The 72,089-nt window shown below is 44.5% G+C and overlaps 1 protein-coding gene across 1 annotated transcript; it reads right to left on the reverse strand.

Moving 5' to 3' along the window:
• Positions 1-28,989: 28,989 nt before the first annotated feature.
• On the reverse strand, positions 28,990-50,994 carry LARP6 (La ribonucleoprotein 6, translational regulator). Its single transcript, XM_055436797.2, has 3 exons — positions 50,398-50,994; positions 35,819-36,029; positions 28,990-30,568 (listed from the first exon to the last, which is right to left on the reverse strand). Exons 1-3 carry the CDS (start codon positions 50,595-50,597, stop codon positions 29,501-29,503), a joined length of 1,479 nt encoding a protein of 492 aa, XP_055292772.2. The 5' UTR covers positions 50,598-50,994; the 3' UTR covers positions 28,990-29,500.
• Positions 50,995-72,089: the final 21,095 nt, after the last annotated feature.

The raw sequence follows: 72,089 nt of genomic DNA on the forward strand, positions 1-72,089 counted from the left end.
TCTGAGGGTATAACGAATCTTATCTGCTCCCGAGACTAAATTAGTCATCACAGACTCAGTCCCAGGAAGAGGATGGAATGAGAGGAAAGTAAGTGGGAAGGCTCAGAGTGAATATTTCACACGAGTCAGAAAAGGCGGATGAAATGCCTTTGTCTGACAACAGTGCCCTCTCCCCCGCAGTGGGAAAACCATAGACTCTCCAGTCCAGTGCCTGTCTCCCTTGAGAATAACAGGAGGCACACTGATAGCTTGTAGACAGGGATTCCTCTTCCAACATCTCTGTAGATCCCATTCTTTCTGGGAGACATGCTTCCCCAGACTGGTGAAGCTGTTGCTACTGTTCTACACAGAAGCACCTTATGGGAATTCAACCTTTTTTAAAAAAAAAAACAATTATTTACTTATTTCTTTTTGGCTGTGCTGGGTCTTCATTGCTGTGCCTGGGCTTTCTCTAGTTGCAGACAGCGGGGGCTACTCTTCTTTGCGGTGTACAGGCTTCTCGTTGCAGTGGCTTCTTTTGTTGTGGAGCAAGGGCTCCAGGTGTGCAGGCCCCAGTAGTTGTGACCCACAGACTTAGTTGCCCTGGGGCTTGGGGATCCTCCCTGACCAAGTATTAAACCCCTGTCCCCAGCAATGGCAGGTGGATTCTTAACCATTGGACCACCAGGGAAATCCTGGGAATTCAACCTTAAAAATTAGAGTTTGTTTTCCCAAGTTTCTAAATATCGTTGCCACCTTGATTTATAAGGCATCTTACCCCCTTCAAAGATTTCTACGTGAGGCACTGATTTTGTCCATCCACCCATCCATTCATCCACTATTTCACCTATTTATCCTGCAAATACTTAAAATACACTCAGGTGCTAGGAGACCCAAAGAGAAATGAAGCATGAGCCCTTCCGGGGGTCACAAAGGTGGGAAAGGAGACAAGAATTTAGGAGCGAGATCAGTGGGGAAGACATGAGGGTACCCTGACGGAGAGTGAGCAGAGGTGACTGGGAAGATGGGGCAGATATCAGAGAGAGGGAGTGTTAGAGAGACAAATTGGATGGTGACTGTCTAGTGGGTGGGAGTGAGGTGAAGGAAGAGGAGCCCAGAACAACAAAAATGATTGTTAACTACGAAGTAGTGTTAGTCTCATCACCATTATTATTAATAGCTGGTGTTTACTGAGCACGGGCACCACGCCCGCTACTATCCTGAGCCCTTTATAGGCACAAATTCAATTAATCCTCACAATCCAGCAAGACAGGAACTATCATGATACCCATATTTCAGATGAGGAGGTGGAGGCACAGAAAAATAGGTCACTTGTCCAAGGTGACACTCAAGGGTGGAATGACCCTTAAGTGTCTGGCTCAGGGTCCACAGAGAGAAGAAATACAAGAGGAAGATACACAGAAAGTTTTTGGAAATGGGCAATTTGGGAGGCCTAGACCATTCTGGTCGGGGAAGGCAATGGCACACCACTCCAGTACTCTTGCCTAGAAAATCCCATGGATGGAGGAGCCTGCTGGGCTGCAGTCCATGGGGTCGCTACGAGTCGGACACAACTGAGCGACTTCACTTTCACTTTTCACTTTCATGCATTGGAGAAGGAAATGGCAACCCACTCCAGTGTTCTTGCCTGGAGAATCCCAGGGACGGGGGAGCCTGGTGGGCTGCCGTCTATGGGGTCACACAGAGTCGGACACGACTGAAGTGACTTAGCAGCAGCAGCAGCAGCAGCAGACCATTCTGGTGGACCCTCTCATAGGGAGGTGTGTGTACAGGACAGAATCCGGGGAGGGCATCTGGGCTGGAAACGTAAACTTAGCCACCATCAGTGCCCACCGACAGTGGAGGAAGCCACGGGTGTGGTGTGGAATGTCAAGGACAGGGCGTGGTCAAAGCCTGAGAGAGGCCCCAAGAGTGAGGGAGCATTCGGAGGAAGAGGAGACAGCTGGGGGCTATGGAAAAGAGAGAATCAGGAGTCAGGATGTGAACCGGGAACAGAGGGCTTCACAGAGATGAGGGGGTGAAGAGATTCGAAAACGGGGCCGTGCTCCTCTGAGTCTCAAACCGCCAGAGAGCCGGAGAATGAGGCCTGGACGCAGCTAGCAGACTGAACGTTCGGAAGGTGTGACAACGAGTGACCTTGACAAGCACAGGTTTCAGTGGCATGAACCCCAGCTCCCAAAACACCTGGATCAGTGGTTCTCAAAGGATGATGCAGGAAAACCTCCCGGCAGTTTATTAAAATGCAGATTCCTGGGAACTACCCCCAGAGAGCTGGATTCAAAAGTCTTGAATTCGAGCCCCGGAGTCTGAATTTTTAACAAGTCCCACCTCCTGACCCCCATCCCCAGGTGATTCTGATATGGTTGGATCACAAGCTATATTTTGAAAAGCACTGCCCTGAAGACACAAGCATTTCCTTTCCCACATGCCCCAGGTTCTGGCTTCCTGTTAAATGAACCATAATCTCCTCTGAGACCAACGCTGTGAGTGACCAAACTTTTCAGTTCACGCCTTCCCATGAGGGATTGCCCCACAAACCTTTGTGGCATAAATCATATTTCAACACTGTAATCAGTAAAGCTTTTATACATACCACATACATGCACCTTCCTAGGCATACACAGAGTAAAGAGAAACATTTGTCTCAGAGACTTACAAGCAAATAAATATAAATACACAGGACTGATTCAATAAAGGAGAGGAGGAAACTATTATACAATAACAAAAAAAGTAATGTTCAAGTGACTCAAATACCACCAAAGAGAGAACACAAATGAGGTTGAATTGCATTTGTCGCTCAGTCCTGTCCAATTCTTTGAAACCCCATGGACTGGAGTCCATCAGGCTCCTCTATCCATGGGATTTCCCAGGTAAGAATACTGGAGTGGGCTTCCATTCCCTTCTCCAAGCGATCTTCCTGTCCAAGGGGTTGAACCTGGGTCTTCTGCATTGCAGGCAGATTCTTTACCATCTGAGCTACCAGGGAAGTGATAAATGAGGTTATAAACATGTATATTTACTCCTTTTTTTTTTTGGCTGCCCTAGGTCTTCGTTGTGGCATGTGGGCTCCAAAGTGGGCGGGCCTTTAGTTGCCCTGAGGTATGTGGCATCTTAGTTCCCTGACCAGGGAGGGAACCTATGCATTGCAAGGCAGATTCTTAACCACTGGGCTGCCAGGGAAGTCCCTGTATTTACTTTTATAATACATTTATATTTCCTCTTAGGAAAAAGGAGCCGAAGGAACATAGAAGAAGGGGTAACAAATTCAGCTTAGAGGACATGGGTAAGGCATCCTTGAGAAGGTGACGTTCTAGTTAGGCTTGGAAGGGTAAATAAGAATTCCCAAGGAAGAAAGGGGAAAGAATTCCAGGCAGAGGAATAGCAAGTGTGAAAGCAGGGAGGCAAGAAGGAGCATGGTGCTTCCAGGAAAGGTAAGGAGATTATTGTGGCTGGAAGAGAGAAAAGAGGGTGGAAGGAGGGAGAAGCAGATGGAGTAACAGTGAACCAGGGTGGAAAGAGACCCGGGGCCACCCACCCTTTGGAGGCTCTTTGATGTATGCTATGGAATTTGCCCTTGATCTTGGAAGAAATGGAGAACCGTGTGGGTTTTCAGTAGGGGCTCTGTCTGTAGTTTCCTGGAGCTGAGGATATGACAGTGGGGAAGCTGGCCGATCTCTTCCCTTCTATCTAGCACAGCATCCAATAGAAGGGAGGTGTCTAGTAGAAACAGAATCCTGAATTCACATGGTCCTTGCAGACACAGCTTCTGAGTTTGCTTCTCCTGGGCTGTGGAACCTGAAGAACATCATTTGGGAGACAAACCGTGGGGAATGAGGAGAGAGAAAAAGGGGTGGGGTGGGGGGAATTTACCTTTAACTCCAATTCCCCAAATGGACAAAAGGTATGAGGTCTCTTTGTCTAAACACGGATTTTAAATAATCACAAAAAATCAAGTTTAGTTTCTGCAGAATGGCTGGGGGAGGAGAACCAAAAATGATCAAAGAACAACAAAGCAGAAAAAACAAGCAGAGGAGGAAAGAATATAAAAACAGGAAGTCAGTGGGCAGCAGTTCCCCATGAGGTCATTGGCACAGCCCCCAGGGGCTGATTCTCTGGAGGTCACGGGGTGCTGGCTGGGAGAAAGCGGGGATACAACTCTTTCTCGCACCTGTGGGCACTAGAGCAGGCCGGAACATGGGGTCAATGCCAGACACACCTGGGAAATGTCATAAATTATTTCTGAGTGGGCTGGAGGAGGGGCAGCTCCAAGCTGCCCAGCTGAGTCTTGGGTGAAGTAGGAGGCAGCAGCTGAATTCAGGTCAGAAGCTGAGCCCTGTGTCTGGCAGGTCTCTGTGACTCTGAGCAAGGGCGTCGACTTCTGCAGGCCTGTTTCCTCATCCAGGATTTAGTGTGGTTGGCCAAGCCTCTGTGCCCGGTGGCCAGAGGACACTTGAAAATCCAGCTGTACACTCTGGCATGAGCTGTGACCAGGAAGAGTGTTTTATTTTTCTAATTTACACCCAAACACCATTCTGCCAGCCAAAGTCAGAGCCACAGGGCTGTGACCACTTAGAGAGGTGCCTTTTTCTTATTCATATGTAGGCGCTTCATGGACTGATGGTGGCCCTGACTGGGGGTGTGGATGGAGGAGCAGCGGACTAGCTTGAAACAATTGGCTAGGGCCACCCCATGGAAGGTCCTGGACGCATGCCGAGGAAATTGGATATAGACTTAAAGGGAATGGAAAATAAATTTGCTCCAGCCCACAGGCCTCCCACCAAGCTCTTTTCCTGGCCCTGCTCATTGGAGAAGCTGTGCTGTGACTGTCACTTACCTCGTAACACAACAGACTGCCTCAGCCACCCTCGGGTCATTTTAGGTTTTGGGCATGACCTTTATTATGTCCCCCATGATTGGAGGAACTGAAACAGCCCCTGGACACTTGTCCACCCCGACCTGGACTCACTGAGTCTGGCCTCAAAGCTGACCAGGGGGCCCAAGTACACAATCTGTAAGTTCAGTTCAGTTCAGTTCAGTTGCTCAGTCATGTCTGACTCTTTGTGACCCATAAGTACAACAGGGTTAATGCCCCACAGGGTGAATTTTGACCAACAAGAGACCCAAGACAGGGAGGAAGCAACGGAGATTCCTAGTTCTTCTCCCGAGCAGACTGTTCCCAGGTGCAGTGACTTCACATGGTCTTCCAGAAACATTCAGCATGGCTGAGCTGTCCGTTCAGTTTCTCGGGGCGCCACAGTCAGTCCAGTAACGGACCGCTTTGCATTTGCTTTGCTCTTTGTCTGCCCCACATCCTGGTTCTCTCAGTCTCGGCCCAGGGATTAACTCACCTCCCCATAAAGCTTTGGCAAATCATCTTTGCCTCTTGTTTTTAATAGGGAAAAGGAGCTTAGGTGAGAGCTCTCGGTAACCACTGGTACTGCCATCTTGCTGTTAGTATATGACTTCTCCTGCACCTGTGTGTGTTGAAACAAACTCATCCTTGTTATAGCCGTTTGGGCTATAGAATCAGAAGGGCATGGAGCCAAACAGCTGTGCTGTGCTCAGTCGCTCAGTTGTGTCCAACTCTTTGCAATCCTGTAGACTGTAGCCCTCCAGGCTCCTCTGTCCATGGGGGTTCTCCAGGCATGAATACTGGTGTGGGTTGCCATGCCAGGGGATCTTCCCAACCCAGGGATCCAACCCAGGTCTCCTTCATTGTAGGTGGATTCTTTACCACCTGAGCTACCAGGGAAGCCCAGAGTCAAACAGAGTGGGGCTCAAATTCTGGCTCCATTCTTCATTAGTTTCATACATAAAATTGGGTGGTGACTTGACTTCTTTAAATCTCAACTTCCTCTTTTATGAGCTAGAGATCAAAAACTTACTTCATAGTGTTGGGGATGATTAAATGAACTGAGATGAGGTATGCAGAATATTTAGCATATTGCTGGACACATAGAATGAGCTCAGACAATGCTGTTTTTGTTACAACGATTAGGGCAATTGAAGAGCAGGCACCCAGGAGGCCTTTGAGTCAGTGCCCAGCAACAGCATCTCAGAGAGGGACACACTCAGCCCGAAGTAGGGGCATGTCTGTGATGCCAAGGCTAGCCTGAAGACTTCCCAGACAAGATTCTAAGCATGAGAATTTTCTGCTCTTTGAACATGGAGAGCGACTGAACATTACTCCAAGCCCCCTCTCACAATTCATTTCATCTCCAGGCAGCACATGCCCACTGGCTACCCACTCTGACCTCGGCCGGGAGCACATCCACCCATCTCTCACCCTGAGTGCTATTTCTGCTGCCTCCCCTGCCTCCATTTGATCATCAGAAAGGACAGGCTTCTTGCCTGGCTCGTGTCCACTTGGGCCTCGGTCTTGGAGACTGAAGGCGAGATTTGGCAGGAGGCGAGGCCAGGGGTAACCTAGGACAGAGGCTTTCGCTGCCCATAGAAGCCTCCGAGCCAGCTCGGATGTCAACAGCTCAACCTCAAGGTCACTGTCATGTTTGCTCAGCAGTGCTGCTGCTGGGGCCCTGCATCCACTTTCACTGCTCCACCGCTGAGTGGCAACAGACCACTGATAGGGTGCAGAGAAGAAGGGGAAGGGGAAGGGGCTTCTCCCCTCCCTCATGCCTTGTGTCTCTACACCTGCCCCCCATCCGAAGCTAAGTGCTTAGGAGTGAGGGACCTGAGACAGACTTCAGAAAGGGCTACAATAGGTTTTATTTTGTTTTGTTTGACTTTATTTATTTATTTGGCCATGTCAGGTCTTAGCTGCGTCATCTGGGATCTTTCGATGTAGCCCACAGACTACCTAGTTGTGGCATGCAGCTTCAGGAGTTAGAGCACTTGGGCTTTCCAGTTGTGATATGGACTCTGGAGGGCGAAGGCTCAGTATTTGTGTTGCGTGTGCTTAACTGCTCCGAAGCATGTGGGATCCTAGTTCCCCAACCAGAGATCGAACCCGTGTCCCCTGCATTGCAGGGTGAATTCTTTACCACTGGACCACCAGGGATGTCCCTGTTTCATTGTCTTCATGATGGGGGAGCTTGCACGAGGAAAGAGCCAGAAAAGCAGAGAGAGATGAAAGCTGGTAAAGCGAAGCCCCAGAGGAACCCTGGGAGGAGCTGAAGGCTCTGGAAGCCAGGACACAGGCAAAGAGAATCTGGTCTCCATACAGTGAGACACCTCGGCTCTCTGACATCACCGGGAGGGTGTGGGGGGCGCAGACATAAATACCTTTGTAGGAGGGAAGCTGGAAGTTGAGGGATTTTGTGGTGCACGGTCTCAGTTTTCTCTGGGAACTAGGCAGCAAAGCCATCTGCTGACAAGGGGAGTCTGGATGGAATGAGAGTCGTGGTGAGGATCCAGAAGAGTCAACCTGGAGAAGGGACAGGATACTTTCTAGAGACATAGCGAAGGAGGGCTCAGATGCACTAAAGACTGAATTTATGATTTCCTCTTCAGAGCATCCCGCAGTAGAAAGATTTTAGTCACCAGCAGGCCATGCCCATGTGCTATCTCTGCCTCCTCTCTCCTCTACCGTCAAGTGACTGGTTCCGTGGTCAGCTTGGGTGCTGCAGGAGCAGATGGCAGGGGAGGCAGTCCTGCCTCTCTGGCGATGATAGATCTCCTGGGGCCCAGTGTTCCAGAAGCAGCATGCAGCCAAGGCAGGGTGGAACCACCCATTCATTGCCTCCAGTGTCTCCAGGCTCTTTACACACTAGGATGTAGATCTTAGCCTGTCAATCAAACACTGCTCATGAGATGTCACTCCCCTGCCTCTCCAAGCACCAACATGTAGACAAGAAATCCTACCAAGCTTCCGTGGTGCCAAGGCCAACTTCATTAAAAGGGGCTTGTCCAGAGGTTTTATTAACTGAGGCATGTACTTAGTCACTCAGTCGTGTCTGACTCTGTGACCCCATGGACGGTAGCCCTCCAGGCCCCTCTGTCCATGGGATTCTCCAGGCAAGAATACTGGAGTGGGTTGCTGTTTCCTCCTCCAGGGGATCTTCCCTATCCAGGGACTGAATCCATCTCTCTTATTTCTCCTGCATTGGCAGGCAGATTCTTTTACATAACTGACTGTATCTTTGTTTCTAGATTAGCTGTTTCCCAAAACTCCCCAGGTGGTGAAGAGAGCTAGAGACCAGGGTAACTTGAAAACACGTTTTCTGGCAGAGGATTATTGGCAGAGCAACCAAACTGGGGCCACATATCGTCCGTACATGTAAAGTAGCTTAGCGCTCGGCCCTGGCCTACCTTCTGGAAATGCCATGAGCTCACAGGTGTCAACCGTGGAGCTTAGCCTCCTAGGAGAGAGATGAGCCATGTGAATTCACTGCATTCTCACTTTTTTTTAACCACTTTGAATTTTGTTGATCCACTTATCTGAAGGAATAAGTAGGGACTTCCCTGGTGGTCCAGTGTTTAAGCATCTGCCTGTTAAGGGGACACAGGGTTCGATCACTGATCCAAGAGCTAAGACCCCACATGCCACGAGGCAACTAAGCCGACTGAGCCCTTGAGCCACAACTACTGAGCCCTAGGCCTGCACTCCGCAACAAGAAGCCGCCGCAGTAAGAAGCCTGCTCTCTGCAATTAGAGATAGCCTGTGCAGAGCAACAAAGACCCAACAGTAATAAATAATAAATAAATAAAAGGATAAAGAGCTGAAAACAAAAACCATGGCTCCCTCCCCACCACACACCCATACATCCAAAATATGCTGTTTTTCATCTTCAGGTTCTGCTGTTCATCCCTTTTTCTGTTTTGGCGGAGTCGAAACACGGTTCCACACTGATCTTTTGTAAGGTCGCCATCTCGTGGTAGAAGAGGGTAACGGCCTATTAATGCTCTGCTGAAATAATTCATTATTTCAACAAGTACTGTATCTGTTGAGAGTCCACTCTCTATCAGGCACTGTATAGTAACTGCAGCCATCTCCTTATATTAAAAATAAGAATCTGCATATGCGGTGGGAAACTTTCACTGGGACGGATGATAGCAGTCATTCCAGACCCTCCATAACAGCAGCATCATAGGAACCCAATAACCTCCCTCTTCACTATTTGAAATCTCACTGAGACTCTTGGAAGCTGAAAGGAGCGTGATGGAACTAGACTGCCTGGGGCTGCAGAATTCATTCCAGGTGCAACAAACGTGACCTTTTCCAGCTGTGATCATTTCCCACCCCCCACACATCCCTGGTTCTCAGCCCTGCTGCCCAGCAGAATCACCTACAGGCTTTTAAAAACAGCGATGCCCAGATCTCACTCCCAGAGATTCTGATTTAATAGTTCAAGGGTGAGGCTTTGGTATTTTTAAAGCTCTCCAGGTGATTCTAATGTACAGTCAGGATTGAAAGATGCTATAAAAATTGGTGAGCACGGGTCAGACATCATCCTTTTTATTGCTACTATAACTGGGAGAATTACTCCCTTTCATACACATGCTTTCCTCACTACCCACTTTCATAGAGGAATTGAGAGCAGCAGGGGCCCATCAGCTAAGAATTTCATCCATCTCTCACATTACAAGGAATATGTTCCAGGTCTCCAGAGGGGGTGGTCTTTGAGAAGCCCCACAAGCTACTAATAAAAAGTATACGACCAGTCGGCCCCTTTTCTTATTCTTAGCCAGACTAAGGGAGTGCAGTTGGAAAGAAGAAAGGGTGGAGGAAGCGTTAAGCATAGAAGTATATTCTGGTCACCAAAAGAATGCCAAGTGAAATTTCAAGGGGGCAGCCTTGCAAAGTACAGGAAGTTAGGGGGAAAGTGTTTATTTTCTCCTTAACGTACTTTATGCTGTCCTAGGAAATGGGCTCAGTTCCTTGTGGCTCAGCTGGTAAAGAATCTGCCAGAAATGTGGGAGACCTGAGTTCGATCCCTGGGTTGGGAAGATCCCCTGGAGAAGAAAAGGGCTCCCCACTCCAGTATTCTGGCCTGGACAATTCCATGGGCTGTACAGTTCATGGGGTCGCAAAGAGTCGGACGCAACTGAGCGACTTTCACTCACTCACTCATGGTGTCCCCACATCCCCCACAGCTTATCTGGCTCTGAAGGACTTGGAGGGTCCAAGTGCATCCTGGATGACTTGGCTTGGCCATTCTGGATGGAATAACTAAGCCTTGGCTTAATGAACTCCTGGGGAGTTGCGTGGGGGTGGGTGAAGATCCCTGTGTGTCAGACCAGTGCCTATAGGTGGGAGTTGGTATTTCTTAAACATGGGAAGGGATGCACACCCCAGAGCTGAGATGTTTTGAAGAGGAGACTGCCTCTCCAAAAGCAAGGCACATCTAAGATAAAGGAGCAAAATCAGGTTCTGGAGAGCCCCCACCAAAAGAATTTTCTCCTATGAAACATTTAATTTCTTGGATGTTTTTCCAGGAAAAATGGTATTAATGGCTGCTTAAAATTCTGTCTCATTTGTTGTAACTTTAATTCTTACAACCTTTAGTAAAGCCTGAAAGTGTGAAAGCAAAAGCATTAGTCGCTCAATCGTGTCCAACCCTGTGACCCCAAGGATTGTAGCCCTCCAGACTTCTCTGTCCATGGGATTTCTCAGACAAGAATACTGGAGTGGGTTACCATTCCCTTCTCCAGAGGATCTTCCCAACCCAGGGATCTAATCCAGGCCTGCTGCATTGCAGGCAGATTCTTTACCATCTGAGCCAACAGGGAATTCTGAAACATTTATTTATTCGTGATTGTGTGATAATGTTGTGGAGAGAGAAGAGACACATTTTTATGCCTTTCCCTGCAGGTAGACCATTATTCAGTAAGCAACAGGATGTTGGGGGTGAGTGCTGACCTGAGTCGTGACCCACACGGAACACAGAGCCAGGAAGAGAGCCAGACTCAGAGGGACAGAGGGCAGGGAAACTCAGACATGGGACAAGGGAAACAACCCTTACTTCTCTCCCAAATATAGAGGGAGGAAGGGAACACTTAAGAAGGGAAGGAGGGCTATCATTTAGGTTGTACCATAAATTCCTTCATCACTGAGATAAAAGGGGCAGAGAAGGATGGTTGACTGAGAGGGCTGATCCAGAGATGTGATTTTTAACTTGATTGTTGTGGTTTAACAGCAGGACATTCAGGTAGAGACTTCCTGTAGATACAAGGATATATATGGTGAGTAGAAGGTCAACAATTTAAGACCAAAATAAAAATTTGAACGTCTAAGCAGGCATGGGGCTTCCTTCATAGCTCACTCAGTAAAGAATCTGCTTGCAATGCAGGAGACCTGGGTTCAATTTCTGGGTTAGGAAGATCCACTGGAGAAGGACATAGCTACCCACTCCAGTATTCTTGCCTGGAGAACCCCATGGACAAAGGAGCCTGGCGGGCTACAGTCCATGGGGATTGCAAGAGTTGGACACGACTTAGCGACTAAATCACCACCAAGCAGGTATAGGAATTTGGGGAGATACAGATCAAGTCCTAGTTCTTCATTTGCCATAAGAGGAAACTGAGACGCCTGGAGGGGCAAGGGTCACTGACGTCTGAGGTCTGTGTCTAGAGCCCACCTCTCCTGACTTCCAGATCAGGTCTTGTATTTTTTGTTTTGTTTTTGATAAATTTATTAATTTATTTATTCGGTTGTGCCAGGTCTTGGTGGTGGCATGTGGGGTCTCTGATTTTCTTTGAGGCATGCAGGATTTTTTTTTTAATTGCTGCATTCGGCATCTAGTTCCCTGACTAAGGAATCCAGTCCCGGGGGGACGCCTGCATTGGGAGCCCAGAGTCTTAGCCACTGGACCATCAGTAAGTCCTCAAGTCTTCTTTTTGTTCGCTATTTTCTTAGGTATATCTTGGTCCTGTTTCCACTTTAAAATTGACTTTGATGATCACATTGAAAAGCAATGCGTTAGATGTTCTGGGGAACTCACCAACCAAGACTCCTTCACTGGGTTTTCTGGTGCTAATTAAAGGAAATTTTTATTTTCAGTTTTTTAAAGTCTATTTTTGCCTTGTTTTGTTTTTAGCAGAGTAATTACCAATGTTTGTGTAGGCGGAGAATTAAATCCCTGAGTCAGAGACTCCACTTTGTTTTCAGTAAACTCAGTGACTAGGATCTCATGGGCAAAGTGTGTCCAATGGTTCCATTTAAAAGGGAACTTGAAATTGAGCCATGGAGCTTGGCTGCAGTCCTCACGCTAAGTGATTCCAAGAGGAGACATTCGCTCATGACCAAGGTGACCAGGGCTTTGAAGAGGAGAAACAAAGCAGGAAAGAGGTACAGAAGCAACTCTGGAACTAAATGAAATGCCCCCTTTGAATGGGAATTGGCTACATGGGGAGACAAAAAGGAAGGAATCGGTGATTCTTAGAGTACAGGCTTAAACCCCTCTCTCCCCTCTCTCTCTCATAGGATTAATATCTGTGTAGCTCTTTTGTTGGTATTTGAGTTGGCATTTTTGCTACCAGCCACAGGGGCCAGCAACTAGACACTTCTATTGGTGCTAAAGCATCATCTCTTTTCTGCATTAAAGGAGAAGACGCTGAAGTGGTGACTCGCGGGCCTTCCAATAATCTCCTTTTCCAGTGCTTTCTGAGGTCAGAGGTGCAGGCCCTTCCTGTGATGCTCTGTGCTCCATGGTTGAGCCTCCCTTATTCGGGGGAGTCAGGAGGTCACAGAAACAAGTTCCAGTAGGTGCTCAGACCTGCCTGGGCCTCCTGAGTGCTGTGTTTGTAGCAACAGGGCCCACACTGCAAACTGGCTGCAAGGCTCCTGTGGTCTGGGTTGGATCACCCTGTACCTGGGACCCTCAAGAAAGCTTGGAGACACCACGTTTGTTTATTCTGAGACATAAAGACAAGAAAACACATTGAAAGGAGCCCTGACCCTTCATCCTCAGAGTTAGCCAGACATGGAAATTCTCTCTAACCGCAAGACAAAACCACATTTTAAAGGCAGACTGTTTTGTGTCCCTCCCAGTCCTCAGTCCCAGTTCAATGTTCCAATTATTTGGACCTCTCTTCTCAAGCTATGATAACATTCCTCTTTAATCAATCTTTTTTTGTAATGAAAAATCCCTTTTCCCATAATTCACTGTTACAGATTCATTTTCCACATAGCGGCAGGAACAGATTCCTTTCCAACTCTTTCTATGGCTCTACATGGGCTCGCCCTGCCTGTCTATCTGAATTCACTGTATCTCCTCCCATCCCTTAGCTCCAGCCACACTGGCCTTGGTACCAAGCGCTTCAGGTTTGGGGGACTGATAAGGATGGGCTTCTCAGGTGGTAAAGAATCTGTCTGCCAATGCAGGAGATGCAGGCTCATCCCTGGGTGGGGAAGATCCCCCAGGAGAAGGAAATGGCAACCCACTCTAGTATTCTTGCCTGGAGAATTCCATGGACAGAGGCACCTGGAGAGCTACAATCCACAGGATCACAAAGAGCTGGACATGACTGAGCATAGCACAGCTAGCCAGCTAAGGATGGATTAGGTGGCACATACTCTTGAAATCACTCATCAACCATTTTCATTACTTTTTAAAAAATTTACATACAGTAAACTCCATTTTTGTTGTTGTTCAGTCCTATGAGGTTTTATACATGCATCGATTTTTGTAATCACTGCCATAAACAGGCGGAGAAGGCAATGACACCCCACTCCAGTACTCTTGCCTGGAAAATCTCATGGACAGAGGAGCCTAGAAGGCTGCAGTCCATGCGGTTGCTGAGGGTCGGACACAACTGAGCGACTTCACTTTCACTTTTCACTTTCATGCATTGGAGAAGGAAATGGCAACCCACTCCAGCGTTCTTGCCTGGAGAATCCCAGGGACGGGGGAGCCTGGTGGGCTGCCGTCTATGGGGTTGCACAGAGTTGGACACGACTGAAGTGACTGAGCAGCAGCAGCAGCAGCAGCAGCCCTCTTATAGTCAGTTTCTGGCCCCTCCCCATGGCAACCATTCATCTGTTCTTATAGTTTTGCCATTTCCAGACTGTGATATGAAGGGTGTCATACAGTATATTATCTTTTGAGACTGATTTCTTTCACCTAGAATAATGCATTTGAGAGTTACGCAAGTTGTTGTGTGGTAGCAATAGCCCATTTCTTTTTTTTTTTTTTTGCTGAGTAGTATTCCATTTGTGGATGTATCACCTTTTTTTTTTTTTTTCAGTCCATTTACTCACAGGAGAATATCTGAGTCATTTTCAGTTTGGGACAATTATGAATAACGCTGCTATTAATGCTGCTGTTAAAAATTAATACATAGGTTTTTGTGTGCATGTAACTTTTCACTTCTCTGTAATAAATAAATACCTACAGAGCAGATAGCTCAGTCAAAAGGTAAAAATATGTGTTTTTAAGTATATTTTTATCTTTATAAGAAAATACCGAACTATTATCTAGAGGGCCTGTCCTGCATCATATTGCATTCTCACCAGCCATGCATGAGAGTTCCACTTGCTCCACATCCTTGTGGACATCTTGTATTATCAGAATTTTTATATTAGTTGTTCTCATAGGTATGTAATGGTATATCACTGTGGTTTTTCATCTACATTTTCATGACTACTGATGTGAATATCTGTTCACGTATTTGCTTGCCATCTGTATATCTTCTTCGGTGAAGTGCATGTTCAATTCTTTGGTCTGTTTAAAAATTGGGTTGTTGACTTACTTACTGTTGAGTTTTGAGAGTTCTTTATATACTCTGGATGCAAGTCTATGGCTGATCTTTTCATTCCCTTAACGGTGTCTTTTGTAGAGCCAAAGTTTTTAATTCAATGAAAAGTGAAGGTGTTAGTTGCTCAGTCATGTCCGACTCTTGGTGACCCCATGGACTGTAGCCTGCCAGGCTCCTCTGTCCATGGGATTTTCCAGGCAAGAATACTGGAGTGTGTTGCCATTTCCTTCTCCACGGGATCTTCCTGACCCAGGGATTGAACTTGGGTCTCCCACATTGCAGGCAGATTTTTTACTGTCTGAGCCACCAGGGAAGCCCCTTTAATTCAATAAACTCAATTTTTTAAAGAATCTTTTGTGATCCAAGAATCCAAATATTTTCTCATATATTTTGAATCTAAGAGTTTCATAACTTTTAAAATTTTACGTTTAGATTTATAATGCATTTTCAGTAGTATTTGTATATAATTTGAGGTATAGTTGAGGCTCAAAATTTACATATGAATATCCAGCTGTTCCAGCACTATCTGTTGATAGACATCTATTGAATTGCTTTCAAACTTTGAACAGACACTTCACAAAAGAAGATATATCAATGGTAAATAAGCATGTGAAAAGACATTCAATTTCCATGTTAGGGACATTCAAATTAAAACCACAAGAAATAATCACCATGCACTCTTTAGGCTTGCAAGAGTCTCACAGAGCTGGAACACTCATATGCTGCTGGGAGAAATGTAAAATGGTATAACAACTTAGGAAAACAGTTAGTTTCTTTGAAAGTTAAACACACAGTTCCCATATAATCCAACCATTATACTCCGAGATATTTACTCAAGAGAAACAAAAGCATATTTCCATACAAACACTCATACAGGATATTCTTAGCATCTTTATCTCTAACAAGGAGACTAGGTAGACCTTGAATGCCCATCAACAAGAGAATGGATAAGCATGGTTACAATGGGACACTGCATAGCAATAAAAAGAATGAACTACTGATAGATGCTACAGCATAGATGATTCTCAAAGTGATTATGCTGCACTCAAGAAGCAAGACAAAAAAGTACATTCTGTACGATTCCACTGATATAAAATTTTGAGAAGTGTAAGCAAACGGAAATGACAGAAAGCATATTGGTGATTGCCAGGAGATAAGATGGGGAGGTGGAGAGCAAAAGACATAAAGCAACCTTTGGAGATAAGAGATATGTTCATTATCTCGATAGATGTGATGGAGTTACAGATGTATATGTATGTCAGATTTATCAAATTGTATACTTTAAGTATGTGCAATTTGTTATGTCAATTGTACCTCAATAAAACTCTTTAAAATTGACCATATTTTATGAATCTATTTTTGAAGTCTCTATTCTGTTTCACTTTTAGTCAATACCAAGGTATTTTGATCACTGTAGTTTTATTATATATATTAATTAAATATATATTATATATTAAATTATATAATATATATTAAATTATATAGTCATATATATTATATATTAAGTGGCTTCCCTGGTGGCTCAGAGGTTAACGTGTCTGCCTCCAATGCGGGAGACCCGGGTTCGATCCCTGGGTCAGGAAGATCCCCTGGAGAAGGAAATGGTAACCCACTCCAGTATTCTTGCCTGGAGAATCCCATGGATGGAGAAGCCTGGTAGGCTGTAGGTCGCAAAGAGTCGGACACGACTGAGCAACTGAACAGAACAGAACATAATATATATTAAAATCAGGTACTATGAATCTCAACTTCTTTTTCAACTTTGTTTTGGGTATTCTAGTGCTTCTACATTCACATATAAATTTTATAAACAGCTTGTCTATATCTATAAATAATCATACTGGGATTTGTTTAAGATTGTCTTAAATTTATGGATCCATTGGTTGAGTGTGACATTTTAACTATAATGAACTTTCTAATACATGAACAGAATATGTCTTCCCATTTATTAAGGTTTTCTTTGATTTCGTTCATCAGTGTTTTGTGGTTTTTATATAGAGTCCCTGCACATGTTTTGTTAGAGGTATAGCTGAGTATATCATATTCTTTTGGATGCTACTATAGATGTTAATGTTCTTGAAATTTTGAAAACCTTTTGAATGCTTTGAACTTGTTTCCAATTGTTCATTTGTAGGTATAGAAAAATGGTTGATTTTGTGTGTAGACCTTGATCTTGCTAAATACACTTAGTTCTAGAAGTGTTTTTTATAGATTCCTTGGGATTTTCTACATAAACAATAATGTCATCTGTGATTGGGAACAGTCTTATTTCTACCTTTCCATCCCAATGACTTTTATAGGTTGTCTATTACTTGCCAGGATTTCCGGTGCAATACAGAACAGTTGTGGTTAGAGTTATTATGCTCCACTGATCATTTTTAACATAACAAAGAGAGAGACAGCCAGACAGCAAGCAAGTCACTTTTAACATGATGCACAGTCAGCTATGAGGTATTTTTCACAAAAAAATTGAGCCTGAAACCAAACAAGCCTCTAGCCAGAGCTGGGAGAAGGCAATGGCACCCCACTCCAGTACTCTTGCCTGGAAAATCCCATGGATGGAGGAGCCTGGTAGGCTGCAGTCCGTGGGGTCGCTAAGAGTCCAACGCGACTGAGTGACTTCACTTTCACTTTTCACTTTCACACATTGGAGAAGGAAATGGCAACCCCCTCCAGTGTTCTTGCCTGGAGAATCCCAGGGACAGGGGAGCCTGGTGGGCTGCCGTCTGTGGGGTCGCACAGAGTCGGACACGACTGAAGCGAGTTAGCAGAAGCAGCAGCAGCAGCAGAGCTGATACCAGGGGATGCCAAAAAAGTTAGTGATCAAGATAAACAACATTTTAATGCAGGTTTTTTTTAAAATAGGGGGCAGGAGGAGACGGGGACGACACAGAATGAGATGGCTGGATGGCATCACCGACTCTATGGACATGAGTCTGAGTGAACTCTGGGAGTTGGTGATGGACAGGGAGGCCTGGCGTGCTGTGATTCATGGGGTCGCAAAGAGTCGGACACGACTGAGCGACTGAACCGAACTGAATGCAAAACAATTAGTAACAAAATAGTTTAAAAAAAGACAGAATCAGAATCACTGGTTTCTCCTTTGCCCCAGACTCCATTACGGCTCAGCACCATTGCTGATTTGACCCTGGTCTAGGGTCTGGAGGAGAAGGCTACGGCACCCCACTCCAGTACTCTTGCCTGGAAAATCCCATGGGTGGAGGAGCCTGGTGGGCTGCAGTTCATGGGGTCGCTAAGAGTCCGACGCGACTGAGCGACTTCACTTTCACATTTCACTTTCACACACTGGAGAAGGAAATGGCAACCCACTCCAGTGTTCTTGCCTGGAGAACCCCAGGGACGGGGGAGCCTGGTGGGCTGCTGTCTATGGGGTCGCATAGAGTCGGACACGACTGAAGCGACTTAGCGGCAGCAGCAGCTAGAGTCTGGATCTAATGACCATCTTAGAGAACACACAGAAATAGAAGAAAGATTGAACAGATCTGGTATGTGGGAAAGTATAAAACAATGAGACATTTCTTTAATAAATATATTGCAAAAAGAAAAACCCTGAAGTGCCAGAGTAGTAGTTACACAGATGTGTTCACTTAAGGACTCTTCAACAAACTATAAGCTTATGATAAAGTGTGCTTTTCAACAGTCTGTTATATTGTAATAAAAATCTTTTTTTAAAGATGGAAGAAAAACCATCTAGGGACTTCCCTGGTGGTCCAGTGGTTGACCCTGTGCTTCCACTGCTGGGGGGCACAGCTTAGATCCCAGGTCTGGGAATTAAGATCCCGCATGCTGCGTGGCGAGGCCAAAAAAATTAAAAAATACAAATACAAAAATAAACAAAATGTTTAATAGAGAAATAAGAAAACTCACATCTCCATTTTTTTAAAAAAAGCACCTAAATTCAAATAGTTACTAAGTTTGGGTGACTAGATTATAGCTATTACATAATTTCATTTTTAATGTTGTTTTATGTTATTTAATAATTTATAACTTTATAATAGTATATACATAATGTCTATAACTATTATTAATATTAAAATGTTAGATTATGTTGTACTCTCATATGTTTATAATTTATACAATTTTTATGAATTACAAACTTATTTCAATAAAAGTTAAAAAAAAAAACCCTTACCTAGCCCTTAATTATTACAGATGCATATCTGAAGAGTGTAGGGGTGACGTGAATGAAATCTGGAATTTATTTTTAAATATTTCAGAAAAAAAGGAGAAAAAAGAAAGGGAAAAATGAAAGAAAATCGGAAAATGGCCAAATGAAATAAATGTGGGGAAAACTGATAGTCGTTAAATCTGGGGAATGTACTAGTATTCATTGTACTCTACTTTTGTATTTCTTAAAATGTTTTCATTATAAAAATTAACATACAGCCTTTCACCCTCACCTACTGTCATTTTCTACCCCATTACATGGTTATATTTTTAAAACTATCATCTGAAATTATCTCATTTATTGGTGTGTTGCTGTTCATGGGGTTCTCAAGGCAAGTATACTGAAGTGGTTTGCCATTCCCTTCTCCAGGGGACCACATTCGGCTGTGGTCCATGTGATCAGATCAGCTAGTTTCCTGTGATTATGATTTCAGTTTGTCTGCCCTCTGGTGCCCCCTAGCAATACCTACCGTCTTATTTGGGTTTCTCTTACCTTGGTCGTGGAAAATCTCTTCACAGCCGCTCCAGCAAAGTGCAGCCGCTGTACCTTACCTTGGACGAGGGGTATCTCCTCAAGGCCGCCCCTCCTGACCTTGAACGCGGAGTAGCTCCTCTCGGCCCTCCTGCGCCCGCGCAGCCACCGCCTGTTGGACGTGGGGTAGACCTAGAGCCAGACATTTTGGAATGTGAAGTCAAGTGGGCCTTAGAAAGCATCACTATGAACAAAGCTAGTGGAGGTGATGGAATTCCAGTTAAGCTATTTCAAGTCTTGAAAGATGATGGCTGTGAAAGTGCTGCACTCAATATGCCAGCAGATTTGGAAAACTCAGCAGTGGCCACAGGACTGGAAGAGGTTAGTCTTCATTCCAATCCCAAAGAAAGGCAATGCCAAAGAATGCTCAAACTACCGCACAATTGCACTCATCTCACACGCTAGTAAAGTCATGCTCAAAATTCTCCAAGCCAGGCTTCAGCAGTATGTAAACCGTGAACTCCCAGATGTTCAAGCAGGTTTTAGAAAAGGCAGAGGCACCAGAGATCAAATTGCCAACATCCGCTGGATCATGGAGAAAGCAAAAGAGTTCCAGAAAAACATCTATTTCTGCTTCATTGACTATGCCAAAGCCTTTGACTGTGTGGATCACAATAAACTGTGGAACATTCTGAAAGAGATGGGAATCCCAGACCACCTAACCTGCCTCTTGAGAAACCTGTATGCAGGTCAGGAAGCAACAGTTAGAACCGGACATGGAACAACAGACTGGTTCCAAATAGGAAAAGGTGTACGTCAAGGCTGTATATTGTCACCTTGCTTATTTAACTTATATGCAGAGTACATCATGAGGAACGCTGGGCTGGAAGAAGCACAAGCTGGAATCAAGATTGCTGGGAGACATATCAATAACCTCAGATATGCAGATGACACTACCCTTATGGCAGAAAGTGAAGAGGAACTCAAAAGCCTCTTGATGAAAGTGAAAGAGGAGAGTGAAAATGTTGGCTTGAAGCTCAACATTCAGAAAACAAAGATCATGGCATCTGGTCCCATCACTTCATGGGAAATAGATGGAAAAACAGTGGAAACAGTGTCAGACTTTATTTTTTGGGGGCTCCAAAATCACTGCAGATGCTGATTGCAGCCATGAAATTAAAAGACGCTTGCTCCTTGGAAGGAAAGTTATGACCAACCTTGATAGTATATTAAAAAGCAGAGACATTACTTTGCCAACCAAGGTCCGTCTAGTCAAGGCAATGGTTTTTCCCGTGGTCATGTATGGATGTGAGAGTTGGACTGTGAAGAAAGCTGATCGCCGAAGAATCGATGCTTTTGAACTGTGGTGTTGGAGAAGACTCTTGAGAGTCCCTTATACTGCAAGGAGATCCAACCAGTCCATTCTAAAGGAGATCAATCCTGGGTGTTCATTGGAGGGACTGATGCTAAAGCTGAAACTCCAATACTTTGGCCACCTCATGCGACGAGTTGACTCACTGGAAAAGACTCTGATGCTAGGAAAGGTTGGGGGTGGGAGGAGAAGGGGACGACGGAGAATGAGATGGCTGGATGGCATCACCGACTCTGTGGACATGAGTCTGAGTGAACTCCGGGAGTTGGTGATGGACAGGGAGGCCTGGCGTGCTGTGATTCATGGGGTCGCGGAGAGTCGGACACGACTGAGCGACTGAACTGAACTGAACTGAACTGATTGGTGTGTTGTCTGCCTCCTCCCAGAATTACAAGCACCATATACACAGAAGGCACCTGAGCCACGTTCACGTCTTTACTCCCAGGACCTGAAACAGTTTAAAACAATGAACTTTATCAGCATCTTACGTCTATCGTGATTGCCCTAACAGGTGATGTGTTGTAGCTGGTGGGTATTTTATCTTTGATACTATTTAAAGAATGGGCTTCCCCAGTGGCTCAGACGGTAAGGAATTTGCCTGCAATGAGGAGACCTAGGTTCAGTCCCTGGGTCAGGAAGATCCCCTGGAGAAGGGAATGGGAACCCACTCCAGTGCTCTTGCCTGGAAAATTCCATGGACAGAGGAGCCTGGCAGGTTCCATGGGATCACAAAGAGTTGGACACAACTGAGCTAAAGCTGAAACTCCAATACTTTGGCCACCTCATGCGAAGAGTTGACTCACTGGAAAAGACTCTGATGCTGGGAGGGATTGGGGGCGGGAGGAGAAGGGGACGACAGAGAATGAGATGGCTGGATGGCATCACCGACTCGATGGAAATGAGTTTGAGTGGACTCCGGGAGTTGGTGATGGACAGGGAGGCCTGGCGTGCTGTGATTCATGGGGTCGCAAAGAGTCGGACACGACTGAGCGACTGAACTGAACTGAACTGAGCAACTAACACTTCATTTAAAGAAAAAGATCTCAGGATGGCCTCACTGTTTGTCTCAAGGTGATCCTAGCCCTTCACATACACGCCCCAGCTCTTTTCTCCTTGGATGGACAGCAAGGAGTGTGATGATGTAGGGACTACCTGCCCTTCACGGTCATTTCATGGCCCCCAGATTTGGTTATCTGCCAATATGTAAAAGGCACCAAAGCCCAGCACTTCCATTTAACCTACTGTTCAGTTCCCCTGTGAGGTTGTTGATTTCAAAGATGTTTAGTTTTCATAGGTTCTATCTTCCTTACATTGCTTCAAGGCTATAAACAAAGAACAGATGGTATGCTCTATAAATCTGCAATTAACAGCGGTTAATCAGTTCTCAATGCCAAATTCAGCTTCCCCATCTTGAGAAGGGGCTGAGTAACTCAGAATAAGCACGAGTCTCTTCCAAATTTAGGACCTTAAAACTGAAAACACAGTGGACATTTCTGCATATTTATTGTGCTTAAAACTAATCTATTTGTGTCATTTATTTCCTCTTCTGGGTTGTGGGCTTCTGGACTTGTGATATTAGAAGAATGACTTTTGGATAAAGAAAATATTCATGTTCCTAACAGTTTTGCTGTTTGTTCTCTCTGAAGTCTGCCCCGTGGCCACTCCAGATGACATTTACAGACACAAGGATATTTGTATAATGGAATTCATCTGGGTGCTTGTTAATTGGGGTTGACCTTTCATGTGTGCTCCAGATGCTTCAGGTTAGGACCATCACCCTCATTTTACCTTCGAGAGAGGCAGCTTGGGTGATCTTTTGGTCCTGACTTCCAAAAGTCTCTATTGCATCGCCAAGTTCCCCTGCATCCAGTCCTAGGGACTCATACTCATTTTCAGATTCCTCAGTGAGACAGAGCTCAAGAGTCCCCATTCCAAACTTAATCAAGCAAAAGATGCTTTTCCATACCTTTTCCATACTCCAAGGTGGAGTCCAGGGTCAGAGTATTTCAGGACAAGGTGAAGTTGTCAAACGGTGCAGTACTGTAGAGCCCTTAGAATCTATATGCCCTGCTTGGATGTTTGGAAACACTGAATTTATGTTATAGTGCACAATAATTTTAAGACTGGAGAAAGTAAGTTTTTATTCAGGATCCATTCAAAACAATTTCCTGAGCTCCAGCCATGGACTAGATGCTATAAGATGTTTTGAGATATTGATTCTTACTCGTGGTTCATAGTCCAGCAAAGAAATGGTGCAAAACAATTGCTATAATGCAAAGTGATTAGTGCTATAAATAAGTCTTTTCCACTCTTATTAGGATGAGTTTATGGCCAAGAGTTATAATTATGATGTATTTTGGGGAACTGTTTTTGTTTTTCTTTTGGCTGTCTGGCTTTTCTCTAGTTGCTGACGGAGCACAGGCTCTAGGGCACACAGGCTCGGTAGTTGTGGCTTGGGGGCTCTTGCCGGCAGCATGTGGGATTTTAGTTCCCTGATCAGGGATTGAACTCATGTCCCCTGCATTGGAATGCAGATTCTTAACCACTGGACCACCAGGGAAGTCCTGATGAGCTATTTATTCATATAGAGAAATTTCCATGTATTACAGTATCCCCTTTAATCCTTACAAGAACAGTGATGTTGTAGTATTATCATTCTCATTTTACAGATGAGGAAACTGAAATTTAGAGATATGAGACAGGCCTCATAATTTGACAGATGGCAAGACTTTCATTTGTTTCTCAACCACGAGAGTACACACTGGACTCTGCAGGTGCCAGGTTATGTTCCCCTTAGACAGGGCTATGTCCCAATTTGGACACTAGAGGGCACTAAGAGAATATAGGAATGAGAAGAATTTGCCTCTGGGCTACCTCTCTGTGACCAACAAATTGCCCTTCCCAAAGTCATCTTTGAAGGTGGATTAACTGCAACTGCAATAGTGAGAAGGCAGGTCTGAACCTACCGCACGTTCCACTTACAGAAAAGCGCACAGTTCACTTAGGATTCATCTTTCATCCAAAGCACTACTACTTTTACCCATCGTAGGGAATGTGTGTCGAATTTAACTGATGTTTGTGTACAGTTACAATTTGTGTACAAGCCTGTACACCATGACAGGTTTGCTTATGCTCATCCTATAGCTGATGCCAAACCAGGGCCGTTATGCAGATAGTTGCTCAAAAAGAAATTTGTCCAAGTGAAAGTAGCCCAGTTCATCTGAGGGCTGCATACACATTCCTGAATCATCCCCCACAACCCCATTTATTCCAGCTCCCAGAGCAATGAGTGGCTGGCATAGCCCCCACTCCATTGGAAGCATTTAAAGGACTGTCCGTCAGCATGATTCTCAACCTGAGGGATGCTCCACAGGGAGGAAGTTCTCAGGCTGTCACCTGCAAGGTTACCTCTCTGCTAAGAGAAGGCGCACTCAACAGTATCAATCAGTGTTGGAAACAAGAAGTCAACATACCCTGCTGTTTCAATCCTTTCCTTTTTAGAAAGTGAAAGTGGTAGTTGCTCAGTCATGTTCGACTCTGTGCGACCCCATGAACTATAGCCCACCAGGCTCCTCTGTCCATGGGATTCTCTAGGCAAGAATACTGGAGTGAGTTGCCATTCCCTTCTCCAGGGGATCTTCCCAACCCAGGGATTGAACCCAGGTCTCCCACATAGCAGGCAGATTCTTTACCATCTGGGCCACCAGGGGAAGCCCCTTCCTTCTGAGAGCTTTGCCATTAGTTGCTAGGTATTAATAGCTTTTCCAGCATGTTTACAACTTGTAAGGAGACTATGTAGCTGAAAACTACTGGAAAAAACTAGTTCACATTTTAGAGAAAGGATTTAAAAACAGTCAATGACCAATGTATCTTCAAAAAGTACTTTCTCATGTGGTTCAGTCCCGCATGGCAAAAACCAAGCAGAGCCTTTTCAACCCGGCACACCCTGGGGTGATGCAATAGTAAACAAGATACAGGCATGGACATGTTTCTGGATATGAAGCTGGCCAGCAACTCAGGTCACCCTACAGTCCAACAGGCTGTGGCTCAACCAAGCTAACGATCAGAGACTTCCCTCCAAGATGAAAAGCATGGCAGGAATTTGAGGCAGTTTGGCACTTATTCTATGTTCAGGAAAGGGACAGCCAGCAATTTTTTAAGTTGGGAAATTATGCAAACAGAACTCTCCTTTAGTAAGATGGGTTTGGTGACACGATGGGGGATAGATTAAAGACGGTGATTGAAGACAGGGAGGAGGGTATGTGGATGTAAGTAAGCACGTGGGAAGGGAAAGAACATGTACGGAACATTTCAAGGATGGAACTAACAGTTCTGAGTTGTTGATTGAATATGGGAAAAAAATGAAGAAGGTATAAACATGATGACCTCACATTCTCTGAGCACTTACTATGTGCCCAATCACTATGGGCTTCCCTGGTGGCTCAGACAGTAAAGAATTCACCTGCAATGTGGGAGACCTGGGTTCAATCCCTGGGTTGGGAAGATTCCCTGGAGAAGGGAACAGCTACCCACTCCAGTATTTTGGCCTGGAGAATTCCATGGACAGAGGAGCCTGGTGGGCTACAGTCCATGGGCTGGCAAAGAGTCGGACACTACTGAGTTACTTTCACATGTGCAAGATAGTTGCATTTTATGGGAATTGACTCATTTAATTATGACAAATTGGAGGTAGGAATTATCATCCACTTTTCCTGGGACAGGAAACTGAGGCACATAGAGGCTAAGTCCCTTGTCAAAGTGACTAGGATCTGAACTCAGGTTTTCAAAGTCCAGAACCTCCACTTATCACATTGCACAGAGCCTCTTCTCCAGTCTGGGGGACGCAGACGACAGGGGCATCACTGGCTGAGACAGGAATTCAGTGGGTGTCAGTGTGTGGGTCGGTGGGGGTGGGAGAGGGCAGGCCAGGTGATGTTTTGGACACGTGAGGAATCTGGATGTTCTGCCAGCACCTCGGGGTTCCCTGGTGGCTCAATGGTAAAGAATCTGCCTGCCAATGCAGATTCAATCCCTGATCTGGAAAGATCCCGTGGAGGGCATGGAAACCCACTCCAGTATTCTCTCCTGGGAAATCCCATGGACAGAGGAGCCTGGTGGGCGACTAACCATGGGGTCGCAAAGAGTCTGACACAAAAGAACAACTGAACAACAAGCCAGCACCTCAAGTGTTGATGTACAGCAGGCTTCGGGTCCCAATTTGGAGAGGGAGCTGGTTTTCATTAAAAATATGAAACATCTGTAAAACTGCTGTTGGCTGACTTCCCTGGTCAAACTATTCCAGAAAGTCCTGCTATGCTCACAAACAGGAAGCCCATGCCCCAGCTGAAGGTTTAGCCAGAAATTTAGGAAGGCCAGGTTCATCAGCAAGGTGCCCAGGGTCTCTGGGCTGCAAAGAGGTCTATGAAGGAGACCACCCCCCAACCTTGAATAAGGGGGAGGGATCAGTGTCTCTGAGACTCTGTCAATTTATCCCAAGTCCTCTCCTTGTTCCAATGAAGCAGCGCTTCTCAACATTGTCCACTCAACAGAATCACCCAGGGAGATTTAAAAACCACTGCTGCCCAGGCTGCACCCCAGATCCAGTTAAATCAGCCTATGTCAGGGTGGGCACAGGCAGTTCTGAAAAGCTCTTTAGGTGACTCCTATGTGAGACTTGAACTAAGCACCAGAGCACAGGAGGAGGATTCCGTCTTTGGAGATGATCAGAGAGCAGGGAAATGACCAACACATGTAAAGTACTTTTCAATTCATAAGAAACTTTCACATACATGGCCTTATGGCCTTTTTTAAGGAGTATCATCTCATTATCTACAAGTTGGAAGGGAAAACTCAAGAAAGAGAAATGACTTGCTCAAGGTCAAAAATTACTGACTGGAAAAGCCATGACTAGAATCCAGATCGGCTGAAGTCCAGTCCAGAGTGCTTTCATAAGGCCACACAGGGCAACACCACAAAAGGAAGGCCAAGCTCATCTGTATTCACATAAAAAGGTGAGAGTGTAGGTACCATTTAAAGTAATAATGATCACAGGAGCAAATCTTAAAACAAAAGCTGCAGCTGTGGCCAGGGCATAAAGGAATGGGACCCCGGGAATGTAGCCAGGCCAGAAATAGCTGGTGAAGTCCAGGTGTCCCATTGTCAGGAAGTGATGGGAAAGACCAGGCAGATGGTGAGTGGGATTGAAGGTAAGAGAGGGAAGCCCAGGGCAGGACCTGGTGTGGCACTGTCCAGAAAGCCTGGCAGCCCAAGCTCCAGCTATGAATCTTGGGCCACCTCAGTTGTAGTGGTGGAAAGAGCAAATCTGAGTAATTCCTGGAGGCATTTACCAGTCAATAGGAATTCTTCTGGAAATTTAGGGACACATCATCTTACTAACCAGATAACAATCACCTGCTAATTTGTATCGAGCTGTGTAATTAAGAATATACTCTTTTTCCATTTTCACAGTGGCCTGAGGTATTATCCTGCCACAGCAGCTTCATGAGTAAAACTGTTTAATAATCCTTCATGGAGACACAGGATAAGTGAAAGGATGTGTCTAGCTGAACACCTATCACATGCCATGCTGTGCTCAGTCGCTTCAGCCATGTCCAACTCTGCAACCCCACGGTCTGTAGCCCACCAGGCTTCTCTATCCATGAGATTATCCAGGCAAGACTACTGGAGTGGGTTGCTGTTTGTGACCCAGGGATTGAACCTGTGTCTTTTGCGTCTCCTTCACTGGCAGGCAGATTCTTTACGACTGTGCCATCTGGGAAGCCTGCTTAGCATATAGAAAGGTGCTGAATACATATTAGCTCACTTTGCTGTTGCTTCTTTTGGGGATGTGGATGGTGAGGTCCCACATGCTGAGTCCCATCTGGTGGTGAAGAGTGTGGGCTCCACAGCCAGACTGCTAGCTTCAAGCCAGCTCTGCCAATCTAGTCCTTAAACCTTGGACAAGTTAGTTACCCACACAGAGCTTCTGTTTCTTCCAGTAGGAAATAGAAATAACATGTGAACATTTCTTGTGTGGTGGTTGGGAGGATTAAATGAGATAAAGCATGGAAAGCTCTTGGCATAGTCCCTGGCATCCAGTCACGTTCAATAGTTGTTGACAAATTTCATTAAGGATGACTTGCCTAAAATACCCCCAATAGCGAGTGGATTAGCCAACACTGGAATCTAGCACAATACTCTTTCTGCTACACTGTGGCAGCTTCCATTGAAAACGAGCTAACGCTTGTGGAGGACCAATTGCATCTCAAGACAATGACATCAAGGCAAAGCACTTCATAGGGATATTATGAGCCGAGGAGGGGCGAGTAACTCTCTTAACGTCACAGAACTAGTTAGCTGGGAATATGGGAATCAGACTATCTGACCTCAAGTCCCACAACCACTGTCTAGAATCCACTCTGATTCTAGTGTGGATCAGAATCACCTGGAGGGCTTGCTAAAATTCAGATTACATGCCCTTCTTCCAGGGATTTTTATGGGGATTTTTCTTTCACTTCTGAAATTAAAAATGGGTTTTATTCCTAAAAAGGAAACATGGCTCTGATCCTACTACTACAGTCTTAACAACTTTCAAATATACAACAGGGTATTACTAACTACAGTTACCAGACTGGACATTGCATCCCCAGGACTTATGTATCTTATAGCTGAAAGTGTGCACCATCTTTAAAATTTTTTTTATTGGTGTATAGTTGCTTCTCCCAGAGTTTTTGATTCAGTCAGCCTGAGGTAGTGCCTGAGAATTTGCATTCTTAACAAGTTCCCAGATGACGTCAATGCTGCTGGTCTGGGCACCACATCTAGAGAATCTGGCCTATACTAAGCTGCCTTTGTTGGGTATGATTCATTGTGATGAGAGATTGTGGTGGTCTACCCTGACTAGTCATTGGAAGGACTGATAGCTCCAATACTTTGGCTACCTGATGCGAAGAGGTGACTCATCGGAAAAGACTCTGATGCTGGGAAAGATTGAGGACAGGAGGAGAAGGGGGCGACAGAGGATGAGGTGGTTGGATGGCATCACCGACTCAAAGGACATGAGTTTGAGCAAGCTCCGGGAGATGGTGAAGGTCAGGGAAGCCTGGCGTGCTGCAGTCCACGGGGTGACAAAGAGTCGGGCACAGCAGCGACTGAACAACATCTGCAAAAACTCCGCTGACCTCTCAGGCTGCCAGGAGCCCCAAGGAGAGCCCTGGGGCACATTCAGCAATGTGTTAAGCTCCTTGGAGCCTCATGACACCACCCACACCTTGTCAGATGCACGTTAGGCACAGTCTATGGGTTCAGAGCCAGCACTCCCAGTCAGGTGCTTTATTCTTTATTCACTTGACAGGAAACATACATTTGGTCATATAAAACACCATGCCACTGGCTTAATTAGTTGCTGTTATACAACAGAACTCCTTTGGGCATTCAGGAAGCCCTCGCATGGCCAACTGAGGACAGCTCAGTCACTGGAGAGAAGAATCCTGTCCCGAAGAAGAGACCCACTGCCAGGCCCTCTCTGGGCAGCCTCTGTCCCAGAGCCCTGCACAGCCATTCACACAAGTTGGGCATTATCAAAATAATGGTCATGCTGGGAGGAATGGGTGTTCTGAACTAGAAGATGGTCTTAAAACCAGAGCATACCAGGCAATTCATATATATTACAAATATATAAATTAAGAGGTCTACAGGTATACAAAATCTTTCCAAGGGGACATTAATTTCATTCAACGTCATGCCAGGTATTTGTCAGAACCTTGAAAACAAAGGCGATGTTCAGTGGAGCTGGTATTAAAATTAGAAGGTATTTATACACAGGCCCTGCTCCTCTCGTGCCCACCATGGAACCCTCTGGTGTTGTCAGGGCCTCTGGGCAACCTCAGTACCCCCACAGGTAGCCCATCTGCAGTCTGCATCTTCCGAGAGAGCAGGGGACTTGCTCGGGGGCTCTTCTCTTGTGGCCCCATCTCAGCTTGACGGCGCCTCCGAACCCAGGGGCTGCCCGAGGGAGTGACGCTGCTGTCCGAGGAATAGTCCATGCACTTGCGGACGATCTCAGGACTGGTGCTTGTGTTCAGCCTCCCTTCTTCGGCCAGTGGGGATTTTCTGGAGACCCCTTTGCGCTGAGCCAAGGGGCTGCTCCAAGGACTTGAGCACGGGGAGGCATTGGGGCTCAGAAAGAGATTCTGGTGGCTGGAAGGGCTGAGCTTGTTGGCAACGGCATGTCGCCGGCCAGCCATAGGGGATGTTGGATTGCTCTCAGGGTCGGAGGAGCTGTTGGCGGAAGACTCGTCCCCCATGTACTGCAGCTCCTCGACTCTCCTGTTGAGGGACTTGTTCAGGTGGATGCTCGAGGTGGGTTCTTCATCCTGGTTCTTTTCTTTGGATGGTTTCTTTTTGGGGGGCTTCATGCCAATCAGGACAGCTTTCATGCTTTCCCTGCCCTGAGACTCTGTGATCATGAACTCGTGGGCTTTGATGGCTGCTTCTACCTCCTCAAACTCCACAATGGCACACTCTTGGGTCCCCACCTGGCTGTACCGGTTGCTGATCCTGCGGATATCAGGGGGCAGCTCTCGCCCCGGTTTGAGGATTCGCACTGACGAGATGACTCCGAAGGTCCCGAAGAGCTTGAGCAGGTGTTCCATCACCTTCTCCTGAACCCTTCCATTCTTCTGGGGGGTGGCCAGGGCCCACAGCTTGGGGGACAGGTAGAGATCATAGACCAGGAGCATCTTGCTGGGGAGGTTCTCATTGGGGAAGAGCGGGACAGGGGTGGTCCGCCTCACCTTCCGGCGGTCCTCGTTCAACTCCAGGGTCACCGAGTACTTTAAGGCGTGAGCTGTGGTTCTCCAGTCCCGGGTAAGGTGTTTCACCTGAAGAACACAGAGCAAATCGGAAATGGTACCTATTGTCCTGTCCTCCTGGCGTCCTCAATAATCTCCCCCCCTCCCTTGCTTACCCCGGTAACACCAGTGCCTGTAATCATACCTGGTGTGTGCGGGCACTCAAAAACCTAGTGAGTGAATGAACGGGTTATGAACAAGGCAGTATGGTTTAGAGCAGTGATGTCCAACAGCTCTTTCTGAGGTGATGGAAATATTCTATTCTGTGCAAGTTGAGAGGTTAAATCCAAAACAAGTCTATTGGATACAAAATTCCAAGGTCCACCTCTGACTGGCAGTAAGACCTGAAGACTTATTCAGTCTTACCTCAACCTCCTCATTTATAAAATGGAGATACTAATATTGCCTACCTCATAGAACTGTCATCAGAATTAAACGAATAGAGAAATATATACATATCTACACCCAGATACACATTTATATAAAACTTAGGGTAGTGTCCAGCTTACACAGTATTCAATAAATATTATGTGGCATCCAAATTTCAAATATTACATGCTACCATTTTGACAGGATCTGGAGATTTTAACATTCAAATCCTTCTCTGAAGTGATATTTCTGCATTTAATACACAGAAGGTGCCAAAAGATCTTTCAGTATCTTCTGAAAATGACACGGGCTGTTTTGACTAGGAATTAAATCCCATTGGGTGTCAGGGAGAATGATGAAATAGTCCCTCACTCCTCTCCTTTTAGTGGAAATTGTGTGTATCAATGCTGTGGCCCAGGGAAGCTATATTTATACTGTAAAACAGTAATTTTCGAGAGGCCCACTTCCGGTAAAGGGAATGCCATGGAGAATGAGTCATCCCAAAGAACCAGTGGAGGAGGGTGGGGTGGGTAACCTGAGCCAGTGCAGACAGCGGGCAGAGGCACCCTGACTCAAACAGAAACTTCCCGGAATGAAGAAGGGAGGCTCCCAAACAGGGCAGGTGTGGGAACTGGTATTGCCAAGCTCCTGTGGAGAGGGCACTGGCCACTGTCCAGTGGCCTCTGGGTGAAACGGCCCAGACTGGGGCTTGGGGTTCGGGAATCACGAGTCACCTACAAACAGACTCAGGGCTGATCATGGTGGCACGAGCCAAGGGCAGAGAGAAGCAGATCCAGGCAAAGTGTTGGACTTCAGGTGGCCAGAGTCAATGAGGGACCCTGAAAACGTGAAGAAAATGACCAAGGGACAGTTCTGGGTCATGGGACACCCACACAGTGGCTCTGTGGGGGTGAAACAAAGGGGAGACTTTTCTGTTGCTGGTCAGGGAGGGAGCACTCAAGAGAGGAGGGGAAGACTAGGCAAGGAGTGCTGGGGGAGGCCAGGGCAACCTGGCCTTAGAGGGCTGGAGAAGCTGCTGGAAGACCATGCCCAATCCAGACAGAAGCAGGACCCAGCACCTGCTGCTTAAAGCCAGGAGTCAGGGCCACTAGAAAACCTCAGTTAGGACCGAGCATCCCAAACCTGGGTCTGTGAGCCTGGAGAACGAGTGTCCAGGTACAATCTGGGAAGAGGAACCAGGCAGCTGCCATCTTTGTACAATTACTAGAGCTTGGTAAGGCTTTCTGAAACTCTGTGATTGCCCTGTTAGTTACCTTTGTAATGCACGTGCATGTTAAGTTGCTTCAGGCATGTCTGACTCTTTGAGACCCTATGGACCGTCGCCCACCAGGCTCCTCTGTCCATGCGATTCTCCAGGCAGGAATACTGGAGTGGGTTGCCATGCCCTCCTCCAGGGCATCTTTCCAACCCAGGGATCGAATCTGCATCTCTTATGTCTCCTGCATTGGCAGGTGGGTTCTTTACCACTAGTGCCACCTGGGAAACCCCTGCTGCTGCTGCTGCTGCTAAGTCACTTGTGTCCGACTCTGTGCGACCCCAGAGACGGCAGCCCACCAGGCTCTCCCGTCCCTGGGATTCTCCAGGCAAGAACACTGGAGTGGGTTGCCATTTCCTTCTCCAATGTGTGAAAGTGAAACGTGAAAGTGAAGTTGCGCAGTCGTGTCCGACCCTTAGTGACTCCATGGACTGCAGCCTACCAGGCTCCTCCGTCCATGGGATTTTCCAGCTAACAGTACTGGAGTGGGGTGCCATCGCCTTCTCTGTGGGAAGCCCCTACCTCTGTCATATATGCTTCCTATTATGATTAGCAGGAAATCTCTTAGAATGAAAAAGGTCTTTGCTGTCATTTTGGAGGTTTTGGGGGGGGTCTGTGACTATTCTGCAGCCAGTTTTCAACAGAGGAGAACTCTCCTAAACCGATCCAGTTAAGTGGCAGCTTAAAAGTGAAACAAAATACAAGGCAAGTGTGTCGCTAAGTTGTGTCTGACTCTTGCCACCCCATGGACTGTAGCCCAGCAGGGTCCTCTGTCTTTCGGACTCTCCTGGCGAGAATACTGGAGTGGGTAGCCACGTCCTTCTCCAGGGTATCTACCCAACCCAGGAATTGAACACAGGTTTTCTGCATTGCAGGCAGATTCTTTACCGACTGAGCCACGTGGGAAGCATGAAACAAAATTAGGCTCACTTTAAGAGTCCCTGTGGGGGGAAAAAAGGAAGGTGCAGGATGATTTCACGGGTTGCTCATTTTGGGGTCCCCCACAAACACCTTCCATGTGAGGGTTTGCTCACTGTTCTCTGGACATGTGTGATACTGTGATTTATACTAAGAAATATATTTATTTGGTCTTCATCCCTGGTACTAGCACTGAGTTCCTAAGACCTTTGTAAATTTCTGAGTGATAAGAGCACAAGAAGAAGCTTCCCAGAGGATGCAGCGGTAAAGAATCCACCTGCAATGCAGGAGACTTGGGTTCCATCCCTGGGTCAGGAAGATCCCCTGGAGAAGGAAATGGCAACCCACTTCAGTATTCTTGCCTGGGAAATCCCATGGACAGAGGAGCCTGGCTAGAGTCCACTGGGTCCCAAAAGGGGCAGAAGTGACTCAGTGACTAAACAACAACAGGAGCACAGGAGCATTTTTTGTTCTAATAAGGTGACTCTGGGTGAGCTCTTGGATGGGGGGAGGCTGGTCACCAGAAAGACCAGTCATGATTTGAAGCTTGGAACTTTTAGCCCTGCCTGCCATTCTCCAGAGAGGGGAGAGGGGCAGGAACTGCAGTTAAAGTTGATCGTGACTACTTGATGAAGGCCCAATAAAAATTCCAAAAACGCAGGGTTTGGAGAGATTCTAGGCTGGTGAACACATTCAACCTACCAGGAGGGTGTCATAGCCCAATTCCATGGGGACAGAAACTCCTACACTCAGGACCCTCCCAGACCCTGCCCTATGTGTCTCTGCATCTGGAGGTACATCTGTATCCTTTACCTTATTCTTTAATAAACTGGTAAATGTAATTAAGCTTTTTCCCAAGTTCTGTGCGCTGTTGTAGCAAATAATCAAAGCCAAAGGGTCACCAGAACCTCTGATTTGCAGCTAGGTTGGACAGAAGTTGTGGATCCTGGGGATGTACTATTTGTGATTGGCACCTGAAGAGGGGTGCAGAATCCTTAACCTGTGGGACCTGATGCCATCTCCAGGTAGATGGTGCCAGAACTGAGTCAGACCACAGGAGATCTAGCTGGTGTTGCAGAACTGCTTGGTGTGGGGAAACCTCCTTCATATCTGGTGGCAGGAGTACTGTGAGGAGGCAGAGTAGGCTTTCCTTCATAGCCTGAAATGCCCCTTCCCGTCTCCTACACCTTGAAAACTCCTACTCATCCTCCAAGATCCTATTTCAATGGCACCAATTCTGTGAAGGCTTGTCAATCTTCCAAGCAGGGTTAGCTATTCTGATCAATTAGCTCCAAACAGTACTTTGTTCTTTCTGTTGCAGGTTGATGGTCTACTGTGATCACATTGATGGTGATCTCGTGATGTGATCTATTGATGGTCATATGGTGATCCTTCACTGGTCTCTCTCTCTGACTGGACTTTGCCAGGGCATGGAGAATGCCATATTCATTCTGTATATCCTATGCCTAACACAGCACTCAGCATATAGAATAAATATGTCTGGTGAATAAATACAGGAAAGAGATCAAGAGAAGAGGGCAGAGAATTCTAACAGGCAATGCAGAGAAGAACTCTGGGAGTAAAGCCCCCTCCAGGGCTCTCTCACCAAGTACACCGGCAACATAGGCTGGGACCCACTCGTTACACACCCCGTTACGCGACAGGCCACATGGGCTTTTCCATTCTAGTAAACACGCTTCCCCCAAGGGAGACACCGAGCTCTTACTCCAACTGGCCTGTCAACTCATCAACAAGTAGGAAAGGCACAACCCAGTTGCTGGATCTATACAGCAGAGAAACAGATGAGCATGTTGGCATTACACAGCAAAGGTGGCTGGAGTCTTGGAGAAGGCCCATCTCCCGAGCTCCCTCCACCTCTTATTTACTCAATTCCACAAATGAAAAGCTCAGATTTCATATATTTCTAGGCCTGGTAGCTGAAGCTTCAATATTTTTGGCCACCTGATGCAAAGAGGCAAGTCATTGGAAAAGACCCTGATGCTGGGAAAGATTGAAGGCAAAAGGAGAAGAAGGCAGCAGAGGATGAGATGGTTAGATAGCATCACCAACTCAATGGATATGGACTTGTGCAAACTCCAGGAGACAGTGAAGGGCAGGGAAGCCTGGCATGCTGAAGTCCACAGGGTTGCAAAGAGTCAGACAGACTTAGTGACTAAACAATGACAAGGCCTGGCAGGTGTCTCTCAAGGCCTCTGAGTCCCCCTGTCCTGGCAAAGCATCCTCCTGGACACCCACCTGCCCAGCAAGAGTCCTTGAACTTTGCTAAGAACAAGGAATGTCATGTCATAACTGCTACCAGCTGAGACTTATCTCAACCCCCAGGACGCTTTCAGCAGTGTAGGAGGACATTCTTTTCTGTTTATTTATTTGGTTCTGTAGGATCTTAGTTGCAGAGCACAGGCTTAGTTGCCCAGTGGCATGTGGGATCTTAGTTCCCCAACCAGGAATTGAACCTGTGTCCCCTGTAATGGAAGGCAGATTCTTAACCACTGGACCACCAGGGTAGTTTCTGGGAGGACATTCTTAATAATGATCCTAAATCCCTTCTCTTGATCATTTTTTTTCCCTCTTTTTCAGGGCTCAGAGGAAATAAAAAGTTGTTAGTTATCAGGTTTCAAGGGGGTAAAAAACATTTAGAACCACAACCCACAGCACCCCTGAAATCCTCACAGCAGCTTCTGAGAAAGAAGCCTCACCTTTTTGAAGGAGGTGAGTAGCTTGACACTCACATATCCCAGCTTGTTCCTCCTCACATGCTTTAGCAGGAAGGCGTCTTTCTCCAGGTTTTCATCAGAAAAGTAGAATTCGATCTGATCCACCAGTTTCTTGATTAACTCCTGGTCCGGGGGCTGCCACTCCTGCTCCAGGTCATCACGCTCATTCTCGCCCCCGCTTGTCGTGGCGCCACTGAGACCAGAAGGGGACATGAAGTGTTAGGGGCTGAACTCTAGAATCTCCCCAAGTTTCATATGTTGACGTCTCAACCCTCGTTGCAAATGTAATGAAAGGATGAGATCATACTAGAGGTGGGGGTGGGCCCTATCCCACTCACAGAGTTGGGGGAATACCGTGTGAGGATGAATGAAGGCAGAGGTCGGGGAGATGCGGCAGAAGTTGAGGCGTGTCTAAGATTGCCAGCAAACCACCAGAAGTTAGGGGACAGGCCTGCACAGGCCCTTCCCAGCACCTCAAGAGGTAGTGAGCCCCTGCTGACATCTTGATCTTGGACTGCCAGCTTCCAGAACTCTGAAGCAATACACTTCTGCTGTTCTAAGCCACGCAGTTTGTGGCTCTTTGTTAAAGCGACTGCAGGAAACTGTAATGGTTCATATCTCAACTGGACTCCTCAGAGGTGAGAATCACATGGCCACAAAGGCACAGAGTTTGTCCCTAACTAGCTAAGAAATCAAGTTTTTGTTTAACCGTCTATTAACATTTATGTTGTTCTGCCGTTGACAGCATGCTTTTCATACACACTGCTTATTCTTCCCTCCCCACTCTACCCCACAAATCCCTATTTCTACAAGACTGTTTAGCACAGTGACTAAGAGCCCTGAGGTTCTAGAGTTAGGCTGCCTGAGTTTGAATCCTGACACCAACATTTATTAGCTGAGTCAACTTAGGCAAGGAACTCCACTGCCACACCTCAGTATTATTAGCTGTACATTGGGATTCACGATTATCACTTTCTTGATAGGGTTGTACGAAGATTAATTAATTTGTGGAAATACCTATGAATACCCTGACAGCTCAGTAAGTGATACAGTCGTAAGGACTGTAAGGACTGCCATATAAAGGACTAAAACTCAAATCTTCTGTCTCCAAAGTCAGCTCAGATGATAACTTCCAAATTTTGTTGGGATACTGCATGGAATCTAGAAAAAATCTCATTCACTGGGGCCCCTCTAAATGAATCCCTTTCCCCAGCAGCTCCACCTAGACACCCTTCCTCTCTCTCTCGCCCAGAATATTAGGACAGGAGGACTAGGCAAAGAAGTACTGGGGCAAAGCTTTTTTAAGAAGGCCATTATTTCATGAAGAGACTATAAAATCTTCGTGATATTTTAAGGAATTTCTGGTTATCCACATCATAGTTGACACCAAGTTGTCAAGTGAGTTCTCTTTTATATATTGAATTACCAAATTATGTATTCTATAAACACTGTCTTTATAATTCAATACAAAGGACTGGTTAAAATTACTTCCAGAGAAAAGAAAAAGAACTGCTCTCCTTTGTGGCAGCTTAACATCCAGTAACATTAACCATCAGACCCAGGACTTCTGTCAGCATGTTGTGAGCAGAGAGCATCTCTTGGGATGGAGGTACACACCTAATCCCCCTAAATCATCCTAGTCTTTCTAAAGCACTCAAGGCATTTCCAGTGTGTTGGGAGAAATTGCCAGGCTCCCCAAAGGGTTTGGTGGGTGCATGCATGCTCAGTCGCTCAGTCGTGTCAGAACCTTTGTAACCCCGTGGACTGAAGCCTGCAAGGTTCCTCTGTCCACGGGATTTTCCAGGCAAGAATACTGGAGTGGGTTGCCATTTCCTTCCCCAAAAGGGCTTAGAGAGTTCAAATAAATAATCAACCAATTAAAAATGTGGCTCGTAAAGTAAAAAAATCTATGACTGTGACAGTTGATAGTCAAAAAAGACTCAGACACGTAAATCCTTCAACTTCAGTAAAATTTTCACTGGCTCACAACCTTAAAAAAAAAAAAAGCAATTGTGTAAGAGTCAAAATGAGAACAAAAATCAAATATTCTGGCAGGAGAGGGAAAAAACTAAATAAATCTTATTTTTTCAAATTCAGAAACTATATTTAGCATAAAATACAGACATTGATTTTAAAAATGAAGTGTCTTATTTATTTGCCTGTAGATAGTTTGGAAGTGGTTTTTAAAAATACTTTACTGATGTCACAAGACAAATGTGTATATTTGTAAAGAAAAAAAAACAGAGAGACTAACTTTAAGAGTATGTTGTTTAGAAAGGCTTTTTAAAAATGTAATGATAAACTAGGAGCATACATTAAGGCAGCCCATTAGAGACAACAGGTCAAGTGCAACTTAAACAGAATATTTTAGAAGTCCTAAAGGGCACCTGTGGCAGACACCAGTCTGACTCACCTGACATTTAATAGCAAACTCTTTCTCACTTACCCTCCTTTACTATGGAGGCTATAAAAACTAAAAGCTCACTTTCCTGTCTCTCTTACACATCACAGCTATTTGTCACGTTATGGCCAATAACATACCAGTGAACATCTCTTGGCCTTGCTCCTTCCCCTTTTATCTGTTTTGAGTGTGGATGTAATGGTTAGAGCAACGGCAGCAATTTTACTACCATAAGGAAAAGGCCAAGAGAATCAGCTTGGTCTGGTTTATTTTCATTTTTGGTTTTTTGACGTTACCAAGTTACTGAACCAACTGATATAACTACCTACTTGCATAATTATTATGATAAGAGAAAGATAAAATTCTGTTTAATTCACTTGTTAGTTGGGTTTTCTCCTACTTACAGCCAAATACTAGGATAGTAAACTAACACTGAGAAAAGAGGTCTTCAAAACGTGCCACAGGAAAAGTATCAGTGCGACAATGGAATGAAAAAGGTAATGCAAGATGGAAAGATATATTTTCATTTCAGAGAAAGTTTATGACCTAGATAATAGTTAAAATAGAGGTTGAATATACCAGGTAAAATAACTACAAATGCATAGGAAATTCTGGGCCCAGCTGACAACAGTGACAATAAATAGCAGGGAATGTGGTGATGTGTGCAATAATGACCAGCGAAGAGTTTTGGGTGGACTCAGGGGTATGAGCAAAATGACCAAAGTTATGACAAATGGCTAATATCAGGGGTGACCAGACCATCGAAAGGACCCACAGACCAAGAAGTCCTACTCCCAAACCAGAGCAGTTGATGCTATCACTAATAAAATAAAACATAATAGAAGGAAGATGATGCAACTTCTCCACTTCTTCAGCGCCTATGCTAGATCTTCCCATTCTTCCCAAGGTCATTATTCCCATGAGAAGACTTTACTCTCTGCAGATGATTCTTCCGCCAACTTGACTGAGAAAATAAAGTTCATCCAATCAGATCGCCCAGGCCTTCCTCAAGCTTATCTGCATGTCTGGACATCCACTAAAGAATTCACTTGCTCTATCTGGGTGCCCTTTCTTTGCCTTAGTCTCCTGCCCCCAGCTATAGGATGGGACACAGTTGGTCACCTTCTTCTTGACAGTCTCTCTCTGGACTTAAATGAGTTGTTCTTTTCTAGTTTTTCTCCCCATTGGACTGCCCTTTCAGGTTTATCTTTCTCCTCCCATTTCTAAAGGCAGGTATTCCCCAAGGATCTTTCCTTGGTTCTTTATTCCCTGGCAATCTCCACACTTCAGCTGCTGGTTGGGTCATCTGATTCAAGTCTGCCTCTCCTCTCACCCCTCCATCCTGCTCTCACTCAAGTCCACTCCTCAATTCCCAACTGCCAGCCGGATGTTTCCATGTGGATAGGCTGATATTGCTTCAATATCAATATACCCAGAATCAAACTGTCACCTTCTGCAGAACCCAGCCTCAGGTAGGCCTGCTCACCAGGAAACAGTTTACATGGGCAGCTCATCTTTTCACACAGTCTCTCAGTAGATAATCCATAATGTGTTGGGAGGTGACTCCTAGGTTATTTGCACCTAGTGACCAAGTAACCAGAAATTCCAGAGCAGGTGGGCAGTACTGGGAGGCGATAAAAAAAAATCCCTGTATGAGTGCAGAGGTGACCTGCTTGTACTCAGAGGACCCCTCCCTCTGCATGGCTGCTGTCAGGAGCAACTGTGCATCTCCCAAGGGGAATCATGGACGAGCAGGAAAGCCTAGTTTAAATACAGGAGCCTGCTGCACTGTTTCCTGGTTCTTGTGACAGCCTTTGAACACAAAAGACCAGGCCTCCTTCACAAACATTAAAGAAGTTTATAGTCTTTATATACGAACATTGGCAACTTTTTAATTATTGTGCAAGGATCCTGTAGTAACCACGTATCTTTCCTCCCAAATTGTCCCACCACTTGCCCTATACTGTCTTCTGTGTGCTTAGACTCAAAACCTAAGATGCATTTTTCAGCCTTCTCTTTTGCCCCCAAATTGAGTCGTTATCAAGTGTTGATTTTATTCTGCAGTGTCTCCCATCTGTTCTCTTTTTCATTCCAACTGTTCTCATTACTTTTCCCTTAGACTCTATTAATAACTTATAAAAAATAATTCTTAAAATTAAAGCTATATATATATATATATATAATTAAAACAGTAGAGAACCTGGAGAAAAAGCAACAATCTCCCACTCCACCCTTTGCTAGATGCAACCTGTGTTCAACCATTTAATTTCTGTAAGAGCTCCTTATAGCTCTATGAGTTCACAGCTCTACATAACACTTGGCAACTTCCAAAGTTCTCTGTTCATGTCCCATTATACAAAATAAGGATTTGGAGGGTCAGAGCCTCCTCTTCCAACTTTTAAATTTTATGCTATTTTTGGTTTTTTCTATTAGCCTTCCCTGTGTTTTTAAATAATATACTTAAAATTCTGTTTCTTATTCCAATATTAAAAAATATTTCTCAATTCCTCACAACATACGATGTGCATGTTCTTATCCCTCCTTTTCCTTCATCTCTTCTTACATTTCCAACTTCCCAAATTTTATCAGATGTGCCTTTATTTCCTGGTGTCATGGTTCTTAATATTTACTGTCTCTTCCAGAACTACTATTTCATGCTTTGTCTATAGTTAACACTTAAAAGTCAATTAGTTGTAGGTTATTATTAATATTATGACTACATAAACACTGGTCACCACAGGGAGAAAGCATTTGCTAAGATTACACTTCTTTTCTTAAAATACTGTTAGTTGGCTGACTACTTGGGTTGATCCTCCATATCTATTATTTTTGCTCATATTTTGTCCTTGAATGTAAATCAAAGACATGCTGTGAGATTTCTTAGACATTATCTTCTAACCTTTTCCAGTCAGTAATTATTTAGTCTTTAAATTTTTTTATTTCTTCAGGCTGTTCCATTTTAAAAGCATCCTGTTTTTACATGTATGTCTTATTTTATTTCTCTTTTTTAAACTGGAGTATAATTGGTTTACAATGTTGTGCTGGTTTCTGCTGTACAAGGTGAATCAGCTATATGTAAACATATATCCCCTCCCTCTGGAGTTTCCCTGCCACCCTCTCCCCACTCACCCCCCACGTCATCTCAGAGCAGTGAGCTGAGCTGTCTGTGCTATACAGCAGCTTCCCATTCATTATCTATTTTACACACGGTCCTGTTGCTGTTTCGTGCATACAATATCTTAAATTCTCTCAGGGTACTAACTGGAGTATATGTAATTTTTAACAGTCTCCTTTCTTTTCAGCAGTGTTGCCTCTATATCCTCTGGGGTCAGTTTTCCCATTTAATTTTCATGTCATTGATTTCCTTCACATGACAGGTAAACAAGTCATCTTTTTCTTTTAAAAAGTTTTTTTAAATTAACTTTAGAATAGTTTTAAATTAGAATTTAGAAAGTTTGTGAAAATAGCATAGAATTCCCATATATCCAACATTAGAATTCTATTATTATCTTGCATTAATATGGTTCTGTTAATGAACTAGTATTGATACATTATTATTAAAGTCCATACTTCAAATTTCCTTAGTTTCTACCTGATATCCTTTTTCTGTCAAGATTTCATCCCATGCTACATTAATCACTGTGACTCTTTTCTCTTGGCCATGACACTTTCTCAGACTTTCCTTGCTTTTGATGTCCTTGACAATGTTGAGGAGTACTGGTCAGGTATATTGCAGAATGTCCCTCAATTCATATTTGTCTGTTATTTTTCTCATGCTTAGACCGGGGACATGAATTTTTGGGAAGAGGACCACAGATGTAAATTTCCATTCTCATCACGTCATATAGTTCATACTATCAACATGACTGATTATTGTGGATGCCAACCCTGACCACCTGGCTGAGGTAAGTATTTGTCAGGTGACTCCACTGTAAAATGACTCCTTTTTCTCCCTTTCCATACTGTACACCTTGGAAAGAAGCCCACATATAAGGAGTATGGAACTATGGTTCCATAGCCATTCGCTGTGAAGAATGAAGGTCTAAGGTGTGCAGGCTCCTCTCACTGTATACTCCGACTGCTTTTCTTCCTCAGGTGGCTCGACATGTGTGGGTGGGGCATGCCAAATGGCAGACTGCTTCAGAGTGAGTGGAAAGGGAATCATGCAGTAGCAGCCCTATCACAGGTGCCAGCTCTACCTTAGCAGCCCGAGATCGCCACGGAGTTCACTCAGTTCCTTTAGAAAATTATCTGATTTCTTTTTCCCCTGGGAAGTAAAGGGCATGTTGCTTGCTATCTTTCACTGACAAGCAGAGAGACTGGGCAACTATTCTAAAGGAAGAATTTAAATTACCTCTCAGATATCAGCATCCCTTTTCACTGTTGCATCCTCTGCATACTTCCCTACAACAGCCTTTCTAGGGTTCTCCCCACCTCCTGCCACTTCCTGTTGTATTTTGGGCTACAGTCTCTTCTATTTTGTGTTTTATTATACGTTTTCAAGAACAGCTATAAAATACCACTGCTCTGCATTAATACTAATAACTTTTCTATTTCTTATTAAATAGAAGCACAAATCCTTAGATCTTTATTCAGATTCACTTAGAATCTGGCTGTAGCCAGCTTCCAAATTTACTTCTGTCTACTTTCATGCAGATCCTTGAAGCAAATAAGACTTATAGTTTCCTCTAAATAGCACAAGGTTTCTGGACTCTATGCTGTTGTGCATGCAGCTCCTGTCTCCTCGAATACCCGTCTTTCTCAGGTCTGAATCCTAGCCACACATCAAGATCTATCTCAAATGCAACTCTCCCAAGAAGAAAACAATTTCAAATTCTCCAAATACTTGTGTCTACTTGTATTAGAGCTACTTGTGTGCAAATCTTATTAGTGCCCTAAGCTCTAAGTTCTGGGATGGCAGGATTCATACTGATTTTTCTCATTCTACCCAGAGTCTTGCACATAGCAGAAATTTAAAAAGCATCACCAAGGTAAGATGAATTGTTTTTGTATTGGCAAATCACTTATCAGGATTCTTTAAGAGATAAAGTATGGTTCCTAGTGAACATGTCATTAGTGGGTTTCACTGTGAAAAAATGTTATGCTTATGTTATTGTTTTGCTTTAAATGAATCATTATATATTGGGAGTGGTGATGAGTTCTTATATTATGACTGTAAACCTGCTAGAAATGGAAACAAAGCATAGAAATAAAGGATACATTTTAAACAGATAACTGGGCTGCACAGACCAGTGGTGAAGTATTTATTCCGTTCCGTTCGTTCCGTTCCGTCGCTCAGTCGTGTCCGACTCTTTGCGACCCCGTGGACTGTAGCCTACCAGGCTTCTCCGTCCATGGGATTCTCCAGGCAAGAATACTGGAGTGGGTTACCGTTTCCTTCTCCAGGGGATCGAACCTGGGTCTCCCGCATTGGAGGCAGACACTTTAACCTCTGAGCCACCAGGGAAGCCCGAAGACGTATTTATTATATTTGTAAATTAACTGGAGGAACAAGGGCAGCATAAAATCTCCAAGGCTGATTTTCCCAAAAAATCTCAAGCTACTTTGGATGTTAACTGAGTAGTTAATCAAATGATACCTTACAAAGGAAAATAGCCAAACTAAAACGGTGGAGGAATGAGCTCCTCCTAAGACTTTCAATACAGAAAAGATTTCTTGGGCTCATTGATTATCCCTGTGGAGAGTCTAACATGTGGTGTTTGAGTCACCAGGGCCAGGAAAATAATGGACAGCAATATGGGACACAAAAGATAAAATAACATTTATAAAAAACGCTAGGACCCAGTATCACTCTGTGACGTTCCTTTTGACTTGCCTCTAGAAAAAGATAGTGAATCTGAAAAGGTTCAAAAAGGCAACCAGATTGACAATTCAATTTAAAAACACGAGGGAAGATTCAAAAGATAGAAGTTCAAGAAGACAGACTGAAAACATATACAGGATATACAGGAAGATACCAACTCTGGAAAAGGCATCATGAGAATAAATACATTTTGGATGCCACTAGCAGAGGCTCCAGGGCTTCCCTGGGGGCTCAGATGGTAAAGAATCTGCCTGCAATGTGGGAGACCAGGGTTTGATCCTTGGGTTGGGAAGATCCACTGGAGATGGAAGGACTCTATGCTATGTACAGCTGGTCCATGGGTTCCTACATATTTATTACAGAGATCATGACCTTCCTTCTTCTCTAATCCTGTCTTCTGCTATGCTGTTCTGGCATATATCCTAGGGCCTAGGAAAAGTATAGCAAGTCAATGTCTCTTCACGTCTAAATAATGGTTTGTGGTGCGGAGCAGAAATAATGTATACAAGGTACATAGTTACAACCTTGGCACACAATTGGCATTAATAGATGAAAGCTTCTATTAACATCACCCAGAACAGGGAGAAGACAGCCTGTGCAATGGCCCTGAAACATCACAGAGAAAGAAACCTAGATGTTTTTGTTTGTTAAATGAAGGGCAGGTATGCTCAGTGGTTTTATTATTCATACTGATAATATTAGTATTATATTTTAAATCATTTTTACATACTGTAAGACAATGCAAATAAGTAAATGTTATTAGGAATCAGATTTTCAGTATAAAAAAACAAAAGAAATAAAGCAGAAACCCTGAAATGTTAAATCTGAATTGGAATTATCAATATAATCTTATTTGTTAAAAATATATTTCCTAGCTCTATTGAAAGGACTTGAAAGCAATGATGCCCCAGTATAGATTAGCACTTTTAATTCCAGGCCTTGATTTCTAAATACCTCCCACCTAGTATTTGAAAAAACAGGGATTCCTGTGGAAATGGATGCATATCATGACAAAAGTATAAATTAAGCCTAGAATATCTAGTATCAGAAAGCAAAGAAGACACACAGATAGCCAACAGGCACATTAAACAATGCTCACCATCACTACAGGGACGCACAAACCAAAGCCACAGTAAGATACTACCCAACAGCTGTCATAATGGCGATCATCAACAAGACAGCAAATGACAAGTGTCGGCAAGAATATGCAGAAAAAGGAACCCTCGTGTACCACTGAGGGGAACGTAAGTTGGTGCAGCCACTATGGAAAACAAGATGGAGAGTCCTTAAAAAATAAAAATAGAACTACCATATGATCCAGCAATTCTACTCCTGAGTATTTATTTGAAGAAAATAATTTTAAATTTAAAATTACAGCATAATTTAAAATAGCCAAGATATGGAAGCAACCTAACTATCCATAAACAGATGAATAGATAAAGAAGATGAGGAATACACACACACACACACACAGGAATATTGTTCAATCATTAAAAACAAAGAATAAAATCTTCTCGTTTGCAACATGAATGGAACTAGAGGGTATTATGCTAAATGAAATAAGTCAGACACAGAATGACACACCCTGTATGATTTCACTTATATGTAGAAGCTAAAAAACAAGTGAATAGACAGAATAGAACAGATTCAGAGAACAAACTGCTGGTTGCAGGGGAGAGGGCAGAGAAGGAGAGAAATGGGTGAGGGAGATGAAGAGGTACAAACTTCCAGCTGCAAAATAAATGAGTCACGGGTATGAAATGTCCAGCGTGGGGAATATAGTCAATAATTATGTAATATCTTTGTTTGGTGAGAGATGATAACTAGACCTAAGTGGTGATCATTTTGAAATGTTCAGAAGCATAGAATCACTATAATCACTGTGTAACAGGAAATAACATAGTGTTGGAGGTTAACTGTACTTCAAAAACAAACTAACAAAGTCAGAAAAAGAAATTAGACTCGTGGTTACTAGGGGCAGAGGACGGGCGAGAGAAGGGGGAGCTGGATGAAGGTGGCCAGAAGATAACAAACTTGCAGTTATGAGATAAACAAGTACGAGAGAGCTGATGTGCAGCATGACAAATATAATAACACTGCTGTATGTGACATATGAACCACCTGAAGAAAGTAAAGCCTAAGAGTTCTCATCACAAGGAAAAGGTTATTTTCTGTTTCTTTAATTTTGTATCTATATGAGACGATGGATATTCACTAAACTTACTGTGGTAATCATTTCACGATGTAAGCAAGTCAAACCATTATTTTGTACACCTTATACAATGCTGTAGTCAATTATATCTCAATGAAACTGGAAGAAAATAAAAATAAACTTAAATAAACTTTAAATAAAATAAGTAAGGGGGAAAGTAAACTGAGGGGAAAACGGAAAGGAAGTGCTAATTTCTGCTTGCCTCTTTTTGTTTGTTTGTTTTTTAATTGCAGGATAATGCTGGTTTCTGCCATACAGCAACATGAATCAGCCATAAGTATATGTCCCCTCCCTCTTGAACCTCCCTCCCACCTCCCCATCTGTTTGCCTCTTTAAGAGGAACACTTGTTCAATCCCAGATGATCAGGGAGAGCTCTATTTTACATAAGAATGTCAGCTAATAAATGTACCAAGAATAATAAAATGAGAAAATCATCAATGTGTACTTTCAGCATCGATTATCAGTGGATGCTAACACCATTAGGTGAAAAGTCAACGAAAATTCACGAGAAGCCCAGATGTTGTTAATCACAATGGAGGGATCACCTCAATCAAGAAGACCTTTAGCATCACAAATGCTGGATGCTGCCTGTGGTCATAAGACAAGTTCATGGTGGTGCCCACAAATTGTTCTTGCCGAAATGTTTAACTGAATCTAACCAATCCTTTAGCACTAACCTGAGCTCATGGGAAACACATGGTACAAAGGAGCAAGTTAAGCTAGAGGATGAGAACATAACCAGACCAGTTCAAACAGTAAAACATTCATCAAGACATCTGGGCTCTTATTTCTAAAATAGGAAACCATTTTAAAAAGTGGGGATGCTCTAGATTAAAAGATTCTAAAGAGAGATAATAGGCGACTGTTTTGATCTGGCTTGTGTTCTGGTTTGAAGAGGAAAAGGGCAGCTGCAAAATGTAATGTGGGACAATTAGGGAAAACATGGATATGAAACTTGGCTATCAGATTATTTGAGGGATTATATTAGGTAGTTATGAAGCTGAAGTTCCAATACTTTGGCCACCTGATACAAAGAGCCAACTCAGTGGAAAAGACCCTGGTGCTGGGAAAGATTGAGGGCAGGAGGAGAAGGGGGCGACAGAGGATGAGATGGTTGGATGGCATCACCGACTCGATGGACATGAGTTTGAGCAAACTCCGGAAAATTGTGAAGGACAGGGAGGACAGGGAAGCCTGGTATGCTGCAGTCCATGGGGTCTCAAAAAGTCAGACACAACTGAGGGACTGAATAACAACAAAAATGGTTGATTTTCTTAGTTGCAACAGCAGTATCATGATTTAATAGGAAAATGTCATCATTAAAAGCTACAAAATGAAGTACTTAGAGGATAAATCTTGTGTACAACAGACTTCCAAATAGTTTAGGGAAAAATCACACACATTATATATCCATCAAACAAATATGGCAAAATACTAAAAACTGTTTAATTTAGATGGTACGTATACAAATGCTCACATTACTTCTCTTTCACATTTATGTCTGATTTTTTCATGTTAGAAAGGTAAGAATAAGACAGTTTTTTAGAAAGCAAGGTGAGGGATAAGACTAGTGAACATCTGGGGGTTATAAAGATTTTTCCTTAATTCCATTTTTCCCCTTTTCCTCAGGGATAAGTCAGGTACTGGCTAGGTACTGGGGATATGAAGACGATCAAGACAAAGTTGCTACCTTCAAAGACCTCACTGTCTAGAAGAGGAGAAACACACAACTATTTCAACTTCCTGGAGTGACTGTGATGAGAGAGACACTCATTCATTCAACAGATATTTACAGAGCACCCACTAGGTGCCAGGTGCTGTGCTGGGGAGCTGAGGATACAGTGATAACAAGGTCAACGTGGTTCCTGAATTCATGGAGCTCATTTTCTTATGAGGGAGACAAAATTAGCACTGTGGTGTGTACAGAGTACTACACAACACAAAGAAGAGAACACAAACTCAGCTTTGGGGTAGGGACTGAGGATGGGGGAGATGATGCAAAGTTTTAAGGTGACTAGAAATTAATCAGAGGGATCGGAGGTGGGAGTGCAAAGGCAGATGGACACAGAACAGCACCCTGTGTTCAGGGCTCTGGAGGGGCTTGGCACTGGGGAGCAGGAATTGTTAAAACAGGCAGGGAAGGAAGCAATGGGTTAAGGAATGATGTGGGTGGATGCCCACCTCAAGGAGAGGGTTTAGGAACCTGGGCTTTCTCCTGCAGGCTCTGGGAGCCCAGAAGTATTCATAAAGGGCGGTGGCGGCTGCTGTGCCAGGCTGGACCAAACAGGGGACAGCGTGGTTCCTATTTTTGGCTGCACTCTCCTTCTGCTCTGGGTGTTTGCCCGCTGGGCTCTGTCAGCTCCACCACCCTGAAGAGCCCCAAGGATTATCTGGGGTCAACTCTATGCCAGAGGGCAGCAGGAGGGTTCAGGCTGAATACTCCACAACACTCCAGCCCCTGGAGAGAGGATGGCTCTGGAGGGAGAGTGCTGGGGTGAGGATAAGAAGCCCCTGCCCCCTGAAAGAAGGGCCCGCGTTCTCCTAGGACTCCCCAGGGAAATAAGGAGGGCTTTGATCCCTGTGAATGGTACAGTCTCAACGTGTAGTCCCCAGGATAGGTAACAGCTCTTTGCCACAGTCATAGGCAAATAAAGGCAGCAGAATAAGTCACTCTGGGCTATTTGACACAAACTCTGAAATTATTTTGACTAGGTAGCTGCCTTTTTAAGACTGTGAGATATCAGTGACTCATTATTTTTATACTCTCAATACTCAGCATGAGGACTTCCGTGGTGGTCCAGTGGTTAGGACTCCCCACTTTCACTGCAGGGGGCCCAGGTTCCACCCCAGCTCAGGGAACTAAGAGCCCACATGCTGCAATGTGCAGACAAAAAATAGGGGGGAAAAAAAAACTCAGCACAGAGCTGAGTGAATGAATAAATCAGACTTTACAGTAAAGTACTGAAATTATGTACTAATCTCTTGTGTCATCTGCTATGGCCCAGCTTTCCTGCACTAAACTGCTGGACTGGACTTTCCTCCTAGAATACCTCTGAACAGCCCTGAAACTCTGGGTCCTTAAACCCAGATCTCTTCCACTACGAAAACATCAGGTAGTGAAAGGGAATAGTTCTGGCCCCTGTATCCTCAAACCCTTGAGTATTCTCCCAATGAAGTAAAAATGTGCCTGCCAGGGAATAACGCTGCAGAGCTCTGACAGATCAAAGTGTGTGCACTGAGCCCCTGAAGAAAGAGGGCTCTTAAGAAGCGCCTCGTGGAATTTCCCAGAATTTACAAGTTCCAGCACTGCCCTACCCTCATTTCTATGGATGCTCCATACCGCATCTCCTTTCAACAGCAGTTAGAAAAGTCACAGTCCTGAAAGGCCTGGGTGTTAGTGGACACAAGACTAAGGTCTCTGGCTGATAATAGAGATGAGGGCCCAGAGGTGAGGTTAGACAGGTGGTTTGTTGCGCCAGACTGACTACCCATTACCCAGGAACCCCATGCCAAGGTAGCGAGATGATGATGCGAGCTTAGAACTCTGGAGAAGGTGAATGAAAATGGGAATCCCCCAGCAGGGCAGGATGAAGCAGCATGCCCTGAACTGATCCCACATCGGGGCACGTGAGCTCTCTACACCATGCAATCAACCGTTCTCGGACCTCCCAGCAGCAAGTGTCAACTCTGCCTGGCCTGTCCCCCCAGCCCCATTCGGACTGAAAAGCAGACGGGGCAATGGTAGCAGTGAAGGCTATGTGGGACCACTCTCCTGGGGAGGTGGGGCGGCTCCGGAAGTGAAGGCTGGGCTGGGCTGGGCTTTTTTGGAGGGTCTTCAGTGGAACTCAGCAGGCAAGCAGAGTCTCCTCTGGAGAGAAGATGGCGAGGCTGGCCCAGGAAGGACTTTCCCCGGGTCCCAGAGTATGCCCACGTCCAGGCCCCTGAGATCCCAGCCGCCAGCCCTGGGAGTCTTGGTAGGATTCCCAGACTGCGGACCTGGGCACCGACCACTGCCCAGAGCCGCTCCCGAGACCCGCCGTGCCCGCGGAGTTGTGGCCCCCCAGCTCGGGTTCGGCCAGGACTCGGGGTCGGCGGCTTCCAGCCGGGCCCGGGCCGCGCCTACCTGTGCCCGCGGCTCGGCTCCTCCTCGCTGGCGCTGCCCCAGCCGGGACTGAGGTACCGAGCCGGGTCCCTGGCGCCCGGCGCCTCCGCCCCCTCCTCCTCGTCCTCCGGCTCCTCCACGTCCTCGGCCTCCTGGATGGCGACGCGGATCTGCACCGCGGTCTCGGGCCCTGGCAGCGTCTCCTCGCCGGGCTGGGCCATGGCTCGCGGGCCGGCCGGGGCTGCGGCGCCGAGGCCGAGCCAGCCGGGCGGCGGCCGACGCGGCGAGGGCCGGGGGCGGCGCGAGCGCTCGGCCCGGGGAGGACGGGGGTCGCGGCGCCCCGCCCCGTGCGCCCGCGCAGGCGGGGCCGCGCAGGGGGAAGGCGCTGGCCTCCGCTGGCCTCCCGCGGGGGGCTGTCCGCGACCCCGACCCCGAGCCTCACTGTGCGCGCCCGCGGCTCGCGCGGCCCAAGCCCGCGAGGACTTGCCGGGGCTCCCGCCTCCCGCCCGCTCCTTTCCAGGCTGCCCGGAGGAGGGGAGGGGCGCGGCACAGCTGACTTCAGTTTGTGGATGAATCTGGGGGTGGCAGGCTCCGAGAGGAGCTGAAGGGGCTTCTGTGCTTCCTGCGCGTCTCCCCGTCTGCCCCGCACAGACGACTGAAGTCTCCACCTTAGGTCTCTTTGGCATAACCACCCTACACTGTGCGTCCTGTGAAGTCAGGGACTTGGCTTCCGGCCATGCTCCGGTGCAGTGGTGCCCGGAATGAGGTCCCCAGACTAACAGCTTGAGCTTTACCTGATTAGGAAGCTATCAGTATGATTCAGAATTCTGTGTTTTAGCAAGCCCTCCAAGTGACGTTGAAATTCACTAAAGTTTGAAATTCACTGCCCTATATGTGCCTCTTAGAATATGCCCTGCACATAAATAGTAAGCATCCAAATATTTGTTGAATGAATAAATGAAGCTATTGAAATGCCAGTATGGTCGAAACCCTGCCACTTTTTCACATTTAGCTTATACTGAATTTTATCTCAACCCTTCAAATGTGACCCAGAAACTAGGGACGGGGCCATAGATATGCATAAAACCTCAATCTGCTTTCACAAAACTTGATTGAGTGACTTACGCATCATCTGTTGTTAATTTGCCACAGTAGGGCTTTGACTCACGAAATGGGGTCTTGGAAAACAGCATCCTTGAAAAAGAACACAACGCAGGAGGCTCTTGGCATCTGAGCTGGGCCAGGAGAGACCTGGGGCTTCCCTGTGGTTCAGCTGGTAAAGAATCCGCCAGAGATGTGGGAGACCTGGGTTTGATCCCTGGCTTGGGAAGATCCCCTGGAGAAGGGGAAGGCTACCCATTCCAGGCTACTCAGGCAGAATACTGAGAATTCCATGGACTGTATAGTCCATGGGGTTGCAAAGAGAGACTTTGCAACTTTCACTTTCAGGAGAGACCCAGGGGTGCAATAGAACAGCCACTCAAGATCTGACTGGAATCTGCATCCCTTTATTTTTCAGATCTCTCTTTTAAATTTTTTTTTAACTTTTTATTCTGTATTGGGGTATAGTCGATTAACAATGTTGTGAGAGTTTCAGGTGAACAGCAAAGGGACTCAGCCATACATATACATGTATCCATTCTTCCCAAACTCCCCTCCCATCCAGGCTGCCACATAATATTAAGGAGAGTTCCCTGTGCTATACAGTAGGTAGGTCCTTGTTGGTTATCTACTTCAAATATAGCAGTGTGTACAGGCAACCATAAATTCGTTCTCGGAGAGTCTGTTTTGGAGGCAAATTCATTTGTATCATTTCTTTGTAGACGCCCATATAAGGGGTGTCGTGTGATATCTCTCCCTCTCTCTCTGACTTTCGTCGCTCAGTATGACAACACCTGCTGTTGCTCAGTTGCGCAGTCGTGTCCGACTCTTTGCGACCCCATAGACAGCAGCACGCCAGTCCTACTTGTTCCTCACCATCTCCCGAAGTTTGGCCAAGTTCACGTCCATTGCATCTGTGATGCCACCCAGCCATCCTTTGCTCTGACACCCTCTTCTCCTGCCCTCGATCTTTCCCAGCATCAGGGAATTTTCCAATGAGTTGACTGTTAGCCTCAGATGACCAAAATGCTTGGAGCTTCAGCTTCAACATCATCAGTCCTTCCAATGAGTATTCAGGGTTGATTTCTGAGGATTGACTGGTTTGATCTCCTTGCCGACACTGTCTAGGTCCATCCATGTTGCTGCAAATGACTTTATTTTGTTCTTTTTAATGGCTTTTTAATGTTCTTTTAATTCCTTTGTGAGGCTTCCCTGGTGGCTGAGTGATAAAGAATCTGCCTGCCAATGCTGGAGACCCAGGTTCAATTCCTGGTCCAAAAGATCGCCTGGAAAAGGAAATGGCAACCTATTCCAGTATTCTTGCCTGGAGAATCCCATGGACAGAGTATACCACATGTTCTTTGTCCAGTCCTCTGTCGATGGACATGTAGGTTGCTTCCAGGTCTTGGCTGCTGTAAATAGTGCCACAGTGATACATGGGGTGCATGTATCCTTTCAGATCTCTCTTTTGAAAAAAGAGGTCCTAGAACGAGTTAAGTGAAGGAAGAGGGAGACCCTTGGTGTTCTGCTCCAGAACAGCTCACAGCCTGCAGTCTGAGCTACTGGAAGAGGCAAAAAGTTAGGAGGATCTTTTTCCAACTCCACTGTGCCTCCCTTCGGGGCTACAGTGGTTATAGGACCTCTGCACACCTGGTACCCAACTGCAATGAAGAGCAAGAGGAGAGAGATTTGTGAGCCCCTCCACACATCCTGATCTGATAACTTTAGTTCCTAAATCACAAAACAATATTCATCTTCTCATTTGAACTGTTCTGTGTGGCAAAGACTTCAGGGATTATTGTCCTTACCCATGATAATGGCTCCATTGGTACCAGGTTTTAATTTATTTAAATTTATGCATACCTTATATCAGGGTTTCCAATTGCCTGATCATGAGTCTCCTGGGGACTGTTCTGAAAATGCCTATTCCTAGTCCCCTATAATTTGAAAACTGGCAGCTAGTAAGTATATTTGATCCTCAGAAGTGTTTTATTTGGTTGGAGTTTTGAAAAAATAAATTGAATTTATATGCCCTTGAGTGTGTTTGTATTAGTCAGTCATGTCTGATAGCCCACCTAGTGCCTCTGTTCATGGAATCCTCTATGCAAGAATACTGAAGTGGGTAGTCATTCCCTTCTCCAGGGGATCTTCCCTACCCAGGGATCAAACCTGAGTCTCCTGCATTGCAGGCAGATTCTTTACCGTCTGAGCCACCAGGGAAGCCCTTAGATCCAAACTGTCTACCTATGCCGATTCTGGTATTTTTTTATTTCTGACTCTGCGTGAAGGAATTTTGGATTTAGAAAGGATGTAAGACACCATACAGCCCTGAGTTCTTCCTGTTCTGCACTGGGTACTGCAAGAGTACAAACCTTTCTGCCAGACTCCCACTGAAAGAATCAAATGCAAAACTTGTATGCAATTTTAAGGCAACTTCACGTTTCATTTGATTAATCCTACCCACACACCTCATCATCTTGTGTCACTGATGAAGGAACCAGGCCTTTTCAAGGGCTCCTTCTGGTTTCCAGCTTCTTCCTTCACAGGGCTGTGGCCAGGGAATGAGGCCAGTTCCACCCAGGCCTGTGTTTAGCATCATTGCTGGCGGTTTGCATCAGTATTGAGATGATTAGCAAAGTCTCCTTCAACAAAATCATGACCTCAGCTCACAGTTGGCACCATTCCCTTCCCCTGGAATCTTGAGAGCTCATTTTTATAGTAAACTCAAACTGGGACATAGCTTTTTTCCATAGTTTCTGAAGATAAAACAGAAGGATAAACACTGAGAAGGCATAGGGATGGCCTGAGGTTAAATTAAAGCAAAAACTTAACTCTGAAAGACCCTTCCAGTAACTGTAGGTGCAGGAGGCATTTTATTTACTTATTTAATCATTTGTTTAAGCATGTAACAAATACCAGGCCCTGTGCTGGCCTCAATTTTGTAAAGTGACTAAGACATGATCCATGAATACCAGAAGATGGAGGGAGCCTGGAAAAGAGAGCCTTCAATAACGAGAAGGTGTCTACTGCAATAAACGTTGTAGCAGAAACCTGAACAAAGAGGCACAGCCTATAAAAACATCACCAAGGATGTCTTGACACTTACTAGAAAAGCAGCATAGTGTAGTGGAAAAAGTACTTGCTCTGTGATCAAATAGACCTGGAGTCAGACACCAGCCTTGCCACATCTTAGCTACATAACCTCCTGCTGCTGTTTTCATACCTGTAAAATGGTCTGAATGATCCTTATCTGGTCAAGTTAGAGATACAGATTAAATCAGGGTGTTTGTGGGAAATGCCTAGCACAGCACTTGGCCCAGATGAGGTACTTTGTGTATGCTGGTATACACTGTGATATGGCCTTCTAAGTACTTTCATCCCAGGAAAGTCTTAACCTGTGTGGGGAACACAAACGCTCCAGTTACTGCATATGTATCTTCCTCCACTGTAAATCAAGAAATTGGTATTTTTTGTCTAAATGCAAAAATCTTTATAAATTGAGGTAGTCTTTAACAGCCAACTTGATTCTGAATATACTGACAAAACAGAACCTCTCCGGGCAGGAAATCAGGATCTTTCTATAGTTCATTTCTGGCTTAAGTAAGAATTAAGGCATTCATCCACAGATATGAGGTGTTTTAAGAGCCAAAAGGAAAACCATCAATATACTTCTCTTATTAAATAATATAAATTACCAATAACCACCTAACTAGAAATTACATTTCCCAGAATGCTTTGTATGTTGTCCTAATCATGTGACTAAATTCTGGCCAATGAGATGGGAGTAAAATGCTTTCTGGGTTGTGCCTTCTAGAAATGTAGATGTGCCTCCCTGGACTTTTTTCTTTGTGCTTTGACTGGAGCAACCACCTTGGCTTCAAGGATGGAAGCCACATGTCAAAGATGGCAGAGACAAACCCTGGACTGATTTAGTGAATCATTTATCTGGACCATCATTTGAGAAGGAAAGGAAACTCAGACCTTGCTTAACCCTGTATTTTGAGATATCTTTGTTAAAGCAGCTTTGTCTGTATCCTAACCAATACCTGAGGATTTACTGAGATTGAATGAAATAATATACAGACGCAACTAGCTTAGAACTCAGGATATAGCAGCTATTCAGTAAATTGATGTTAAGTTTTAATTTTAAAAATTTGACCATTCAGTAACGTTTGTTGCATGACAAAAGTATACAGATTATGTGGTAAGAATGAAGCAGAATTCAAAAAAGGATAGAATACGGTCTCTTTCTGGGAACTCATATTATATTGGGGCACTTGAATTATTTATTCCTTCTCCTAATCCCTTTGTTTCCCAGGTGGCCCTAGTGGTAAAGAACCTGCCTGCCAATGCAAGAGACATAAGAGACACAGGTTCAATCCCTGGGTCGGGAAGATCCCCTGCAGGAGGGCATGGCAACCCACTCCAGAATTCTTGTCTGAAGAATCCCATAGACAGAGGAGCCTGGTGGGCTGCAGTTCATAGGGTCGCAAAGAGTCGGACATGACTGAGGCGACTTAGCATGCACAATCCCTTTGCAAGAATAGCATCACCAGCATTACTAGTGGAAGTCTAGTCATTTTTGCAAGTGGCAAAAACAGTGGGGGCTTCCAAGGCTCTCAGATACTGTTTCCTACTCTCTTAAGCTTGAGGTTCCCTCTCCCCAAAAGAGCAACACCCCGAGCCTGGGTCCCACTATTTCAACGTAACACCTTGCTATTTTAACATGAATTTCTTTGTGGCATATTATCAAATTGTTTGGGCACAACTTCAGAGAGACAGTGTTTAAACTTTGCCTGCCATTATGCCTTGTAGAAGACTAGTCTATCAAACTGCTAGGGAGTATGACACATTAAAAAGAGATGGATTTTATTTGGGCTGGGAGGGAAGTGAGAAGAGGGCTAGTTCTAGGAGATATTCAGAAATGTCAGGGGTAAAGGTGATTGGCAGAAGTGGCAAAAAGCACAAGCAGAGATATGCAATTAGGGAAAGTCTGAAGAACTAGAACAAAGCTGGATCACTCAGAGCAAGAGAGTCAGTTGTGTTCTCTGATCAGGAAGGTGAGCGCATCCCCAATCCTCCAGTTCCTAGGAAGATACACAGCAGTGAAAGCGTCAACCTGATTGGGGTGGGAACCCTACTGGGTCTGAGATTCTCGTACATTAGTATCACCTAGGGAGCTCTTCAGAAGTCTGATGCCCAAGTTGTACCTCCCTCAATTAAGTTCTGGGGGTGAGATTCAGGCATCACAATCCCCCAAAACTCTCAATGTGATTCTAATGTGTGGCAAAGGATAAGAACCTCTGTGTCAGATTCAAGTTGATGTTCCTTCCCAGGCCTTTCTTAAAAGATCTGGAGACTGGCTACTGGCTCACCTGATTTCCAGGTGTGAGTAAAGAGCCCAATTCAATCCCAGCAGTTTCATAGCCTTAACTGAAAAACTAGGTGACTCAAAGGTGAATAACCATCTCTGAGCAGAAGCAGACTTCTGACCAGCTTGCTGCGAACAGTTATGTAGGTTGTACGCAGTACAAGGATGCTTGGTAAAGGGTAGGAAGGACAGAAACTACAGCTTAAACTCTGCTCACCAAGCTGTTGCCCTGGCCTTGGACTTGATACCACTAGAAGGGGAAAAGGTGCCTATTTTTAATACTCACAAGGGAGCTAAAGGGCTAATAGTGTCTATATTTTAGGCCTGCCTGAGGTAGAGGCAAAGGGGGATTCGAGAACCATCTGTATTGGAATTACCTGCAATCTTACTAAAACACAAGTTCCTGGACCTTTATCCCAGATCTAATGGATCAGATGTCTGAACAGGGCTGAGAAATCTGTTTTTAAAACAATATCCTGAGTGGATTCCATCAAGCTGAAGTTGGTGACCACCAACTTCACCAGGTAAGTGTACGGGATGGTTTTTCAAAAAAAATAAATTAAGCACCTTCTATATGCCAGGTCTGTGCCACCTTTCATGGATGCAAGAGCAAGTAAGATCCTGTCTTCTTTCAAACATCCTGATCTAGTGGGAGACACAGACAAAAGTGTGGGCCCACAGGGAGCCCAAGCTATGAGTTCTGCTGGGGCTCATATGGATCTGGCACATTCAGAGAACCAGCCAGCAGACTCAGAAATCTCTACAAGAGGAAGCTCCTCCCAGGAGAATAGTCATCCCAGGGACATAGGAGCCAGGCACCACCAGCCTGTCCCACTAACAAAGGTTCCACTGTCTGAAAGGAAGAGTGATTTGCAGGCCACTTAGTGTCTGATGTGTTTGCTTATGGGCCAAAGCCCTGCTACCAAACCCCTGTTGATGCTCTGTGGTTATATATTCAAGTTCCATGGAAAACTGGGGGGCCAGTGTATTAAAATGGGAAGAGCTGTTTTCTTATAACCAATATAAACTATCTGGGCAGAAGGAAAATGACTGTGGAACCCCACTGGTTGAACATACACATAAAGGGGGAGGCATTCTTTGCCACTTGCCAGAGCAACATTTCACAGCTTTGGCCCCTCCTCAGCTGCAGGGCAGAGCCTGTGATGCATGGTGGACACAGCTGTGCCCAGGGGAGGGCACAGAGAAACACTGGGCAGCAGAAGAAAGATGACCTACAACCACCAGGTGATGACTAGGTAGACTCGCCTGTGAACACACATTTCCCCCCACCCAGGGAATTCCCACTGATGCTTGGGCGTGTTTGGGGTGGGGCAGGAATGAGGATCCATATTAATGGCATGAGGGAGTGAGAAGGGGTGGGTGGAAGGAGCCCCAAAATCATGGGTAACAGATTCAGAAGATGGGGCTTTCCTTCATTATCACCCCTTTGCAGAAGGAACTTAGTGCCCAGTCAGAGTGACTTCTAATTTGTAGCCCAGACTAAGCACTCTGGGATCCCTGAGGCCTGGGCACTGGCATGGGACAGGGGTGTTGAGAGAGAAGGATGGACCCTGAGGATCTGAAGGAGGGAAGGTGTGTGTGATTTCCTTCCCTTGGTTTGAAAACTCTAGCACATCTTGGCCCCTGCCTGCCTTCCCACCCTTATCTCCTGTCACCCTGGCCCTAGGTCTCTGCTCCAACCACGTGGAGCTTCTCTCAGTTTACTTCAAGCCACCGACACTCTCATGAGCTTCAGGTGCTTGAAATGCTAATTCAGCACCCCCCATCCCCCACCACAGCCCAGTTCCTACTAATCTGTCAGCCAAAATGTCACTCACTCAGATGGACCTTTCTGGAGTCACCAGCTCAGGGTCTAGGACATTAAATGCAGTCCATAAACTAAGAAGAAAAAAACAAGACGCTTGCTCCTTGAAAGAAAAGCTATGACAAACCTAGACAGTGTATTAAAAAGCAGAGACATAGTTTTCCAACAAAGGTCTGTATAGTCAAAGCTAGGGATTTTCCAGTAGTCATGTACAGATGTGAGAGTTGGACCATAAAGAAGGCTGAGTGTGGAGAAATTGATGCTTTCAAATTGTAATGCTGGAGAAGACTCTTGAGAGCCCCTTGGAATAGCAAGAGATCAAATCAGTCAATCCTAAAGGAAATCAACCGTGAATATTCATTGGAAGGGCTGATGCTAAAGATGAAGCTCCAATACTTTGGCCACCTGATGCGAAGAGCTGACTTGTTGGAAAAGACCCTGATAGAAGATAGAAGTCAGGAGGAAAAAGGGGCCACAGAGAATGAGATGGTTGGATGGCATCACCAACTCAATGGACATGAATTTGAGTAAACTCCAGGAGACAGTGAAGGACAGGGAAGCCTGGTGTGCTGCAGTCCGTAGGGTCACAAAGAGTCGGACACGACTTAGAGATTGAACGACAACATAAACTCAGATGTGGAAAAAGTGTAGCTCTTTGGGTTGATGGAAATTGAATCTCAGTTTTAGTTTGCGCTTTTCCTGTAACTTGGATTTGGATCAAAATTCCATGCAGTCATCTGGTCACCAGTTGTCTGTTTCCCCAGGAATTGATCTACCAAGATCATCATCAGTCAGAAGCTCTCTTGGCTGCCTCAATGCCAAATTTGATGCTTCAAGGCCCAAACTGGAGCATGGGGATCTTTGCTGGGTTGGCCATGATTTGGTGTGCCTAGAATTAACACCACTGACACCCATTTTCTTCCTTTCTCCTCTTGTTTTCATTCTAGAGGAATCATTTTCTAAGTCCCAGAGAAGTTACTCTCATCTCAAATCGTATTCTGCTCAATGGTTGCTAACTTCTTTCCTAATACTTTTTATTATTCTCATAGATACAGAAAGGTTGAAGAATAAGAAAAAGTGATCATCCTTATAAACTCTACTGAATTAAAGGACTGTTGATATTTTGCTGTCATTACTTCCTAAACTCTAAGTACTCCAGACTATGTCTTCTAAAAATAAAGTCATTTGTCTTCATAACCACAACACCTCGATCACACCCAACAAAATTATCAATATCTCCACAAAATCATCTACTATCTACTTTGTATTCAAATTATCCCCAAATGTTTCATTCCAATAATTTTTATGCTTAAAAACAAAAACCAGAGTCTGAGTCACACATTCTTAACCTTATACTATTCTAGAATATAGTTTTAGTCTAGCAAACTTTCTCTGCCTTTTTATATTGTGGCTGTTGACTATTTTGAAGGTTTTATGTCAGTTAACCTGAAAGACTAAGGCTTTTGTAAACCAAAGTCAAAGAACTCTGCTCCAAACTTTCCCAAAGACAGCAAGTGCAGCCAGCCAACTGTCATGGTTTGCTCAGGACTGAGGGTTTTCTCTGACCACAGAACTTTTCTACGCAAATCAAGAACGTTCTGGGCAAACCAGGATGAGCTGATCACCCTAGAGGCAAGGAGGCACAGACTTGGATATTTACGTTAATGGTTGTAAGTTTCAAGATAAATCCCTAAAAATAATAATCCAGGGGCTTCCCTGGTGGTTCAGTGGTTAAGATTTAAGACTCTACTTCTAATGCAGGGGATAGTTTCGATCCCTGGGGAAACGAAGATCCCACATGCTGTGTGGCACAGCCAAATAAAATAAAATAAAAATTAGAAAGAGACTACTCTTAAAAAAACAATAATCCAATATTATGCAGCCACACTTGATTGATAAATGGTTTGATAAGCATCCTATGCTTACACTTTTGCAAAACTCATCATGTTTTTGACTCTACTTCATGTCTGATTTTTCAATGGACAGTAAACTCCGTGAAGGCCGGGACATGCAAGTCTTTCTCACTACTCTAATCTCACTGTATTCCCATAGTCAGGTAAATAGCAAGTTTTATTAACTATTTGTTGAATGAAGGAAGTAGTTAATGATGTCGATACTTCACAATTAAATGTAGAAAGCAGAATTCAGCATGTATATTCTGAATGCCCAGTGAAGACAACTTTAAGCAGTATTTAAGACTGCAGCCCTGGTTGATAGATTATGTTGCCTGCACGGAGATCTGGAAAAGCATCCCATGCAATCATCCTAGCCTTCCAGGTACAATTCTGGACATTTAAATAATCTTCAACATCAAATGCAGACCTTAGCCTCTAAGACTTCAGAGGCTTCATACAGTGAGGGTAGAGATAAAAGTAGGGGGTATTAGGGAATCTGGAGACACTTAACCCAATGCTAAGCAGCACTGGTCCATGTATGAGGGTCCTAAGGAGATCAGTAACACTGCAAGAAAATTAAACTAAATTAAGTAGAAATTAAAATAGTTCTACTCAGTCCTTGTCCCTTTCTCCAGAGTTGAACCCCTCAGGGCCATTAAATGATTGGTCTCTGATAGGTCAAGAAGGAGGGGTTAGGGTTAGGAGGGCAGTTGAAAGGTGGTATAATTCTGGACCTGGTCTGAGCTTCAGGTGGACTCAAAGTCATGTCTGGCTTTTGGGAAAATCTTCTGGGCTGAAGATTTGGTGACAGACTTGAAGTAGCACTGGGTCTGGGTCAGCACTGGGAGGCTGATCTGAAGTAGAATCTTGAAGGCACAGCGCCCTGGACTGGCAAGTCCAAATGGGAGATACCATACCTCAATGCATGCTCTCTCACTCCTTTCTCCCTTTCCAGAGGAACATCAGGGTGGGACCCGGGTTAAGTCATAAAGGGATGAATTAGTGGCAAGAATCTTTAGATGCTCACCAGAAAAAGAGGTGTGAGGGGCCCAGTGAAGTATCAGTTAAAGACTGATAGACAAGAGTATTTGAAAAAGAACCCCGTGAAGGAATTTTGAAAGGCATGATGAGATTGGTTTTTTTAAGCATCAGCGGAGTACTTTTCATGTGTCCGTCACACTAAAGTGGGGGACAGAAGTACTAAGACACCAAAGTACAGTAAATGAGATAAAGGGAATGACCATTTAAGAGCAAATACTGTTTGCTGTGCAAATGACCTTACCAAATCTTTGTAGAAATTCCAATGAAGCCTTTTTCAGGGAAACTGAGGTTTAGAAAAATTAAGTGGCTTTTTCTAAAGGTCGTATGCCTGGGATGCGACAGACATGAAGAGTTATGCTATCTGACTTCAAAGTTACACTTTCCCCATTATACTACCCTGCTTTCTTCTGGAGATGCACTGGAATGAAGGTCTAAACAGCCTTAGAAATGGGGAAATTATTAAATCTGGGTGAAGAGGATCATCATGGCTGCCATGCTATTCGAAGGGCAATGGAAAGACTTTTATCTCCCCAATTTTCTCTGCTACACTCAGCACACTGCCTGAAATCCTGGCATGCATTGCTTTGAGATGAATATTGGGGCCATGGTGCTCAGAGTCATTCTGAATGGACGAGTCTGATGCAGAGGTCGTAGGGCGAGGTGCTCTGTATTCCTCCTCTCTGTCACCTCTATTCTGATATGTTCCAGATGCTCCAGCAGCGCCGGTTTTCAATATTAGCTGTGAACTCAGAGTACTGTTTTCTCTTCTCTTTGGTGAGATTGTCCTTTGCCCTTGAGGGAGGGGGAGGGGTGCAAATAGCCTGGAGGGTGGCCAGATTATTCCATTTTGCAATCTCCAGCCACAGCTGCTAAAGAAAACTTATATCGTGTTTTCACTCAGTGGGGAAAACATGTTTTGTTTTGCACTCTTGCGTAACCATGAAACATCTGGGGTAACTTAGCTTAAAACTTCCCTCCAGTGTCACATTTGGGCTAAATGATATAGAAAAAATGTTCACCTTGAAATGTAAGCTATAACAGTATAATAAGTCATTATTACATGTGTTTGGATGCAAACCCAGTAGGGAGTCATCCAGGACTTAACAGCCCAGGCCCTCTAAAATGAAGCCCTGCCTTCATGCTATGTCACATTGGCCCTTGTAAATAAATGTTGTTATTGTTCAGTCGCTCAGTCATGTCCAACTCTTTGCGGCCCCATGGACTGCAGCACATCAGCCTTCCCCATTCTTCACCATCTTCCAGACCTTGCTTAAACTCACATCCATTGAGTCGGTGAAGCCATCTTATCCTCTGTCGTTCCCTTCTCCTCCAAAAAATGGGTATTTCGGCACTCAAAAGGGGAAACACTCAAGAGAGCGTAGAAAGGACACTTCAGTGCTTTCCAATGGTGGTTCTCAAATTTGAGTGGGCATCAGAGTCACCTGGAAGACCTGTTAAAACTCAGGTTGGCTCCCATCTCCTGGGGGTTTCTGATCAGCATCTCAGAGAATTTGCATTTCTAATCAGTTTCCAGGTGATACTGAGGCTGCTGGTCTGGGGACCATATTTTAAGAATCTTAGTTTTAAAACTTGGTCAGCCTAAGGTGTGCGGGGATGACCCAGAGGGAGGATAAAGAGAGGAGGGAGGTGGGAGGGGGGTTCGGGAGGGGGAACTCATGTACACCCGGGGCGGACTCATGTCAATGTATGGCAAAACCAACCAATATAATATTGTAAAATAATTAGCCTCCAATAAAAAAAAATAAATTAAAAATAAATAAAACTTGGTCAGCCTAAGTGAGGAACTGAATGTAATACAAAGATTGGTAAAAACTGCACACACCGGCAATGCCCAGTTTCATTCTCTGTTTTGTTTTTATAAAGGGGTAAGGACTGGTGACAAAATGAGATGATGACACTCAGTCATTGATGATGAGAGGGCCTTTGGTACCGACTTTCTAAAAAACTAATTGGCACTAAATAAATATTTACAGGTATTGAACTAGTAATCCCACTTCTAGGCATCTCTAAGGAACTCCTCAGAAATGTATGCAAAGACTAAGGTATAGGAGTATTTACTGCAGTTTATATAAAGTGGTAGGGACTTGAAAATCACATAAATACCCAATAGTTCACAAATTACAGTAATATTCATACAAAAAGCATTTTGCCACTATCAAAGGAAATTTTTTTTAATGATGAGAGGAAAGGCTTGTGATATACTATTAAATGAAACCTCAAGGCACAGAGCTACACATATACAGTACATCAAATACAAAATTCATATATACTGCTGTAAATAGCATATCAAGTAAGAAAATGCACTGAAATGTTAACAGTCATGAATTCTGGATTTCATTACATTTGCACAATAGATACTAATCATTTCCTCCCTACTTGATCTTCTAAAACAACATGTCCTACCCATAGCCCCATCCCTCTGAATACAAAAGGGGAATTTTAGGCTGCCATATGTGTATCAAGTGGCCCCACCCTTCCAGTGATAGGTGATTGAACCTGAAAAGATGTTTGACCCAGGGTGAACCTATCAGAGGCTTCAACACAAAACTGGACTACCAAATCCAGAAACTGTGGTTAGGGAGCTGTGGGATATACATGCAGACTTAGGACTGGTGACCCCCTCGGGTTGTGTGTCATTAAAAGCCGCTGATCTGTAGCTCTACTGGCTATTATCATCTACAAGTTCAGTAGCTAAGCAGCACAGGCACACACACACACAAATCCTCTTTAAAAAGTATGGGTGGGGAAAGGTTGTAAACATTAAACAGTAACACTTTTGTCCCTGATACATTTCCAACAACCTCCTTTTTTTTTTTTTTTTTTTGACTGGAGCTTGTTAGTGTGTGTGTGTGTTCAGTCACTCAGTCCTGTCTGACTCTTGGCGACCCCATGGACTGTAGCCTGCCAGGCTCTTCTGTCCATGGGATTTTCCAGACAAGAGTACTGGAGTGGGTTGCCATGCCCTCCTCCAGGGGATCTTCCCTGGGTTGGGAAGATGGAAATGTAACAGAGACAAACCTGTTACAGTTTAATGTTTATAACCTTTCCCCACCCATGCTTAGGCAGGGTCTTAAATTAACAGCTGACTTTTGTTTATTCTTGCCTATTTGTTTTTTCTTAATCTCCTACACCCAATACGTTGTCCCTTTAATAATAGGAAAATATTATTAAAATTAAAACACTGAGCTGCAGGTAGAAAAAAATTATTTACTGAAATGTCTCCTAGTTGAGGAAACTCAGCCCCACACCTTCCTATTTTTGACATGCTGAGCTTCAGAAACTGAGAGGTTTTCTTTTTTTTTTTCAGTTTGGTTCAAAATCTAGGGGGCAGTTTATTTTAAGTTTGGAATGTTTCCAGGCAAAATTCTTGTTGTATGCAGAGCAAAGCCCTGTCATTTCCCCCAGCAACTCGCTGAAGACTCCAGCAGCAAAGACTGATGCTGAATCAAAGATGCAGGGCGTGGTTTTCCCCATTGACTTATAGACTTGAAAATCGGAGGGGTGAGTCATCAGCAAATTGAATTGGGATTGTTGCAGAGCATCCCACACTTTGTCATAAAAATCCCGCTGCAATGTCACGCTAACTCCACTGTGGCTTTTCATTTTTAGAAATGAGTGAATGCCGCATAGTTGGTTACCAGTTTTTGGTGACACGTCAGATTCACGTGAAGTTGCATCAACTCCAAAGAGTAAAATAGTTCAGGACAGAACTATTCTGAATAAGCCTTTAGGTAATTCTTATCCCTCTCAAGGTCATCATTTCATCCTCTTCCCCAATGGGAATCAAATTCGAACTAAAACATGATTGGAATTGGTTTAAAGAATTTTTAGATATGCTGTAAGGTCTTTAAGGAAGGCCTGCTTCTGTCATGATTGAGTTTATCCTCAGTTTGTTCAATCAGTGAAAAAACATTCATATAGTGCTACGAGGTTAACCCAGGGGATGAATACTTAGAAGTAACTTCCTGAGTGGTCTGATTTAGGGATCCAGAAGAGTGGTTTAGAAGACTGGGAAGATGTTGGGGATCCAGTTGTGATACAATTTAGAGTTTCCAAAAGTGTATGTAGTCTAAAAGGATGAAAACATTGTCAAAAGGGAGAAAATTTTTGTCACTTTAGTAAAAGAGGAAGTCTAGACCAGGGCAGTTCCATAATTAGAATTGAAGAAAGATGTCATGACCATGAGGAGAGTAATTTTGATCCGAAACAATGGTGTGGATCTATCCCTAGAGTGAAAGGGGACCTTATTTCTGAAGAGTTTCCAAGGCCTGAGAGAGAAACAATGGCAATCTTAACAATGGATTGCCAAGCAGAGGTAACCTGAGTCTAAGTTTGCAGTTGAACCAATACGTATTGTACTCAGCCATTCCCTCATTGAGATTAAACATCATATATAGTCAAAAGAGCTAACTAAATCTCTGATGATAGAAGAATAGGAGGATGAGGGTTAAGATGAAGAAGAAAGTACTGACTGCCTTTTCCTTAGGGAGCCTTTGCCATGACATATACATCAGGTGATATTTGTCATATAACATGTAACTCCACAGTGTAATGACTTAAAACACAACCAGTAATTCAGCTCACAATTCCATGGGTTGGTTGGGAAGTTCTTCAATTTGGACAGGCTTGACTGATGCTATTGGACTTACTCAAGCTTTTCTAGTCAGCGGGCACGTTGGCAGTGGCTGGATGATCTAGGATGGTCTCATTCAGATGTTTGGCATTTCCAAGGTTCTTGTAAGTCTGATTTCTTCTGCACATGGCCTCTCATCCTCCAGAAGGCTAGCCTGGGCTCATTCATATAGTGATATTAGGTTTCCAACCACAGGAGGAGGACAAGCTTGATACTCAAGTGTTTTCAAAGCCTCGGTATGCATAACTTTTGCTAATGTCCCATTGGTGAAAGTGAGTCATATAGCCAAGCCAGATTCAAGGAGTGGACAAATAAATTTTACCTCTTAATGAGAGTAGAAGAATTTATGGTCACTTAAAAAAATCTATTTTAGGGCTGGTAAAGAAATAAACTGCTCCTTAGAACTTATAGACAAATTGTTGGGATATCAGGGAAACAGTTCTTGGATATAGAAATTCTTCATTTCCTAGGTGGTGATAGCAAAAATACCTGAATGTCATTTAGTCCAGCTAAGGCACGCTCTGTTTAGGGATGCCCTGGGTTATTTTATCACACAGTCCAACATAACTTTTTAGACCCTGAATAGATGTTTGAATAGACCACTTCATGGGAAATAGATGGGGAAACAGTGGAAACAATGTCAGACTTTATTTTTTTGGGCTCCAAAATCACTTCGGATGCTGATTGCAGCCATGAAATTAAAGGACGCTTACTCCTTGGAAGGAAAGTTATGACCAGCCTAGATAGCATATTAAAAAGCAGAGACATTACTTTGCCAACCAAGGTCCGTCTAGTCAAGGCTATGGTTTTTCAAGGCTATGGTTTTTCCCGTGGTCATGTATGGATGTGAGAGTTGGACTGTGAAGAAAGCTGAGCGCCGAAGAATTGATGCTCTTGAACTGTGGTGTTGGAGAAGACTCTTGAGAGTCCCTTGGACTGCAAGGAAATCCAACCAGTCCATTCTAAAGGAGATCAATCCTGGGTGTTCATTGGAAGGACTTATGCTAAAGCTGAAACTCCAATACTTTGGCCACCTCATGCAACGAGTTGACTCACTGGAAAAGAGTCTAGGAGGGATTGGGGGTAGGAGGAGATGGGGACAGCAGAGAATGAGATGGCTGGATGGCATCACCGACTCGATGGACATGAGTTTGAGTGAACTCCGGGAGTTGGTGATGGACAGGGAGGCCTGGCGTGCTGTGATTCATGGGGTCGCAAAGAGTCGGACACGACTAAGTGACTGAACTGAACTGAACTGACTGAGAGCAATCCTGGAGGTGTTCTAGATGTCTGGAATCCGTCTGTTCTGAAACTATTAATAACAAGGCAGGGACAGCCTCCTAGAAATATCTGAAGACCCATCCTTACTCGCACCAGTGGAAAGAAGACCTACTGCTTCTTCAAGGGCAGGGATTAAGATCCAGAAGGGGACAAAGGGTAGATGGGGGAGTAGCCATGATAGGGCAGGTTAGCAGTTTGAATGGAATTGGGGGGAAAAAAGGATATGAAAGGTAAGCTTGCTCCCAGAGGGAAGTTACAAAAAATTTTTTTTCAAAATTAATAATAAGCTGGAGTCATCTGTGACCTGGAGGAAAGTTTAGGGAACATTTAAAAGGACAGGTGGAAAAAAAATTTGATAGTCTCTTGAAGTAGTTTGAATTTTTATTAAAGACCATGAGTTAGGGAAAATTCTAATCTCTGCTCTGCCACTAATCAGTTAGCTGACACTGGGGAAATCACCTCATTTAGTTTTCTCATCGACAAGATGAGGGACTTTGGCTGGATGATTTTTCCAAAGTTCTTTTCAGCTCTGACATCTTCATGGAAGCTAGACAGAGAAGAATAGACATGTATGTCAAGGGAATCCACTTCAGACAGCATGGAACAGATATTGAGGAAGATCTAAAATCTTTAGAGCTTTAAAAACATAATAGATCCCTATCATTCATACAACGAATATTAACTGAGGATCTACTCTATGCCAGACAGAGCAATCAGTGAATGACAGCAGCTTGGTCCCACCTCTTTGGAGATTTCAGTATCATTTGGGCTTGATCAAATTATTTTAGAGAAGAAGTCAGATTTGTAAACATATCCAGCTTCATTTTTCCATCATTTCTGATAAGAAATTGGATGGGATTTACCAGAAATGAAGAGACTGGATTGTTGAGAAAATTTCAGGCTGGGGTTACATGAGATAACTTCCTTGATCTTTAGTTTCTTAATCTGCAAAATGAAAAGAGCAGACTGGATCATCCCTAAAGTATCATTCAACTCCAAAGTTCTGATGCGGCTGCCCAGCCTTTCTTAGGTGCTTTAGCTCAGCAACCCCATCTAGTGTCACTGTGTGACCTTATTTGAAAACCTCCAATAGTCCTATTGACTGATGAGAGGCCACTGAAGAGTCTGGACGTAACTGAAGACAGGCTTGAGAATCCAGATATAAGGGGTATAGGGTTGATGGAAGTTACAATTAACACCGACATAAAGTTTATTCTGTGTTGGGCACTGTTATCAGCAGTTGATATTCATTTAGTTTTCACAACAAGCCCATGATAAAGGTACTAATAACAGTCCTACTTTACAGATAAGGGTATGGAAAGGTAAAGTGACATGCCTGGTAAGTGGCGGTGCCAGGATTCAAGTCCAGATAGTGAGCTACGAGGGTCATCCTCTTAACCACTGCACATTCCCAATTCTAGCTGAGAGTTAGGCAGTTCTTACCCTCTGTCAAGCACAGTTTCTGAAAGTTTTGCATATTGTAACTTAATTAACTCTCTCAACAAAAATAGGATGTCTGTACTAAAATCACAGTTTCTCAGACAAGAAGGCTGAGGCCCAGGGAGATGGGGTAACTTGTCTAAGCTCATATAGTTGATAAGTGGTGCAGCCTGCATTCAAGTTTCTGTATTCAGCCAGGATAGGTGCATTCAGGCTGCTGCCATCTTCCTGGAATTTTTCTCCTTCTTTCTCAATGTCACTGCTTCATTATTCTTGGCACAGAAAGGGAAGAGGCAAGCATCGAACACCAGGCAGAGTTGGGGTCTTTTTGTTTGTTTTGCCAGTTATCTCAAAAGCCAGTTCCAGAATACTCAGAAGTTGTTGATTAATAGATAATGCAGGTTTGCACAATTTTCTTGGTCTCTCCTGCTTCTTACTTTGGAGCAGTTTCGCTAGGTAAGTAATGAAGACATTAAATACCACAAGAGTGTTATAAGCTCTCCTTTAGGGATTCCACATCATGGCTTCAAGTATTACTTTTCTGTAAATGCCTCCCAAGGCTACCTCTCCATGCCTCACCACTCTTAATTGCCTGAGAAAGGCATCTGCTTTCCAACTCCATTATTCTCTCAAATTCAACATTCAGCATTTATTAGCAAATAACTTATAAGCATGCCAAGCACATTTGCAAACCCCTTAGACCTTTAGAACAGTGCTTGGCACATGGAAATACTAATGAAAGACAATCCTCACATTCAAGATAGAGACTAGTGGGGGGATATTGGTAAACAGTCATTTACAACAAAGTGATAAATGCTTTTGGTGGGGTAAGCATGACAGGCTTTGGTAGATGCAATGACATTTCATCCAGTCTTAAGAGAGAGTAAGAGTAGGGTCACGGTAGGTCTCTTGGACAACAGATTCCTAAAATTGAAATCACTATCTTTCTCCACAAAGTGGCTCCTTCTTATTTTCACTAATTATACTGCTGTTTTTATGTACCCAGGCTTAAAAGCTCAGTCATGGTGTACAAGTCTCTCCTTGCTCACCAATCCAGTGTCTAAATTAATCACTGTGTCCGATCAATTCTTCTTTCTTGTTGCCTCCGTTCTTTACCTTCCCCTACTCTAGTTCAGTCTTTTATCTTCTCAAGCCAAGACCAGTGCAGAAGCCTGTCATCTTCAGTTCAGTCGCTCAGTCGTGTCCGACTCTCCGCGACCCCATGAATCACAGCACGCCAGGCCTCCCTGTCCATCACCAACTCCCAGAGTTCACTCAAACTCATGTCCACAGAGTCGGTGATGCCATCCAGCCATCTCATTCTCTGTCGTCCCCTTCTCCTCCTGCCCCCAATCCCTCCCAGCATCAGGGTCTTTTCCAGTGAGTCAACTCGTCGCACGAGGTGGCCAAAGTATTGGAGTTTCAGCTTTAGCATCAGTCCTTCCAATGAACACCCAGGACTGATCTCCTTTAGAATGGACTGGTTGGATCTCCTTGCAGTCCAAGGGACTCTTAAGAGTCTTCTCCAACACCACAGAACCCTAGCCAATTCGCTTTCTCTTTTTTTTTTTGCGGGGCTGGGGAGGAGTGGTGCAGGCTGAAGCATGCTGGATCCTAGTTCCCCATCAGGGATTGAACCCTCCTCTGCTACAGTGGAAGCCAATTCTCTCTGTCAATTCTTTTCACACCATACTCCAGATTCATTTGCCTAACATACTTTCTGATTACTAAATTGCAAAGGGTCATTCAGAGCTCAAAGGATAAGGATTAATCCCCTTGTTTTGGCAACATTCTGCGTCTAGCTTTCTCCTCCAACATCCTAGGAATCTCCTTGTAAGAGCCTCTGCTTTCAATCTAATAACAATAGAATCCCTCGAACCCTTTTAGAGGAGATTCCCAACCTTTTCCCACCTGTGAGTGGTTTCATGGAAGACAATTTCCCACCAGTGAGGGTGGTGGGGTGGGGGGGCAAGGTATGGTTCAGGCTCTAATGCGAGCTGAAAGGAAGTAACGGATGAATTTTGTTGAATCACCCCGGCTGACCTCCTGCTGTGTGACCCAGGCTCCTAACAGGCCACCCACTGGTAGCACTCTCCAGACCTGGGCATTGGGAAACCCTGCTCTATCCCACCCTCTTCTGCATTCATGCCAGTGTTGACTTTTTCTTTGCTTTCCATTTCTTTCCTAAAAATATAACATGATAACGATAACCCTGTGTATGAGACAGCAAAAGAGACACAGATGTATAGAACAGTCTTTTGGACTCTGTGGGAGAGGGCGAGGGTGAGATGATTTGGGAGAATGGCATTGAAACATGTGTATTATCATATGTGAAATGAATCGCCAGTCCAGGTTCAATGCATGATAAAGGATGCTCGGGGCTGGTGTACTGGGATGAACCAGAGGGATGGGATAGGAGGGAGGTGGGAGGGGGGGTTCAAAAATAAATAAAATATTACTTGTGCAAATAAATAAAAGTAAAAAAAGTATGAAAAAAATATATATCTAACATATCTATATCCTATTTCTCCTCAAAGGGTCATTTGAGTTTTACCTATTCTGTGAAGCCTACTTTAAATTTATTGAATGTATTGTTTGTGTTGGTCATTTGGTAATTAGCATGTATTGCCTTTTTCTTTAGTCGGCTTCACAAAGGTGTGATTACAGAACTACAACTGTGTGTATCAATGTAACTTCCAACACGTCAGAATATAAAAGTCTTGCATAGCTCCCAAACTCTTCCTTCTGCCCCTTTGAGGCAGTGTCCTCCCTGCCCCAGTCCTAGACAACCGCTTACTTCCTTTCTATTAATACAGGTTTGTATTTCTCTTTTCTAAACTTTCGCATAAACAGAAATACTGAGTGTGTACTCTTTTTTGAGTCTGAATTTTTTCTCTCAACATGTTTTCAAAATTCATTCATAGTGTTACATAAATGTTTGTTCTATTTTTTTTTTTCTTTGCAGAGAGAATTTCGTTGTTTGAATATAATACTATTTGTTTATCCATTTACCTGTTGATGAGCATTTGGGTTGTTTTCAGGTTTTGACTTTCAAGAACATTTGTGTAAAAGTCTTTGTGTGACCATATACTTTAATGTCTCTTG

The sequence above is a fragment of the Moschus berezovskii genome, chromosome 9 (genome assembly GCF_049115385.1).
Source record: "Moschus berezovskii isolate FMDL1 chromosome 9, NW_MosBer_1.0, whole genome shotgun sequence".
Classification (NCBI taxonomy): Eukaryota; Metazoa; Chordata; class Mammalia; order Artiodactyla; family Moschidae; genus Moschus; species Moschus berezovskii.

Excerpts from the sequence above, each read along its gene's own strand:
- LARP6 (XM_055436797.2), bottom strand. The coding sequence starts at position 50,597 with ATGGCCCAGCCCGGCGAGGAGACGCTGCCAGGGCCCGAGACCGCGGTG. Across the intron at positions 36,030-50,397 it reads GAGCCGAGCCGCGGGCACAG|TGGCGCCACGACAAGCGGGG; the intron begins GTAGGCGCGGCC and ends TTCTGGTCTCAG. Across the intron at positions 30,569-35,818 it reads TACTCACCTCCTTCAAAAAG|GTGAAACACCTTACCCGGGA; the intron begins GTGAGGCTTCTT and ends TGTGTTCTTCAG.